This window comes from Macaca fascicularis, chromosome 9, assembly GCF_037993035.2.
Source record: "Macaca fascicularis isolate 582-1 chromosome 9, T2T-MFA8v1.1".
Classification (NCBI taxonomy): Eukaryota; Metazoa; Chordata; class Mammalia; order Primates; family Cercopithecidae; genus Macaca; species Macaca fascicularis.
Genome location: NC_088383.1, coordinates 34,319,180 through 34,391,268, shown reverse-complemented (window position 1 = coordinate 34,391,268; position 72,089 = coordinate 34,319,180). Strand labels below are relative to the sequence as shown.

The following is a 72,089-nucleotide window of genomic DNA, read 5'->3' as shown; positions in this document are numbered from 1 at the left end:
AGCCGGGCGAGCTGGCGGGCGCCTGTGGTCCCAGCTACTCGGGAGGCTGAGGCAGGAGAATGGCGTGAACCCGGGAGGCGGAGCTTGCAGTGAGCTGAGATCAGGCCACTGCACTCCAGCCTGGGCGACAGAGCGAGACTCCGTCTCAAAAAAAAAAAAAAAAAAAAAAGAAGTGATAATGCACTTGGAGGTAAAGTCACTTCCCAAAGTCACAGAACAAGACAAAGCCATCATTCAAGTCCTTCCTGACTTACTCCAGGCTCACATCAGCACAAAGGAATAACTTAGTAGAGTCTGCTTCCCAAAGGCAGGAAAAACACCAAGGCATAGTAAATATGTGAGCATATAAAGCCAGCGCCACGATTTCTTCAGCATGCTAATAAAATCATTTTCACAGTCCTAATTGTTGAGTTCCTGAGCATCAACCCCAGACATATCTGCTCTGTTCACACAGGCAGGAAATCAAACTGGGCAGCATTTGACAGACAGCAAGACTGTTTCATCCTTTACAAAACCCAGTGAAATGAGAGAAAAAAAAAAATCAGTGGATACTCCTCAAGCATCCCTCTCCCCTTTGGGCAGGAGGTTCACAGTAACTTCAAAAGGAGTGTCTGCTGAACTGGAGTTAAGGAAAACGGTACCCAGAAGAGTTGGGCTTGAAGAGCATAAAGAATGACAAGGCATGGAGTCTGGGAAATTGGCTTGAATAATCTGCAGTGCTTTTTAGCAATATACAGGATTAAGTTTTCCGTGTAAAGTGTGATTTTCTTTTATCTCACAAGTGTCTCCTTAAACAATGTTTTTAATTAGGACTCTTGTTTTCTTCTACTTCTTTATTAGGGAAGCTTCACACTTAGCCTGACGTTAGAATGTTCTTAGAAATAAACAGTTTCCATAAAAGCAAAATTTCTTCATAAGATCATTACTATTATGTTGTGTGGGAAATGGAGTAGCACCTCTGGGAATTCAATGCCATCAAGAGTCAATTTCAGTAATATGTGACATTCTCCAGCAAGATCCACACTGTCTCTATTCTCTGATGCTTCTCAGGAAACTGGAGGGGAGAATCAACCCCTTGCCACTGATTAAAATCAAAGGCATTTTCTTACATGAATAAATAAATTATCTCTTAAAAACGGAGCCCATTTTTAACATCGGAATCCCCTGGTGCTTGTTGGTGAACCCTGTGGAAAAAATTCACCATCACAGCATAGGGAGCAACTGCTGTAGAGTGAAAACCACTCCTATTCTTTAAAATGTGATTTCAGCTTTTCTTTTTCTTCTTGCCTTCATTTGAGGATTGAGAAGAATGAGGAAAGAATCTGTCAAGATGAGATTCTTTCTCTAGTGCACAGAATTTCAAATCTCTCTGGTACTTGTAGAATTTCTCAGCTCACAGCTTTGCTGAAGACTGACCTTCAAGAAACCCATGACTCGAAGGATGGCCCAGCATGGCTGGGGCCCCTCCTGTTGCTCAGGCAGCCCCCTTCCCCACCTCCCTCAATGACTCATGTGTAATATAACATCTTAGTGTGAATGTAAGCATTTTAATATGAAAAGGATTGATTTTTGCCACTGACATGGGATTCTAATGATTGGAAACAATATATTGATTTCTTTTTTAATTAAAGCCATCTTCCCACTCATAATGGAAGGTCTTGCCCTTTGTGAAATTTATATCCATAGTCCTTGGGTGATGCCTGCAATTACAGCTCCCAGTGGCTAACACTACATTTGGGAAGGAGAAAGGACTAATAGGAGAGAAATTATTCTCTCTGTCTTCTTGGTAACGGGCTTTTAGTGTTGGTCAAAGGTGGCTGATGGAAGCGTGGATTAATGTTGAAGTGCACCCCACAGCACAGGCACAGACGGACAAATTCCCCAGGGCTTCAAGGCTGCTCCTAATTCATGCTCTCAGAATTCCCTTTATCCTTGTCTTGCTCCTTAAAGCATCCAGAAGAGGCCAATAAAGACACCACACTTTGAGAAAATGGTTTAAATTTAGTCCCGTTTGGTCAAACTGTCTCTTCTCATCACTGATGTCATTCAAGAACTATGACTGGGATTTTGTCCCAGGTCCTACAGCTCAGAGGTCAGTTCTATCCAGCTTGGCTTAAAGCAAATCATGAAATAGGTAACTGGTGAAGATTTGTTTGGGTTTCCATGTTATTCCTCCACCCCTCTCATCACCACCTCATATACACATGATTCAGCATCACAGCTCTTTGAGACCTTCCCAGGACATTCGAGATGATCTGAGTCTGGGCCTTTGTCTTGAGAGAGTCCAGTGAAGACACTTTGAGGTCAGAGATGTTGAGTCACGTATCCAAAGCCAGGCCAGGGCTGGTTCTCTTATCCCCAGTGCCATGTTCTCTTTCCTGTACCATATTCCTTCAAGTCCCAAATACGACAGGTTTTTGCCAAATTCTCTTGGTGACTTACATTTCAGTCTATGGCAGTCTTTCATGTGGATCCTAGCATGGACCTCGACTCCCTCCTTCATCTCTAGTTTATTCCTTCCATCATCCGGTTTCACTTCCCTCTCTCCTCCCCACCCTCCCATCACTGAAGATTCAGCACCCAGGATTCCTCCTTCTTATCCCATCACCTCCTCAGTGTCCCACTGAGACTTCCTCTCTTCCTCACACCCTCTTGCTCCTCTCTGTTTCCTTCTACCTCTATCCACACAAACGTGTAAGTGACATATAAGGAAGGGCATACGGAGTCAGGAGACGGGGTTCTGATCCTGACTTTGACACATACTAGCTGCTATGGACTAAACTGTGTCCCTCTGCAAACTCTGTATGTAGAAGCCTAAACCCCCATTGTGACTTTATTTGGGTATAGGGCATTTTGGGTATAGGGCATTTAGGAAGGTAATTATGGTTAAATTACCTTCCATAAGGGTGAGACCCTAATTTATACAAATGGTGAATTTATAAAAAGAGGAAGAAACACCAGAGATCTCTCTCTCCCTCTTTCTCTCTCAATGTACACAAATAGAAGAAAGGTCTTCACAAGAAGGTGGCTTTCTGCAGCCCAAAGAGAGAGCCCTCATCTAACATTAACCCTGCTGGTGCCTTGATCTGGGACTTCCAGTCTTCAGAACTGAAAGAAAATAAGTTTCTGTTATTTAAGCCACAGAAGCTGCAGCATTTTGTTGAGGCAGCCTGGGCTGCCTTTTGTTTTTTTACTTTTCTGAGTATTAGATTTCTTATCAGCAAAAAGGAATCAAATGTACTTGTCTCATAGGTTGTTGTGGAGATTGGCTAAAATAATGATTGTGAAAATGTATGTAAACTAAGAAAGAAACCCAAACATAAAAATTATTTTGAGTAGTCCCCTTTAGCCTTGCCAACTAATTTGAGCATTCTAGGCCAGCACAAATAGCTTACAGTTGTGGATCAGCATTTATCCCTCCTGAGTGACATCTCTGCCTCCTGGCAGTATCTTCTTAAGGTAAATAACCGCCCAGTGGATGACCCTAGTGGAGGCATTGTAGGCACCAATGTGGACTTGAGGAGGAGACTGCTTCCTCCTCAAGTCAAGACATGCGACCTTTCTAACCTCTCTAGAAAGCCCCACCTGCGCGCACTCTCACTCTGCCATGCTTAAGGCAGGCATTTGACTTAAGGGAAACAAAAAGGGGAAAAGTCATAATATGGTTTGGATGTTTGTCTCCTCCAAATCTCATGTTGAAATTTGATCCTGTGTTGGAGGTGGGCCCTGGTTGGAGGTGTTTCGGTCATGGGGGTAGATCCCTCGTGAATGACTTAGTGCCATCCTCACAGTGATGAATGAGCTCTTGCTCTATTAGTTCCTGCAAGAAGTGATTGTTAACAAGACAGGCACCTTCCTCCACTCTCTCTTACTTCCCACCATGGGATCGCTACACACCTGCTCCTCTTCACCTTCTACCATGGGTGGAGCTTCCTAAAGCCTTCGCCAGAAGCAGACGCTGGCACCATGTTTTTTGTGCGGCCTGTAGAACCATGAGCCAAATAAGCCTCTGTTTCTTATACATGACCCAGCCTCAGGTATTCCATTGCAGAAACACAAAAGGACTAAGACAAGGCCTTAACCTGAAATTCACATTCCAGAAAACAGGAGGGCTTCCTTAAAACAGAGGTGTAGCCACTGTAAAGAGCAAAGGCAGGGGCTCAGCCACACAACCCTCCAGATCTGGGGCCAGGTGTCTTCTTCATCTCCAAGCTTAGCAACTGCAGGGGGCTGACAATGGAGTTTCTCAGTCTCATTTGTTGCCTCAAACACAGACTTTGAGCTAGTCAAGAACATGACCGAGCCACCAACAGGCCCTTAGAATATCAGAAATACATCTGAGAATTAATCACTTGTCAGATATTCTTTCCTTGGAATGGCCGGGCTTGTTATGTTGTATCTTTACGTGGTTTGGTATGAGATATGGGTAGAGACAGCACTGGGTCTTTGGCAAAAACCAAGGATACACCAAGCTGCTGATTGCCTTTCACGTAAGGCAGACTCCAAACCTCTGCATGAAGAGAGGGGAAGGAAAAGCAGTGAGTGAGGTGAGCAAGCTGCCCTCTCTGGCTCTTCAGCAGCTCAGGTCAACTCTGGAAGCTTCCTGGAAATGAGCTCCCCAATCCCTCACTCACAGGACCCCCAGGTGAACAGTTGAGCCAATGAGGGTCTTCAGAGATTAAATTAGTTAAGTTCACAGGTTAGTTTGTGATGGTGGCAAACATGCCATTCAGGACCACTCAGCAGGTAGTGGACACTTTCTAGGAGGCAGGCTCTGTCTATCCCTGCTGTCCACTGTTCACACTATCCTCCCATAAATTCATTTTATGTCCAGTGTGCAAATTCCCTAGCAAATCACACCCCAGTTCCACTCCTCGTGGCTACAAAAGCATCAAAACCCTATGGTTTCTTCCTCTTTACTATTCCTGTATCTCCGAGTGTCTTGCTGACTGAGACATGTATTTTTTGCTGACAGAAACATGTTTTACCTAATTTTACTTATTCAATACATTCTATTTCTACTAGCAAAGCACGTGAACCACAACAGGAACTCTAAGGACACAGACAGAATCTCTTTCAAAGCACACTTTCCATTCATATTGTTTTACCAATTGTATTTCCCTACTTTGGAAAATTTTCCTTCAGATCTTCAGATTAACGGTCTCCTCCCCACCTACCACGCTACCTGTGCCTTTGTGCACTTCTTATCTGTTTATGAAAGCACTCACTTCAGTTTTATCTACATTCTTCCCTCTTCTCAACAGTTGCCGTCATTGCAAATGGTGGGTTCACACTCTCACCCAGAGTTACAACGTCTGTGTATTTTCTCACTGTTGTTGGGTGATCTCTTAAAATGCCAAGAAATCATCTGTGGACTTCCAGACACAGAACAATTGAAGATATCTGTTCACAACGGCCGATGGGACATTTTAGTAAGAGGTGAAATGTGTTTCCTCTGTTATCTACAGAAGGCAGTTCATCTTGGCAGCAGATGTGGTCAAGCGGTCGGGGAGACAACCGGCAACCCAGCAGGAACCTAATAATGGGGTAAAACGGTTCTCTGCCTTCCATCTTCCCCAACCACGTGGGAGACCCATGGCGTCAATTGCAAGTGAGTCATGTGACCTGAATATCAGCAAGATTGGTTTAAAATGAAATTTCATGGTAAGATTTGTTTTACATGAGAATGTAGTGAATTTGGATTCATTTTCAAAGGGAAGTCTTAGAATTATTCTGGGTTTTAAACTGATAGGCAAATCCCCTGTGAGAGTTTGAAGTTCCCTTGAAACATTGCCAGATCTCACACAAGATAGAGTGGTAATAGACTCACAGGGCGCAGTGGCTAATGTTTCTTACAAGTGTTAAAAAAACAACCCACGTTATCACTTTCTTTCAATGCACCATGATGCTTTGTGCAGTGCTTGGGTCCCGCCGATCTGTACGTGGCTTGACAGGCACCCACGTTTTGATATAATAATTATAGGCGAATATGGAGAAACCAGACAATTGTTCCAGAATTGAGAGTAATTTTTTTAAAACTTGGTTACTGTTTTGAAAATTGTATGTAATGAGAAATTTGGATTCTGATCCATCTTCATTCAAAAAAGTGCTCATGCAAAGACACAACGTATAGTTTGCAAAGGGTTACAACTGAAATGTGATTTGTGTACTACAGGAGTCCAGCAAAGGGGTGAAGGTCCGTAATCATGTGATGGAGGCTGTTTTTGTGCCTTCTGATCACGGTGACCTCGATGGAAAGTTAGACACTTCTGAAGGCCATCTTTTCGTGTCTACTCTGTCCCTGCTAAAGGCAGACAGGGGATAAGTAATCCGTGGATGTCTAATTCAAGCCTCTACCAGTGAGTATTCTCGCATATCTGAAAATGGTGTATGGCAGTGGTTTGAAACAGTCACTTGGGTGGGCGACTTCACCCATGGGTGGTGACATACATATCAGGCCAAACAAGAAAAACTTGGAGTACAGTGCTTTGAAAGGCATATCCCTTTGATTAGGTTTTCAAACTACTGAGGCCATGTCTTGGTTAAATTCATGACTCTCTTCCTAATAGCACCTTGAGTTTATGAATTAGAAATGGTGTTACTAGGGGTCAGTGTTTGATCATCTCTGATTGTGGGAAAAACTCATTTCTCTGTGAATGGACTAAAAGAGGCAAACAAAAAGTGTCAGTTGAAGGAGAAAAATGGTTCTGTGTTTGGGGCATGTTTTCTGAGGCTTTCAGAACGCGTTGAAACATATTTTGTAATCTCTGCCAGGGCCTTGTCCTCCTAGTATAGGGAGGAGATTTCAATGAATAACACACTGATGGTTTAAAGTTCTGGGTTCTAATCCTTGCATTAGATATGAGGTACTCAGTTTCCTAATACAAAAATGTCAAACTTGAATTAGATTGTCACAGTTCAAATAGATGGATGGATAGATGGATAGATATATAGATAGATAGATAGATAGATAGATAGATAGATAGATAGATAGATAGATGGATAGATTTTTCTATCATTGGTAAGAATGAAGGAGGCATGCTTTGAAATTTGCTCAATCTTTCTGAACTCCCAAATCCACGATGAATCTCTTGCTTAGAAATATTGAAGGGAGTGAGCAGCTGAGTCTTTTATTTTGGCTGAAACAAGCCTTGAAAGAGAAGGATACTTGGGAAAAGGAACACCACCATGGGATCTGGGGCTTTATTTCTGTGTTGAGCGTTTTTGTATTCTAGTCATTCTAAAATTAGCTTTCTCTCAAAAGGTGGTTTCTTAAAGAAGGCATCTTATTTGAATGTGGGATGACACTGGATAACAATTTAGTGATCAAAATTTGGCAGCGGTTCCTCTTCAGCTTCTGGCGGGCTGATATTCAAGTGAGAGCCACCCCCATCTGCTGTGCTGAGTAACAGGAACACAGGCAAGAAACTAGTAAAAACCTCCCCACGTAGGCAAAACCACTATGGGCTCACCTACCCTCTATATATATATGGAGAATGTAGCTACAGAGTTCCAAAAAGAGGAAGAATGGCAAGTTCCTGGCATGTGTGTCATTTCAACTGGCACTTCTTCTGCAAAAAGATTCCAAGAATCTTAGAAAGCAATGGACTTGGAAACTCCATTTTCTCACTTCTCTTTTCAGTGTGATCAGTAAATTCAAATATGTAAAAGCGACACGTTTGGAAGGATGTCGTACTCATGTAACCAGTGTAGTCTAGGCTAATGTTGTTCACAGCTCAGAAGTAGACACTATTCTTGCCTGGTAGAGTTATGATCTAAGCTGACAAGACAGAATCCCGGAGATATGTAAGAAAATAGTCTTCCATGTGGCTCCAGGGAGCTTCTATTCAAGCCAGGATTAATGCGCTAAATGTAAAATGAATTAGCAACCTTGTTCTTTCTTGCTTGTGAGCTGGTTTCACAGTCCTATTTCAGCCTCACCTCTATTGTTTTTGCAATTCCCTTCTGAGCTCTGCTTTGGGACTTCTGTTTTCTAGATTTTTGACCAGCTATGTTAATGCCCAGTCTTTACTTCCAAGCTAGACTATAGAAGGCTTGAGGAAGATTGCTCTTTACCTTCTATCACACCTTAAATAAAGTAGTGCAGGGCTAATAAGCACGTGGAATACAGGTTTAAATAACAACTAACTTAGTAGTAGTTAACTTAATTACTTAATCAGCAAAGCCTGCCTTACCCTGTTATCTTTCTCTAGGCCGGTTGTTCTAAGATGTCAGTCACCAGAGCAGGACCATTCAAATCAGACTTTCCACTGATCTTCAGTGAAATGAGAAAAATAAGGACAATGAAGATAGCTTTTCATAACAGCAAATTTATTCAAATTAAAGAACTAATGTTTATTCTAAACTCAGGTATTGCTTCAACTTTGGTATTGAAATGGCCTTTTTCTAAATTAAAATACTCGTGGCAGTAGATGGTAATTACCTGTTTGTTATCTAATATTCTTAGTTGACAACATAAACATTTTAGCAAGCCTATGTTTCACTCTACCTTCCTTATTTCTTCTTAAATATTGTTGGTCCACTGATATGGTTTGGCTGTGTACCCATCCAAATCTCACCTTGAATGATCATAATCCCCACGTGCCAAGGGTGAAGCCAAGTGGAGATAATTGAATCGTGGGGGCAATTTCACCCATACTGTGCTCATGATAGTGAATAAGTCTCACAAGACCTGATGGTTTTATAAATGGGAGTTCCCCTGCACAAATCGTCTTGCCTGCTGCCATGTAAGACATGACTTTGCTCTTCATTCATCTTCTGCCATGATTGTGAGGCCTCCCTAGCCATGTGGAGCTGTGAGTCAATTAAACCTCTTTCTTTTATAAATTACCCACTCTCAGGTATGTCTCACACTATCTCAGCAGCATGAGAACAGACTAATACATCCAAATAACTCAGAAGTCTAGGAAGCATCACTTCAGAGGGCAGGACTCTTGGTTTTTGTTTCTGTTTTTAAAGCCATGTATTATAATAGGTAACTTGGGTTGATTTTTTCAGTAATGGTCCACATTGCTGCTGCCTGAGTTCTTCCTTCTGAGCATTAGCTGAACTTTACAAGTGGAAATGCACAAGCATCTACACTTTTGGGTGAACCCCTCTGGACAGTGAGTCTGGGCTGGGCCATGTGATTTGCTTGAACCAATGGTACAACAACAAATCTGACACAAGCGGATATCTGAAAAGAGCTTGCAGGTTGGGTTTGCCCTCTGTATTAGTCCACTTTCACATTGCTATGAAGATACCACCTGAAACTCAGGTAATTTATAAGGGAAAGAGGTTTAATCGACTCACAGTTCTGCATGGCTGGAGAGGCCTCAGGAAACTTACAATCATGGCAGAAAGGGAAGCAGACACTCTCTTCACAAGGCAGCAGGAGAGAGAAGAGTGAGAAGCAAAGGGACAAAAACCATCAGAGTTCATGAGAATTAACTCACTATCATGAGAATGGCACAGAGAAAACTGTCCCCATGATCCAATCACCTCCCACTGGGCTTCTCCCTCAACATGTGGGGATTATGAGGACTACAATTTGAGATGATATTTGGGTGGGGACACAGAGCCAAACCATAATACCCTCCAAGTATTCCTGGAACACTGCCTCTGTCATGTCAAGGAGCCCTGGCCACCCTGGTGGATGATGAGAAGAGCATGGTCCAGTCACCCACTTGCCCCAGCCAACAGCCAGCCAAGCACCAGCCATGTGAGTGAGGCCACCAGGACCAGCCAGCATCCTGCCAGTTTACCAGATCAGCATAGACACAGGACCAAGACCAGCAGAGACCCTCAGGGCTCATGCAAGAACTGCCCAGGAGAATAATGAGCTAAAAGAGTGGTTGTTGCTTTGAGTGGCCATGTTTTGGGGTGGTTTGTTACACAGCTGTAGATGACCAATACAGTGACATAATTTCTGGTCTCCAAAATATTGTGAAGAATGTGTAAGGTTATCTATCATCCATAGCAAATGGTTATGATATAACAAAATCCATTCACTCAAAGTGAATTTGAACTCTCGGGTTCTTTAAGGCTTACCCCCATGCCCTCTTAAAAGTGTTTCCAGAGCAGGAACCTAGTACAAGGCCTGGTTTATAGGAGCCTCTCAATCACCATCTTTTGAACCAGTCTAATTAACCTGTGATCAGGGTTGGCCTTGTGGCTGGAATGGCCTGCTGACTGTGACTTGAAGATTGTAGGAAAAGCTTCCTCTCTCCACACATCGCCTTGATTAATACTTAAAATTTTCACATCAGCAATTTGTTTTCTGTGCTGAAGTTGTGTTTCCCGTGGGGCCTTTTAAAAAATGCAAACATTCCTGGCTTAGTTAGCACACTGTCATCTCTTTCCTGTCGATGGACTTATCAGATGTCCTGGTCACCAAGGGGTCAAAGTTGGGGTAAGAGAAACAGCAAAAAGGAGAAGTAATGCTGAAAGGGGTGAAAAGCGCCCCTGCGACCACACAGGGTGCTGAACATGCTTCCCAGTGTTGCTGAATCGGCTCTGCTTCCCAAGAGCCCAACTAAAGGCTGAATTGCCCACTCCAAGGAGAGAAGAAATGGAATCTGCCTGCTCTGTGGATTCCTGCCCTGGGGGCGTATGTGGGCGGGTGTAGGGGAGGATTCATCACCTCCAAGTATTAGCATTTCTCTCGGAAAGCCTTACGTTCTCCCTTGTACCCCAAACCAGCGTTTTGTAGATAACTTCAGAGGGTGCACATTGAGCCTCTGCTCTTAGCTACATTTTCTATTGTCACACCCTGGATGTCTCTGTCCACTTTTTTCTTAAAAACTCTTTGGATGTGAATTGGGTTTGCCAACATACAGAACCACAGTGATGAAAGCCACAGAGGCGACAGGCCGGCAGGATGCACGGCTCACTGCTGCCAGATTCTGTCTTTCTGGGCATTATCCGAGTTTAATGAGTTGAAACTCACAAGTATAATTAGCAGGAGGCTTAAGATACTACTCTCTGTAGGTAATTGAATTTAATTTACAGCTTGAACAATTGCATTTACATTTTCAACCAAATGTTTGTCTTTGTTGGTTCTAAAAGTCTCCATCTACATTTATCTAGGAAGCCTTAGCGAGGCCAAGGGTCACTTGTAAAGAGTGAGGGTGTTTGAGTATATCTGTACTTGGATTGGAAAGCGAGTTTGTGAAATGCAATCCTTGGAAATTGCTTAATAGACTTTAGGCTTTCTGGCATGAGACATGTTATCAGTTTTCTAAATGTATAGTCTTAAGCCTTAAAAGAGTGCTGTTGTGTTGCTTAATTCAGCAACCTGAAGCTTCCTAGGTTGAAAAGTACTTAGCACAATGAAACTACTGACTGTTCTTGAAGAGGGAAGGTGGGTTTTGTTTTCAGATTACAGGTGGCATTTCCAAGCAGCTCTGAGTCGGGGACATCTTGACAGTATAGGCTATCTTGCATTCTGCCATCCTTGAATTGCAGGCATAGCAAACTAAAAGTGCTTGTAAGAGACAGTGTAATTCCATACACATGTTCTCTAGGGTACCCCCAGACACAGATGAAAGTATCTATTCCCTCCCTCCCCCACCCCCTTCTTTAGTGAGCTAAAGCAGAGGCTGAACAACAGTGTTTGCAAAGCAGAGCTCTTCCTTCCTGGGCATTTGGAGCAAAGACTCTGAAGACCTATGATCTCATCCTCAAACCTCACAGGCATCCTAGAGGAACTGCAAGGCTTGGCCCAGTGCAATTGCTGTCATCCGACTTCAGCTGAGACTTCTCTGTTGTTTGGCTTCCTTTGTATCAGGGTTTCTCAAAATAGAATAATGTATAGATATAACCTCTTCCCAGGAAATAATCCACAGATTACAGTGTTGAATTACAATGTTACTTAAATTTTACAAACGTAAAAACACTTACAGCTTCAAAAAAACTAAACGCATTCACAAATAACATGGAAACAAGCCTATAAAGCCAGTGACGTTCAAATTAGCACCATTAATTTAAAGAGATGCTTGATCTTGTTTTGCAGAAATTCACCTATGCATTGGTAACAGCCGCTGCCACACGTGTTCTGGTCAGTCGACCCTGTCTCGGCTAACACAGGAGCATGTGGTGCCTCAGTTCTTGCCTCACTTTTCTGTGTCAGAATCAAAGTGAATTTTTAGGTCTAAAGCACACTGAGCCATTGGTCTTTCAGAACGTCCATGTCCATTTCTGTATAAAGTCTGCCTCTATTTTCCTGCACTAACCTGTGGCAGTTAATGTCATGATGCTTTGGGAGAGAGGGAGCTGGGGAAACAGAGAACAGTAGTGGGAGAAGCTGTTGGTTGCCCAGGCAAGGGGACCATGCCCAGATAGTAGACCTGCCTATGTGAATGAGCTCCAGGTCCCAGAGTCTGGGGGCTCCGTGCCATTGTAACCATCCAATGGGTTCTTCTTGGCCTCTGCCTAGATAAAGCCGGTTTATCAAGGGAGGGAATTGCTAAAGAGTGTTATACATGTAGAGCCAGCTAAACAAGAGATCAGAATTTTATTTGTACTCAAATCAGCCTCCCTGAAAATTCAGAGGCTAGGGTTTTCCAAAGATAGTTTGGAGGAAGAGGAGGGGTAGCTAGGCAATGGGAGCTTGCTGCTGATTGGTTGGGGTGCAGTCATAAGGGTGTAGGAAATGGTTCTCATGTGTGCCGGATCACTTCTGTGTGGGGCCACAGGAGCGGCTGGTGGGTCCAGGTGAAGTCATCGTTGTCAGACATGCAAAAAACCTGAAAAGACATCGCAAAAGGCCAATCTCAGGTTCTACAATAGTGATGTTACCTGCAGAAGTAATTGGGGGAAATTGTATTTTTTTTTTTTGAGACGGAGTCTTGCTCTGTCACCCAGGCTGGAGTGCAGTGGCCAGATCTCGGCTCACTGCAAGCTCTGCCTCCCGGGTTCACGCCATTCTCCTGCCTCAGGCTCCCGAGTAGCTGGGACTACCTCGCCCGGCTAGTTTTTTGTTTTTTAGTAGAGACGGGGTTTCACCGTGTTAGCCAGGATGGTCTCGATCTCCTGACCTTGTGATCCACCTGTCTCGGCCTCCCAAAGTGCTGGGATTACAGGCTTGAGCCACCGCGCCCGGCCGGAAATTGCATATCTTTGAGGACTAAGCTCTGATGTTTTTATCTTGCCCAAATTCCTGTCTAAGGGATCTGGGGAGTCATCCCCCACAAAACATAAATTCTCATCAGATGGGTTTTACTTAACCCTATACATCATGACTTATTTTCAAAATGGCCTCTGGCATAACATTACAAGGCAAGGAAGAAAATCAAACTCTTTTACCCCAAAACATGTTTATTTGCCATATCTTGAAACGGTCCTGCAAGCCATCCTTTCTGGGAGAAAATTTGCATCTGTACAGAATCTCTATTAACGTAGCTAGATCTTTTTCTTCCAGGTCCTTCCAATCCTAAAAAGATTACCTAAGAATCTAGCACCTTTTATAGACCCGAATAGGAAACATTTGTCAACTATTGTCTCTAAGGGCAGCCACCATAAGACTTCAAAGGAGCCTTGGTCTCCAGTTTTTTATCTTAACCTGAACATTTCCTTTCTTTCAATCCCAGGTCTTTAGACAAACTCAACCAATTGTCAACCAGAAAATGTTTAAATTTACCTATAGCCTGGAAGCACCCGTCCCCACAACATCAAGTAGTCCCGCCTTTCTGAAACAAATCAATGTATTCCTTAAATGTATTTGATTGATGTCTCATGCCTCCCTAAAAGGTATAAAACCAAGCTGCACCCCGACCACCCTGGACACACATTCTCAGGACCTCCTGAGGTCTGTGTCAGGGGCCATGGTCACTCATATATGGTTCAGAATAAATCTCTTAAAATATTGTACAGAGTTTGACTGTTTTCATCAACATTTTGTAACCTCTGGAATAATGGCTGGCAATTGTTTATGTGTACACCTTAACAGAATTCAGACTCCTTTCATCCTCCTAGCCTGGTGGCCTCTTATTAGCTTTACAAAGGCAGCTTAGTTTTGGGGAAGGGCTATTGCCATTTAAACTATAAACTAAATGTCCCCCAAATTTAGCCTGGCCCAGACCCAGGAATGATTAAGGACAGTTTGAAGGCTAAAGGCAAGAAGGGGATTCATTTAATCAGATGTCTTTCACTGCCATAATTTTCTCACTGTTAAAAGTTTTGCAAAGACAGTCTCACCACCTTCAGAAGGAGTTGTGTGGACGGAGAGTGTGGTGGCAGACATGCTTCCTCTTGGTCAGGTAAACGGTCACCAGCACACATCTAAAAACAGCCCATTGTCTCAAAAGAGATTGGTCTATGCCCCGCGACAGCAGGGGGCAGATGACAGTAGCAGGAGCAGCTTCTCTTCACAGCAGAAGACATCAGGCTTCCCTTCTGAGAATTCCTATTGTCTATGGCCCTCTTAAAAAGATGGTGCTCATTGGCCCACGCTTCACAGACCTGAGCCTTGAGAGATGGTGTAGACTTCATCCTTCTGGAGGCCCAATGCCACTTCCAAATCTATACCAGTCCTTGCTCCTGCTCCTTGGAAGGTCATGCCCCATGTTGGCCGACATTCACTTACTCTCTCTATTGCTGTCACTCACCCATGCCCTGGTCAGGGTCTCTCATTCATACACTTGGAAATCGACTTCGTTGTCTTCATTGACACCTCTAATCCTGTTGACATTTTTTTCTGATTTCATTTGGGCTGCAAGTTCAGCCTCTGGACTTTGCTGCTCTTTGACTGACTTCCCCAGCTTCGATGACTTTTCACTAGCTCTTCACTGCAGCCCTCTACTCAGGTGGCTGCTACATTCACCTTGCCATCGCTTAGAACTCTTCCACCTCTGAAAACTTAACTTTCCACATCTTACTCTCTGGCCACACATATCTCCCTTTCCTCTCATCCCAGTTCTTTGACCTCATCCAAATATCTCTGATTGCTCTAATTTATTCCATCCTATCACTGTATCCTAACTTTACATCCTTATAGCCTAGACTTCATTAGCTATTGCTTTATTTGCTCATTTGCCAAACTCCTCAGTTCCTTGGATCTGTTGTCCTTCCGTTACATGTGCCCCATAAAACCCTAACTCCAGATCAGCTGTTTGATTTCTGTGTTTTCTTATATTGCAAACATCTCTGACTGGTGAGACTGAGATTGGACCCAAAGTTGCTCTGTAATTCTTTTATATTTGTCTTTTTTGTTCCCCACAGAGTTTATTTCAAACATCATTTCGTCTCAAATCTTCTACCCCTGCATGCTTTCTCGTGTGTTTACCAGGGAACTAAATTTCTATTTACAAATGAAGTCCATTCTATGGAAACCATGTCCATTGTAATCCCAGCACTTTGGGAGGCTGAGGCAGGCGGATCACCTGAGATCAGGAGTTTGAGACCAGCCTGACCAACATGATGAAACCCCGTTTCTACTAAAAAAATATAAAATAGCTGGGCATGGTGGTGCATGCCTATAATCCCTGCTACTCAGGAGGCTGAGGCAGGAGAATTGCTTGAACCTGGTAGGCGGAGGTTTCTGTAAGCTGAGATCGCACCACTGCACTCCAGCCTGGGTGACAGAGAAAGACTCTGTCTCAAAAAAAAAAAAAACAAAAAACAAAAAACAAAAAAACAAGAAAGAAACCACCTTCATTGTCTGCTCCCTAAAACTTAGCTACACAGGCATTCATTCTTTCTTCCTGATTAAATAGAAGACAAGAATTTTAGGACTCACTCTGAATTCTTTCTTATGTGAGGTCTAAGAACCATCTCTTGGGGTCTGGATTGGGGCCCGTTTCCTGTAACATATTCACTGAAAGAGTTTTTCACTCACATTGTGTTCACTTAATCAATCACCTCCCACTTGCTCCTTATTCCATGGCCTGCTGGCTGCTGTACCCATCCTTGCACCTAACCACCTCTTGAACCTTGTCTACCTGTCACGAAATCCAATGCAAGCTTTCTTCTTTATCTTATATCCTCTTTATAACAACTGACATCGTAGACCACTCCCAGCTAGTCAACACTTAAACTTAGCTTCCATTACACTGCACTCTTTTGGTTTTCTTCCTACTCCTTTGCCTGTTGTTTGTTGATCTAACCTTCATCTCTGTATCTTTAACTTTAGAGGTTCTTGAGATTCTCTCTTGGGCACTCTTCTCTTCTTACTTTTTGTATACTTACTGAGAAGTCTCAATACTTACCATGGCTTCAAGTTGTTGAAGAGCTATAGAAACAACTTGGATGAATTTGAATTCCAGACAAGGGATGCCATTCAGAGGTGAATAATCCTCCCCAGTAGTTTCATCACTGGGAACATTTTCAGACTCTGGGCCTGAACTGAAGGTTATATTCAGTAACTAACTCAGAGGCACGCTACTAAAGGAAAGTGAAACTAACAAGGCTTTCAATGATTGTGAAAGACTGAAATGACATGTCAGAATCTTAAGGAGACCCAAAAGTGTGGCCTGTTTTTCTCATAGAACATTTATTGAACTTTGGGATGGCATGTGTGTGCTGAATTAAAGATGGTCATAAATTCTTTCACATTTCTTCCTTTGAGAGTTGAGATTTATGTCCCTCATCCTTGAATCTAGGCAGGCTCAGTGACTGCTTTGACAAATAAAATACTACAGAAGTGATGCTGAAACAAATTCTAAGCCCAGGCTTTAAAAGATTGGCAGCTTCCATTTCCTGCCTCTTAGAACCCAAACGTCATGCTGTGAGAATATCCAAACAGCTACATGGACCTGCCCATGTGGAGAGGAATCTTAGCCAGTAGCCTCAGCTAAACTCCCAGCCAACAGCCAGTACCAACTTGCCAGACATGTGAGTAAGCCATCATAGAACTGGATTCTTCCAAACCCAGTTGAACCACTCCAGCCAATGCTCCACGGCAAAGAAGTGAGGCATCCCCATCAAAACTTGCCCAAATTGCAGATTCATGATCAAAATAAATGGCTATTATTGCTTTAAGCAACTGAGTTTCAGGGTAGTTTGTTAGGCATCACTAGATAACTAAAAAGCATAGAAGGCTTTAAAAACATCAAATGCTTCTCAAAGGCTCAGTAAAATCTTCCATAATCTTAGGAGGCTTAGGAGAATCAGTTCTAGCAGAGGAAGTTAGCCTGATTCAAACACCCAACTTTCCTCCTCTTCAAGAAATTTACTAATGAACTAGATTTCAGAACTGGTGGGGAGAGTTGAAGAGGTGAGTTATTGCAGGGGGATGCAAGAGGCAAAAGAGTTAAATCCAAAACTTCTGAAGTACAGAATTGAATTCCCTGCAGTGTCCCAAGGATGAGGAAAGAGAAATCCATCTGGTACTTGAGAAAAATGCCCAGAAGGGCCACTCACCCTATCCCCCAAAATAAGGGTTGTATAAAGGACGAAGTTTGTCATACTAAGACTCCTAACTAGTCTTGTTTTGGCTTAATCTATGAATAGGTTGAGGTGATTAGACAATTGCCTTATCTACCTAGCAGGAAAGCAAGAGAAAATAGTTACTGGTGAAAAATATCATCCAGAGCTTTTATGACTTTTTTTTGGACACTGTCTAGCATATTATCAAAACTTACCATACTACTGAAAATGCAAGAATATGCAATCTATATTCAGGCAAAAATATAAAGCAATAGAAACAGACCCACAGAAAATAAGACATGGGCATAGAGACAAGAGCTTCAAAGTAATTTTGGTTAATATGTTAAAGAGAACATAGGAAAGATGTGCAAAAATGAGTAAAAATAAAGTATTTCAACAGAGGACTGTAATCTATAAAAGAGAATCAAATGAATGGTCTAGAGATATTAAACACAGTGTTCAAAATTAACATATCATTTTATGGGCTTAAAATAAGACCAGAAACATCAAAAGACAAAATTAATGAACTCAAAGATAGATCACTAAGAAGTAAAGTTAAGCACAGAGAAAAAGGAAAAAGAATGAAGAAAACAGATGAAGTATAAAATAAAATGAAAGACAGACAAAGATCTAACATGTCTGAATGGAATTCCAGAAAGAGGTAGACAACAGGTTCAAAAAATAATTGAAGTGATAATTGCTGAGGTTGTCTAGGATGATTAAAGGCACAAACCAACAGAGTCACGAAACTCAGTGGGCCCTTGATAGAAAAAAGAAAAAAGAAACCACCCCTAGGCACATCACACTAAAACTTTTAAATCCAAAAAAAAAAAAAAAAAAAAAAAAAAAACCAACCAAACAAAAAAACATCTTTAGAGATGAGCCTGAGAAAGAAGAAATATTATCTTCAAAGTAGGAACTTAAAATAAGACTGATGGTTGACATCAACAGAAACTGTAAAAGCCAGAAGACAATAGAATGGCACCTTGAAAGTGCTGAAAGTAAACAAAACAAACAAACAAACAAAACAAACAAACAAACAAAAAACCCAGTTAAAATTACGTGAGAAAATGGCATAAAATAAAGATCAAAATTGAAGCAAAGACAAAGGCATATTCAGGCAGCCAAAGGTTGAGAACCTTTTTCTCCAGACAGCTAAAAGTATAAAGAACATTTTAAAAAGATCTTTGAGCTGAAGGAAAATAATTTAAGATAGAAGCACAGAACTGGAAGAAGAATGAAAAACACTAGAAACTGAATATGGGAGTAAATATCAAATAATATTGATGGTTTATAAGAAAATTAAGAATATCTTGTTGGTTAATGACAAGCAAAGTAAATGGAAATGAATTGTACAATTCTTGCATTATTTGAGACGTAATACAATGATTAATTTTTAATATTTAGTTAAGGCTGCAGATTATATAATAATACTACACTAAATAATTAGAAAGGAGAAAACTTTAAAAATGTATTTGGTTAATCTAAAAGAATGAACAAAAGAAGGAATAAAAGAATTCAAACAGAGGGTACAAATTGTGGAGAAATACAATTGATTCATCCCCAGAAAATTCACACTTAAGCCATTAAATCAAGCCCTTTGATTAAACCATTGAATACCTGTCAGATGAACTTGGTGGCCTACTTAGTTGTACCCACAGAGTGAAAACTGATAGATGCCCATTTGAATTTACTGGGCAAGGACCAGGAAATATGAACTGCACTAACTTCAGCTGCACCCCAATAAGCTGCATGCACAGCACCCTACCCTGCCTAGTTGGATCTCCCAAGACTGCCTGAAATAGACCTCCTCTAGCATCTTTTAAAAATCCCACTGTGAGGGTCTTGTTCTAGAAGTGTTTGTCCCCCAGACTGTATGCTCTCTCTCTCTTTCCCTCAGTCAGTCTTCAGAGATCTCTGTTGCTGCTGGACTCCATTCTTTGCTCAAGGAAACACCTTTGCTCTGCACAGACCTAAGTAAATAATAGACATTTAGATTACCATGACTGCTCTCTTCGGTATGGTATGCATTGACATTCAACACCTTAAAAGGGGGAGGGAGTAGCACACCCAGCAAGCAGTCAGAGTGATATCACAACACAAATTATTTTTACAAAGGTAAGCTGAAGTCCAACTTTATCAGTAATTATATTAAAGACTGCCAAGCAGAATAAGAAAAGCAACTATGTGCTCTTTGTAACACAACACTTTACAGACAGTCCCTCAACTTCCAATGGTTTGCTTTACAGCTTTTTGACTTTAGGATGGGTGCAAAAGTGAGGCACATTTGGTAGAAATCTTACTTCAATTTAGAATTTCAATTTTTTTCTGGGCTAGAAGTAGGTGATAAGATGCTCTCTTGTGATGCTGGGCAGGTAGCAAGCCACAGCTCCCGGTTAGCTATGCAATAGCAAGGGGTAAACAAAGAATACTTTACAGTGTACTGTGTTTCCAGGATTTCTTTTTGATATTGTGTTTTATATTTTTGCATCCCTTCGTTACAAGAGAGGGGTCCTGATCCAGACCGCAGGAGAGGATTCTTGGATCTCATGCAAGAAAGAATTCAGGGCGAGTCCATAGAGTAAAGGGAAAGTAAGTTTATTAAGAAAGTAAAGGAAGAAAAGAATGGCTACTCCATAGACAGAGCAGTGCTGAGGGCTGCTGATTGCCCATTTTTATGGTTATTTCTTGATAATAGGCTATACAAGGGTTGGATTTTTTTATGCCTCCTCTTTTTAGACCATAACTTCCTGATATTGCCATGTGACTTGTAAACTCTCATGGCACTGGTGGGAGTGTAGCAGTGAGCATGACTGGAGGTCACTCTCATGGCCATCTTGGTTTTGATGGGTTTTAGTCAGCTTCTTTACTGCAACCTGTTTTATCAGTAAGGTCTTTATGACCTCTATCTTGTGCTGACCTCGTGTCTCATCCTATGACTTAGAATGCCTTAACTGTCTGGAATTGCAGCCCAGTAAGTCTCAGCCTTATTTTACCCAGTTGCTATTTAAGATGGAGTTGCTCTGGTTCACATACCTCTGACACCTTCATGTCTACAAAATGCCCATCTGTGTATAGTATCCACCACAGTAGGCTTTGTGTTACACAATTTTGCCATATTCTACATTTACCTCCCTCTAGAACAAGGTAAGTGTTTGGAGCCCATCTAAGATAGGCTAAGTTAGGCTATGATGTTTGTTAGGATAGAGGTACTCAATGCATTTTCAACATGGAATATTTTCAAACTACAATGAATTTATTGGGAGGTAACCCTATTGTAAGTTGAAGAGCTTGTATAAATATAAAGACATAGAAAGGTTAAAAGTAAAAAAGATAGGTAAAAGATATACTGTACTGATATCAACCAGATGAACCTATACCTATATTCATATCAGAAACTTGTACCTATATTCATGTCAGATAAGGCATAAGACAAGATATTTTATTTGAGGTACTGATTAAAAGATAATTCAAGAGGAAAATAGAACAATTATTTTTTCCCCAAAAACAAAACTTCAAAACATATAAAGCTAATAGCAATAGAATTATTTTTTAAGTAGACCAATTCTCAGTCATGGTGTTTGAAGATTTTAACACTCTTTTTTTTTTTTCTAAATAACTCATGGGCAATGAAGAAATCATGATGGAAATTAGAAAGTATCTTGAACTGAATGCTAATGAGCTAATAAAACATGAAAACTTGTAGGATGCAGCTAAAGAGGTGCTCAGAGAAGATTTTTGAGTTCTAAACTTACTTGCTGGAAATGAAGAAAGTTTAAAAATCTAAATTTCTATACCAACAAGCTAGAAAAAGACTTGTGTATTATATCCAAAGAAAATAGATACGAGTAGAAGCTTTAAAAATAGTTATTTGAAAACATTGATAGAATCAACAATTTAGAAGATGGCTGGAAAACCCCACAAATTTGTAATATTAAGACAGAAAAGAGGGACAAAAATACATCTTCTAGAGACATTAGGAATAATATAGGGATATTATGAATAATTTTATGTCAAAGCTTTAAAAAATTAGATAGAACACATTATTCCTAAGAAAATGCATCAAAAGTGACAGAAGAAGAAATGTAAAAAAGCAGAATAGTCTCATATTGAGTCTGTAATTAGAAACCTTCACACAAAGAAAACTCCAGGTCAGGTTGTTTCACTGATCAAATTTTACAAATATTAAAAAAAGAAGCCATACCAAATTTAAACAAACATATCCAGAGAATAGAAAAAAAACCTACTGATATGATTTAGATCTGTGTCTTCATCCAAACCTCATGTAGAATTGTAATCCCCACATGTCAGGGGAGGGACCTGTTGGGAGGTGATTGGATCATAGGGGCAGATTTCCTGCAAGCTATTCTCATGATAGCGAGTGAGTTTTCACGAGATCTCATGGTTTAAAAGTGTAGCACTTCCCCTTGGTCTCCCTCTCTCTCCTTCTCCACCATGATAAGATGCACTTATTTCTCCTTCACTTTCCACCATGATTGTAAGTTTCCTCAGGCCTCCTAGCCATGCTTCCTGTTAAGCCTGCAGAAGTGTGAGTCAAGTAAACCTCTTTTCTTCATAAATTACTCAGTCTGAGGTACTTCTTTATGACAGTATGAAAACAGACTAATACAATTACCAAACATTTATATTAGGTCAGCATAGCCTCGATATTAAAACCTAATGATGCAAAAAAGAAAGAGAGAATGAGAGAAGGAAGGAAGGAAGGAGGAAGGAAGGAAGGAAGGAAGGAAGGAAGGAAGGAAGGAAGGAAGGAAGGAAGGAAGGAAGGAAGGTAGGTGAGGGTATAGGCCAATATCCCTCATGACCATAGATGCAAAAATCTTAAACAAAAACATAGTAAATAGAATAAATCAATGTGCTATATATATTTTAGAATTTATTTGAAGAATGCAAAGTCAATTTGCTTTTAGAAATCAAACAAACAAACAACATTATTGACTACATTAATGGTAAGGATGTCTACTATCATTATTTCAATTCAACATTGCTCTAGATATTCTAGTGAGTCAGTAGGGCAGAAAAATACACACAAAAATTAAAGATTATAAAGAAAGAAGTAAATTATCTTCTATAAAGATGACATGTTTGGAAAATTCCAAAAGCATCCTTATTCTACTTAAAGACTGAATTTATTATATCCCTGGATATAATGTCAATATGTAAAAATCTGTTTTATTGCTATATATTAACAATCAACAATTTGAAATCGAAAGTAAATGATAGCACTTAAAATAGCACTAACAAATCCATCAAATAACCAGAAATAAATTCTCCCAAAAAAGATACAAGGCGTCTACACTTTTTAATTTTTACTACAAAACGTTGCTGGGAGACGTTAAAGACCTAAATAGAGAGGTTTACCATCTTTACGAATTGGAAGACTCAGTGTTTTGAAGATGTTATTTCTGCCCAGTTTGATCTAAAGATTCAATGATATCCAAATCAAAGCCCTAGGAAGCTTTTTAATTTTAGTAATTGGCAAGATATCTAAATTTTATCTGGACATGCAAAGTACTTAGAATAGCCATGACAGAAGAAAAACAAAGTTGGGGGATTTACACCAGCAAGTTTATGAATTACTACAAAGCTGTAGTAATTAAGATATAGTATGAGCCAGGAGTGGTGGCTCATTCCTATAATCCCAACACTCTGGGAGATTGAGGTGGGAGGACTACTTGAACCCAGGAACTTGAGACCCGCCTGGGCAACATTGTGAGACCTCGTCTCTACAAAAAAATACAAAAAATTAATTGAATGTGGTAGCACATGCCTGTTGTCCCAGCTAACTCAGGAGGCTGAGGTGGGAGGATTGCTTGAGCCCAGGAGTTTGAGGTTGCAGTGAGCCATGACCATGCCACTGCGTTCCAGTCTGGGTGATAGAGTGAGACTCTGTCTAAACAAAAAAAAACAAAAAAAAAAACCACGCATGGTATGGCCCAAGGGTACATAAATACATCAATGGAAGGGGGCCCAGAAACATACCACTTTTTATATGGGTACCTGATTAATTTTACACAGCTACAATTCTGTAAGGGGAAGAATGGTCTTTTCCAATAAGCAGTGATAGGCCCATTGGATATCTGTCCAGGAGAAAAAAATGAAATCTGACCTCTACTCATAACATACACCAAAACAAATTAGAGGTGGATTTGTAGACTTATATATAAATGATTAAATAATGAATCTTCTGGAAGAAAACGTAAGAGAATATCTTCTTTTTAGAAAATCACTTTATTGAAATATGATTGACAGGTTGAAAGCTATACGTGTTTAATGTATACAAGTTGACAAGTTTGGAGATAAGTATACACTCCTGAAACCATTACTACCATAAAGTTCATAAATATATTCATCAATCTGTTAATTCATGAAGTTCCTGCCCACTCCCTTTATTATTATTTTATGTGTGTGTGTGTGTGTGTGTGTGTGTGTGTGTGTGTGTTGTGTGGTATGAACATTTAATATAAGATCTACTCTCTCAGTAAGTTTTAGGTACAAAATACAGTATTGTTAGTTACAAGCACTATACTGCATAGTAGATCTCTAGAACTTATTTATCCTGTATAACATTGTATCCTTTAGCCATAACCTCCCATTTCTCATTCCCCACTCTCCTGGTAACCAGCATTCCCTCTCTGCTTCTCAAAGTTTGACTATTTTAGATTCCACATATAAATGAATAAATGAGATCATACAGAATTTGCCTTTCTGTGTCTGGCTTATTTCACTTAGCATATTGTTCCCCATGTCCATCCATGTTGCTAAAAATGACAAGATTTCCTTCTTTGCAAAGGTTAAATAGTGTGCCATGCATATGTACATCACACTTTCTTTATCCATTTGCATGTTAGTGGACATCTAAGTTGTTTCCAAATCTTTGCTGTTATGAATAACACTGCAGTGAACACGGTGGTGCAGCTATGACTTCAAGATATTGATTTCAATTCTTTTGGATAAATATCTAGAAGTGGGATTGCTGGATCACATGGTGGTTCCACTTTCAATTTTTTTAGGAACCTTTATTGTATTCCTTAATGACTGTAACAATTTACATTCCCACCAACAGTGTACCAAGGTTCCTCTTCCCCATATTCTCCCAAACACTTGTTATATTTTGCTTTTCTAATAATAAGGACCCTAACAAGTATGAGGTTATATCTCATTGTGATTTTGATTTATGTATCCCTAATAATTCGTGATGTTGAGTACTTTTTCAGTTACCTGTGGGCCATTTGTATGTTTTCTCTTGAGAAATGTCTATTCCACTCTTTGCCCATTTTAAAAATCGGATGATGATGATTAGTATTATTGCTATTGACTGGCTGGAGTTCCCTGTATACTTTGGATTTTTTTTTGTTGTTGCTTTTTTTTTAAATTAATTAATTAATTTTTTTGAGACGGAGCCTCACGCTGTTGCCCAGGCTAGAGTAGTGCAGTGGCGCCATCTTGGTTCACTGTAATCTCCACCTCCCGTGTTCAAGCAATTCTCCTGGCTCAGCCTCCCTGAGTAGCTGGGATTACAGGCACACACCACCACGCCCGGCTAATTTTTGTATTTGTAGTAGAGACTGGGTTTCATCATGTTTGCCAGGCTGGTCTCAACTCCTGACCTCAGGTGATCTGCCCGCCTCGGCCTCCCAAAATGCTGGGATTACAGGTGTGAGCCACCCACCCAGCCTATACTTCAGATATTAACCCCTTATTAGATATGAGGTTTGCAAACATTTTCTCCCTTTCTATAGGCTTCCGTTTAACTTTATTGCTTGTTCCCTTTGGTATGCAGAAGTTTTTTAGCTTCATCTGATCTGCTTTTGGAATTAGTTAACATATTAATTATTAGGATTGAAATCTTATTACTTTTTACAGATTATGTTTATGCCTTTTAATTTCATTAATCAGATAATATTTTTCAGGTATTACCTTAGAAGTGAGGGTGTGTTTATCTTCTTACATTTGGTAGAATTTAATTCCTTTGTGTAAGCAGAGTTTCTTTTTTTAAATAGTAGTATAAACATATTATGTATTTATTTTAAGCAGTCTTTCTTGGTTTTATTAGTACTATAAGCGTATGTATTTATTTTAAAGTCTTTTTTAACCAGACCACTCATATAATTTTGTTGAAAAAATATATTTTACAGTACTCTTGGAAATCATTAGAGCTGTTGGATATTGGAATGCTTGTTTGAGAAAGGAAGCTTTATGTTTAACCCTGTTGGGGCTCAGAAACATACCCCAAAATATGGCACTTTGGCGTGATGCACTGAAGAAGCCTCAAGGTCTCTCGGACCTTCCTCCTTCTCCTGCCTCTCATTTCTTCAACTCTGTCAAAGCAAAGGATGAAGTTGTTCTGTGAAGTTCCCTTATCTGCCAGAAGTTTGGACCCATTCAAGAAAAAAACAATGACCTCTGCTCCCTTTCTTAAGTTTTCATGAACTGAACTCACATGGCGGAAAGAAAGACTGAAGTCTGTCAACACACCTGGACAGACTTTTCTCACAAACCATTATGTCTGCTCTGTGGGCCCAACAGACTTTTTTTCTAGGCCATTGTATGTTCTTCAAGCCCATTGAATTCCCCTAAAAATCATTTACTGCTCCTTCTAAATCATCCACACTTCCCTATCTCCCTGTCCTCTAAGCAGAAGGGTATAGAGCCATCTGTACCTCACTGCACTTCGTGATTTCCCTCTCTTTGCACATAGATACATTTGTATGCCTTTTCTCTTATGAATCTGCATTTGTCAGTTCATTTTCAGTGAACCTTCAGAGGACAAAGGGAAAGTTTTCCCTTGGTCCCTACAGTAGGTTGTATGTTTCTAGAAATTTATCAATTTCTTCTAGGTTATTCAATTTGTCGTCATATAATTGTTCATGGTAGTCTTTTATGATCCTTTGCATTTTGTGACATCAGGTGTAATATCTCCTTTTTCATTTACACTTTTATTTATTTGAGTCTTTTCTATCTCTTTAAGTTAGTTTAGCTAAGAGAGTCAATTTCTTGTATCTTTTCAAAAAAACAGCTGTTAATTTTATTGATCTTTTCTATTGTTTTTCTAGTCCCCATTTTATTTATTTATGCTCTGATCTTTATTATTTCCTTCCTCCTGCTAACTTTGGGCTTAGTTTATTGTTCTTTTTCTACTTCCTTGTAAAGTTAAGTTTTTTATTTGCCATATTTCTTTTCTCTTAATGGAGGCATTTATTGCTATAAACTTCCCTCTTAGAACTGTTTTTACTGTCTCCCATAAATCTTGGTATGCTGTATTTCCATTTTTGTTTACCTCAAGGTATTTTTGTATTTCCCTTTTGATTTTTTCTTTGACTAATTAATTAGTTGTTCAAGAGTGTGTTGTTTCATTTCCACATATTTGTGAATTTTTCAATCTTCACTCTGTTATTGATTTCTAGTTTCATACCATTGTGGTTGGAAAGGATACCTGATATGTCTTCAATCTTCTTCAATTTGTTAAGACTGGTTTTGTGGCCTAACATATGTTCTATTTTGGAATATATTCTGTGTGCTCTTTAGAAGAATGTGTACTCTGTTGTTGTTGGATAGAATGTTCTATATATGTCTTTCAGATCCATTTGGTCTAATGTATTGTTCTAGTCCACTGTTGCCTTATTGATTTTCTTTTTGAATGATCTAGTCATTGTTGAAAGTGTGGTATTAAAGTGCCCTGCTAGTACTGTGTTGCTGTCTATTTCTCTCTTCAGTTCTCTTAGTGTTTGTCTTATATATTTAGATGCTCTGAAGTTGGGTGCATCTATTTTTACAACCATTGTATCCTCTTGATGAACTGACCCTTTGATCATTATATGATGACTTTATCTCTTTTACAGTTTTCGACTTAAAGTCTCATTTGTCTGATATATGCATAGCCACCTCTGCTCTCTTTTGGTTACAATTTGCATAGAATGTATTTTTCTATTCCTGTGCTTTCAGCCTATGTGTATTCTAAAAGCTAAAGTGAATCCTTTGTAGTCAATATATTGTGAATTTTGTTTCTTAAATCTCTTCAGTCTTTCTATGTTTTATGATTGGATAATTTAATCTATTTATATTTAAAGTAATTATCGATAGGTAAGGCCTTATCATTGCCATTTTGTTGATTGTTTTCTGCTTGTTTTGTAGTTTGTTTGTTCCATTGTTTCTCTCTAGTTCTCCTTTATGATTTAATTTTTTGTTTTTTTTTTCTGTTTGTTTGTTTTGCTTTTTTGAGACAGAATCCTGCTTTGTCACCAGGCTGGAGTGCAGTGGTGTAATCTCAGCTCACTGCAATGTCCGCCTCCCAGGTTCAAGCGATTCTCCTGCCTCAGCCTCCCGAGTAGCTAGGATTATAGGCTGTTGGAAATGCTTGTTCCCTGGTGCTGTAAAGAAATAGCACTTGAACATAAATTTAATTTCCTCAGCAAGGCCATTTTTACTTTCTGCAGAAAGAGTATACATGTCAGTGGTTTTGCCACGAAGAATACACCAAAGGAGACAGGATCATTTGTTACCTACTTCCACCCTACTGCTGTGTCCAGTTTCCGTTGGCTGGAACGGGACCTCACATTCTGTATTTGTCCCGATTGGCTAGAAACTTAGAACTTTTTAAAAGAGGCAAAGGCAGAGGAGAACAAAGGAAGGAGCAAGTAACTTGTGGAATGCTGAGAAAGGTAAAAACACCTTCAAATAATGAAGAGGAACAGGCTATGACCTAATGCTTGCTTGAACCAGTATAAGCATGCCAGGGCAAATATTTAGGCTAAATTGTGGAGAGCTAAGAACATAAAGTACATTGATATCTTTATTACGGCTAGCAGATATTTAAGAATGTTAGCACAGGTCTTTGAATAAATTTTGCTTCTAAAAGAAGTTACTATTTATTCCTAATTAGATGGGGAGGAAAGTCTCTTTGAAGAGGAACCTCTACTTTACTTTTTGCACAGGTGCCCACCATCGTGCCCAGCTAATTTTTGTATTTTTAGTAGAGATGGGGTTTCATCATCTTGGCCAGGCTGGTCTCAAACTTCCTGATCTCATGATCCACCCACCTTGGCCTCCCAAAGTGCTAGGATTAGAGGCGTGAGCCACCATGCCTGGCCTGATTATTATTTTTTTGTATAGTGGTATGCTTAGATTCCTTTCTCTTTATCTTTTGTTTTTCTACTAGAGATTTTTGCTTTCTGATTACCATGAGTCTTAAATAACAATCTTATAACAGTTTGTTTTAAGCTGATAACCACTTAACTTTGATCACATGCAAAAACTACTGTTTTCATTCCCCCTTACATTTTATGTCATTGATGTCGTAATTGACATCTTTTTTATATTGCACATCTATTACAAGTTATTGTAGTTACATTTATTGTAATATATACTCATAGAGCTGTGTCTCCTTTGTAGCACTTACCTCATATGCAATTTTATATTCTCTTATGTCATATTTGATTAGACTATGAGTTTCACGTTTCATGAAAGCACAGAATGTGACATTTTTGTTAACTATTAAATTTCCAGCACCAAGCATAGTACTTACTACAGAGTAGTTGCTTAATATATAATTATTGAATCAGAAAATCAATAGTAATTGCATTTGTGTGTAATTGGCTGTTTAATGTCCATTTTATCTCCATAAGGGCAGGAAAATCTGGCTTTTTCAACAATGCATCTTTGGGGCATAATGCTAAGTAAATGATCCTCAATATAAACGTGCTGAATAAATGAATGGATTAATGGATGAATGAATAAAAGTGAATTGTGACTACTTAGGAACTATGAAAAAGATAAAAAGAGAGTTCAGGCAGTTGGCTTAAGGTGAGATGCAGCTTTGGCATTTAACAACTAAAGGCCAGAGCACTCCCCTGGCAGTGACCCACTCTCAGCTTTCACCTATACTTCAACAGGGCATCCGGTGCTTCAGTCCAAAGCAGTCAGTCAGTCCATCATTTAGGGATTCCAAGGAGACCAAGGAAAAGATATATCTGAGAATGGCAGTGATATAGTTTGGCTGTGTCCCCACCCAAATCTCATCCTGAATTGTAATAATCCCTACATGTCAAGGGTGAGGCCAGGTGGAGATCATTGAATCATGGGGTTGTTTCCCCCATGCTTTTCTCATGATAGTGAGTGAGTTCTCACAAGATCTGATAGTCTTATAAGGGGCTCTTCCCCCTTTGCTCAGCACCTCTCCTTCCTGCCAGCTTGTGAAGAAGATGCCTTGCTTTCCCTTCACCTTCTGCTGTGATTGTAAGTTTTCTGAGGCCTCCCCAGCCATGCTGAACTGTGAGTCAATTAAACCTCTTTTTTTTTTTTTTTTTTTTAATAAATTACCCAGTCTTGGGCAGTTCTTTATAGCAGTATAAACATGGACTAATATAGGTTGGGACCTTTTCCTTCTGCCTTCAAGTCATACACTTTCTAGGCAGCCACTTTGTCTACCCAGCCATAAGTTCAGTCTTAACTAGAGAAAGTCTGGTGCAGATCACACTGTAGCTCCTCTCTACACAACATCTGTAACAGGTTCCATTGTCTGGAAAGGAAAAATAAAAAGAGAAACATTGAGAAAGAGTAAAGAAAATATTGATCAAGAGGGAGTTTGGGGGAATGTGAGAAGCACAACCCCAAATTCATATCTGGTTATTGTTGGATAATAAGCTTTAAGATCTCACTGCAAATGGATTTCTGTTTCTTTTTTTTAAATTGGCTTTTCTTGTTATTGCTTTGCTTTTATTTTTTAGCAAAAGAGCTCTTTCCTTGTCTTGATGTAGGAAAGTAAAGGTAGCCCTTTGGGGATAGAGCAGTGTTTCCCAAAGTTTTTGTTCCTGTTGTTTTGTAAACACATGTACGCATTTGGGATAACTATAATCTCTCCACTCTGGTAGATACTCATTCTACCAGAAGTTTGTATCTCCCTGGGTAGCTATTTTACATGTTCTGTGTGTTGGAATGTTTTTAGGCTTCATATATGGTATCCATATATTACGAATATTTGTTTTCTTCACTTAGCATAGTCGTGCCTTCTTCAACTACATAAAGGCAAGCCAAAAGAAAGTTTTTGTGCCTGTGCTGAAGGCACTAGTTACAGGGTAAGGAACAACAGGAGGAAGATATAACCTTGAAGGGGAGGTGACATTTCTGTGGACAGTCAGGGCTCCTTAACAAGCAACTCACCACCACGCCCCATCTAGTGATTCTTCTTCCAAGTATTTGTATTTTAATACGGTAAGAGCTGACATAACAGGGCATGGTGGCTCACACCTGTAATCCCAGCACTTTGGGAGGCCAAGACAGGAGGATTGCTTGAGCCCAGTGGTTCAAGGCTAGCCTGGACAACATGGTGAAACTGTGTCTCTACAAAAAATACAAACATTAAACAGGCATGGTGGCACATGCCTGTGGTCCCAACTAGTAGGGAGGCTGAGGTGGGAGGATCATTTGAGCCCGGGAGGTCGAAGCTGCAGCGAGCCAAGGTCACACTACTGCACTCCAACCTGAGAACCAGAGTGAGATACTATCTGTCTTTTAAAAAAAGTGACATACATTATGAATAGAAGCACATATTTTTCAGATGCAAGGTTTTTGTTGTTGTGTTGTTAACCACAAGAGAAACAAATTGAGGTGGGAGTGATACAAAACTGACATATAAGAAGCTCCAGGATTTTTTTTTTAACAGTTACTGTCCTCTTGGGGTCTGTACTTCCATTTAAATGAGTTTATCAGAATAGTTTTAGTCTCCTGATGGGTTGTAACTCGTTATTGGTCAGCTTTTGTAGAAAAGGTGTAGGAACTTGAAGGAATAACATAGGTGATGTTTCCCAAACCAAGGGAAAGACCCATGGTACAGGTGCTCGATGATTATGGAATGACTGTGTGTGAAATGACACTAGACTACTCAGTGTGCAGCTAGTCATTTCAGTTATCTTTCAATCCTTTTAATTAATCAAGGAGAAATTTGCACTTGGTTTCTAGAGGGTCCCAACATTGCTGTAATCCTGGCATCCCCTTTAAACAGAGAGAGGTGTATTAGTCAGTTCCCTCACTACTCTAAAGAAATACTTGAGACTGGGTAATTTATAAAGAAAAGGGTTTTAATTGGCTCATGGTTCTGCAAGCTGTACAGGAAGCATAGCAGCTTCCGCTTCTGGAGAGGCCCCAGGAAACTTACAATCATGGTGGAAAGTGAAGGGGGAGCGAGTAGTTCACATGGCGGGATCAGGAGGAAGACAGAGATGGGGGAGGTGCTACACAATCTTAAACAACCAGATCTCATGAGAACTCACACACTTGCATAAGAACAGCACCAAGGGGATGTTGCTAAACTATTCGTGAAAGACCACCCTCATGATCCAGTCACCTCCCACCAGGCCTCGCCTCCAACACCGGGAATTACAATTTGACATGAGATTTGGAGGGGGGGTGGGGGACAAAGATCCAAACCGTAAGAAGAGGTGAGTCTTAGGTTTGGGGTCAATTACTGTATTATTAGTATTCTTTCATTTTTTATATCTATTATTCATGTTACCAGGTATTAGTAGCCAGTGGTACTAATTTTCCTCTTAGTCATTAAACCAGAGTAGGATACCTGCTTTGTGCTAGGCTCAGTTCAATGTGCTAGGGATTCAGTGCTTAACAAAGCACAGTTCTTCCTTTCGTGGAGTGTATGTAAAGTGATAAAACATTTTCTCTCAAATTACATTTAAGTTTTTAAAAGTGAGCTGTTAATTAAAGCAAAATAATTAAGCAAATGCTATTACAACAGGTGGTTCACAAATATGACAAAAACAATGAAAATGGCATTTATATGATTAAAATTGAAGAGCTATAGGAAAGTTGTAGAATCAACATTAATTTCTTTCCTTTCTTCTTTAGATAAAAGGACATTTATTCTGTGTCCCCTGATTTTCCTGATACCAAAGACAGCCAGAAGAAAGATATATTTGCTATTCTGAAAGCACTCACAAATAGAGGGGAAAAGGTCAACATTTGCCATCCGGCATGAACACCCCGGAGGCCACTCATTCCTGCTGGTGAATGTCCCATGGCAGTTTCCTGGTGGTGGAGACCACAGAGTGGGTGTGGGCAGATGTTGGGGAGAGGGGAGCAGAGCAGGATGCTCCAGGCATGGGAAATGGCATGGGGAAGTCACACTAAGGCACACCATCCAGAGCCATGAATGCCATCCTAAGGACACTGAATCTTTTCCTGAAGGTCTCAGGACACCACTGTGGGATTATACACAGAGGAATAGCATGACCAGATGTGCTCTTAGGAATATGACTCTGGCTGCTTCTCTTTGAAATTTTCATTTTTAGAAGACTAAATTGACCAAAGCGTGCTGAAATTGCTGGGAACAAAAACAAGAACAAAATCTCTTTTCCCCACCCTCTCACTACTCTCCAATAAAGTTAAGCTTTCTACCTTCCTTTATTTCCCACTTTTAAATATGTTAAATATTTCCCACTTTTAAAGAGTGTGCCCAGAAAGATTTTCCAAAATTAATGAGAATACTGAAAAATCATAGTTGCTTGGGTGCAACTTGAGGTTACCTTAGAGCTATGTTCATCCTTTTAAAAAAGTTTTTAAAATTCAATGAAGTGTTTTGTTTGTTTGTTTGTTTGTTTAGAGACAAGGTATTTCTATGTCACCTTGGCTGGAGTGCAGTCGTGTGATCATAACTCAATGCAGCCTCAAACTCCTGGCTCAAATGATCCTCCCACCTCAGCCCTTGAGTAGCTGAGATTACAGGCACACTCCACCACACCCGGCTATAATTTTTAAAATTTCTTTAGAGATGAGATCTCGCTATGGTGCCCAGGCTGGTCTCAAAGTCCTTGCCTCAAGCAATCCTCCCACCTCACCCTCCCAAAATGCTGGGATCACAGGCGTGAGCCACTGCACCCAGGCAATTTTTTTAAGAGAGAGATGAGGTATCTCTATATTGCCCAGGCTATGTATAGCCCAGTAGCTATTCACAGGCGTGATTATCACACACTGCAGTGTCAAACTCCTGGGCCCAGTAGAGCCTCCCATAGGTGGGGCTGCAGGCAGACACCACTGCACCTGGCTCTCTTCACTCTTTGCAAAGACAACTCCTAATCTTGATCTCTTAGGATTGTTGGGACAATCCTCTGGGATGGCCGAGGCAGGCTTCACTATTCTCACTCATTCTCTAAATGGGGAAACAGAATGCCCCAAGGCGGTGGAGCTGGGACTCAACCTGATAGACTTTCATTGTGGTTGATCCCTACACCACAGGGCCAGGAAATATAAAGGAATGATTTCGCACCTGGTTTTCTGGGCTTTTCCGGGTCTTTGTTCACAGTAGGTCTTCCACACCATCACATGACAGGCATCTCACTGCCCTTTGGGCGCACCCTCTATTTGTCTCCCTTAATGACTGTACTGCATCCTTCCACTCTATGTCCACATTGAATACTACATTTTAAAAAGACTACTTTCATTTCACTTTTATACTCAAATGATTTTTGAAAGTGATTTTTTTTCCTAACCCTTTCCAGAAGGGTTCGTTCGGCAATCATGTCAAAACTTGCTTCTAATAGACCCACTTTGGTTGGGGAGTGCTTTTCTCTCAGCATCTTTATGTTTTATTACCTACCTGGCATTGTAGGGTAGATGCTCTTTGCTAAATTTTTTCATCTTTATTTCCCCTCCTCTGAGAAGCAGATTTTACTCTACTAAATGCCTTGAGCAAAACTTAATTCATTCCACCGATTCACATCTGTAGAACAAGCACTGATGGGAAGGGCTGTTTGAAATGAAATCAGAACTGAAGCTTACACAGTTAAAAAAAAAAAAAAAAAGAAGAAGAAGAAAGAGAAAGGAAAAGAAATGGGCTGACATCCGCCTCTCAGTGTGACGGGATTAAGACGATTTTAATTATCTCACCTGGCTTTTGTTATTGCACTAATTCTTGCTTCCTCCGCCTAGCTAATATGATAGCGTAAGATCTGGTACTCTTATCTGGATTTCCCCACTTTAGGAAAGTTGAAGAGCCCCCAGGTTAAAGAGTAAAAATCACAGTTCAAAATGCTCAGAAATGTGTGATGGCAAGAGCAGAGAATTCAGTGACTATGCTTGGTCATGTGCAAATGCTGATAATAACTGGAGGCTCAGGGCTGAATATGTTATACTTTTATGAATAAAGTAAATGGGTTTCCAGTGCGATCTGGATGTGAAAAGAAGACTTGGTTATTGAAGGTACTGGTGAAATATCGCGGAATGCAATCTCAGACATGTCCTCCAGTGGGGGCCAGCCGCATAAACACGAGTGAGGTGTTTGAGGGCATGGCTGTTTCTTTCATTCCACTAAAATACATGCATGCACAAACACAAAAAATCACTCCTATTTCTTGGCCTTTATTCTAAGAAGATGACTGCCATCAGTTTCACATTTGCTGTTTTTCTTCTCTCAAGAACTCTGTGTGACCTGACTGGGAGCAGGGAAAGGAGCGTTCAATAGGTCTTTTTTTTTTCTTCAGTTGCTGAACACCTGAAAATTCTCCTGTGATAAAGACCCAGCCAGCATCCTTAGGCGTGGACCACATTAAGGGAAAGCTTAAAGGAAAAGAGAGTGAGTCATATACTGCAAAGCAGAGCCAATCCAGAGAACTAGAAATTATTATTCTGATCCCAGGAGGCAGAGGAGTAAAGTGAGACAAGGGGAATGGAGAAACTTGCGTCTGCCTCGGGTTTGGGGTTGGTGGAAAAAGAGAGGAGCGCTTCCGGCCATTAGGGATAAGTCTGCTCGGCAGGAACCATGCAGACTGCCTGGTGGGAGAAGGCCAGGGTGGACGGGCCTGCTGTCCTGCTCTAAGTCGCTTCTGCTGGATGAGAGCTTCTGAGCTGCCGCTTTTGTTCAGGATCAATAAGCAGAGTGAGAAAAGGTGACAAATGAAAGGTGGAAGGGGTATCAGCTTCCCATAGCAAACTAGGGAAGTGGTGATGGGCATTGCATCCCTGTCTCAGCCCCAGATATCCAAGGACAGCCTTCCGGATGTTTCTTCTTGAGACGACTTTGCTGAGAGGTAAGCCTCGTGATTTGTGGCTGAGACATGCCTCAAAAACCTGGGAATGCAGAGCTTCCTGGTGGACCAGCCAAATGACTGGGGGTGGAAAATAGGATCTCCTGCATCAGGCCATCACAGGACTCTCCGCAGTGTCAGGGAGTACGCAGAGGGATACAGAGAATCTTCCCTCCCTTTGGAAACGTCAAAGGGAAATCCAAGAAATTACTTTCCATCTGATCCTTATAACCGCATGCCCCACTGACCAGAATAAGCATGGGACAAACACATTAGTGCCCACATAAAATGACTTTTGGAAAAGTCAGATATGATCCACTGAGCCGAATGATCATTACAAGCTGTAATCAGCAAAACCAAATTTCACAGTAAATGGGACATTGGGTATCTCGGAAGAAAAAAAAAAAAAAATTCTACCCTGCAAAAATGCTGCCCCTGAATTGACTGAGACAGTTCTCCATCTCTTTCTGTGCAGCCTCCAGGACAGTTTGATTTTGTTTTAGGAGGCATTGTTCATCTTTGCGGTCCTGCTAGTCAGGCTGAGCCAAATGAACTGATTTATGGAATCTTGGCAGTAGCCTTGGCTTCCAGCTAAAGTCAGGGATTTGCAGATTTGGCTGGCTGCAGAGAGGCAGTCTGAATATATCTCTGTTATTAGGGTGAACACAGATAAACAATGTAAATCAATAAAATGCAAATAAAGGGCTGGGTGTGGTGGGTAACGCCTGTAATCCCAGCAGTTTGGGAGGCTGAGGTGGGTGGATCACTTGAGGAAAGGAGTTTGAGACAAGCCTGGCCAACATGGCGAAACTTCATCCCTACTAAAAATACAAAATTTAGCCAGGCGAGGTGGTGCATGCCTGTAATCCCAGCTGCTCGGGAGTGCTAAGGCAGAATTGCTTGAACCTGGGTGGCAGAGGTTGCAGTGAGCCGAGATGGTGCCTCTTGCCTGGGCAACTGAGTGACTCTGTCTAAAAAAAAAAAAAGTAAACAAAGGGTGTGGTCTTGATCCGGTTAACATTCCAGAGTCAATTTCCAGCAAATGCAAGTCTGCTAAATTCCAATGGTGAAGATCTTATGAATTCTCTGGGCTCTGTCCAGAGGAAAGAAACAAATAGTTGCTAGTAACCTGTGGAAACAAGGAAGGGACTTTGTAAAATTAGACTCTGCAGTTTAACAACTCTCAATGTGCTTCTGAAAGACAGAGCACTATTTCGCTCTGAATCTTTCATGAAATTACAAAAATGTTCAACCAGAGCAAAAGGAACCTCCCATTTTTCAATAGAATCCCCTTGACTATGATTTCTAAATGTTGACATCTAGGAAGGAAAACAGAGCACACGTAGTAAAAAGTCCAGTAGAGCAAGCTTGCCACATTCTAGGCATACAGGAGCTTGATGGATGTCCAACTCCTGTACTGGCTGAGTTGTAATGAAGCAGGAACCCTTGGTAGACTTATTGAGTAATAGCATATCCCATCTCTGAGGGTGCCTCCCAGGACAGAAGCTCCCACCACTGTCCATAGTGACCATCAGCCCAACTGTGACAGCTCAAGTCATTAGAAAGTCCCTCCTTTTGTTAATCTCTGATCAGCTAGCTCTGCCCCTAACCCCTTCTCAAAGCAGACATGAATTTTAAAATGTCTTTGCCCTGGAGCAAAAAGAACTCAGATATAAATTCTGGATTTGTCAAATTGAGATAAAAGGTTGATATGTATTCTCGACTGGCAATGGAAACAAATGTGCCCCATATATTCATGTTCATAAAAACATAGCTTCAGCCAACCTGAGCATTACGTCAAGTTGAGCCATATGAAATTGCCAATTTTGTCAGTCACACATGATTGACAATTGGCTACTTTACATGATCCAACCTCCAACATGACAGTTAAGAGCACAGACTTTGGAGTCAGCTCCGCCACTTACCAGCCACTATCCTGGGCAAGTTACTGACTATTCTATCTTCATTTCCTCACCTAATAGGATTTACCTCATAGTATTAATCTTATTCTCACAACATTTGTAAAAAGTGAATGAGTTAATACAAGTAATGCATTTAAAAGCGTTCTTGGCATATAGAAATAATTATTCATTCCTTTTTCATAGGACTTTACTGACCCCAATTAAATAGGTAACCCTAGAAGAATAGAACCTATTGGGGGTGGGATGAGTGACTGCAAGAGGGACATCTGCTGAGGGCATCATGCTCAAAAGGGGCTTCAAATGTAGTCTTTTGACTTATCTCCAAATGAAAGTAAATATACAGTAGATCTATGGGTTATTGATTCATAATAAGTTATTAATTATTAACACTTTAATTTATCACAATATTTAGTGACTTGTTGTGGCATATCTTCCTTATTTAATACACTTGAATCTCAAAAAAAATACAAGTGACTCAAGGCTTCTCAATCTCTGAAAGGCAGTGGGAATGGAACTGCTAAAAGCCATTAACTTCTCTATATTTCTCCTATTGAAAATACAAAAGGAGAATGAATGGTAAAGGATAAATCTAGCTGACTCCTCCCTTGTTAGAGACCTTGACTTCCACAAATAGGTTATTTCTACCTCCAGCTCAATGATCAGTTCAAGATTTTAGGCATCTGTAGTCATGCACACCACTGAGTAGTTTATAGCATTGCCCATGCCAAGAAACGCAACCATGAGCTAATTCCCAAAATGTTTGTCAAAAGCCTTATTGAGAAAATTAATATTTAGCAAAAAATAATTGGAGATAATACAGTATTCCATGTCCTCAGATGTTCTAAAATCTAACCATGGATTATGGCATCTTGGTAAAGAACTGCTGATTTACGTAGAATTGTAATGACTATCCCCAAATAGCTTCACTGAATTATGGACCTGCGTAATGTAGGAGAGACAGTCCAGTGAAAGTCTTTGTTGGGTCTACTATGACAGTGCTGTTGTTGTTTCAATGATATCCACTTTATGCACAGAAGAAAATTCCTACTTCATCCTGGAATTGAGAACAGTCAATTTTGTAAATTATTAGACTTCTGTTTTCAAGATAGCACTTAGAAACCTGAGAAACAAATGCACAGTCCATTAAATAGAAGTCAATTTTAAATAAAATTAGTTAATAATCTTAAGATTATTACCACAGGTTCCATTTTATGTCTCCACCATTATTTTATTTTCTTTTACTTAAAAAAATTAGCCTATTGATGTATAATTTATATACAACAAAATTCACCACTTTGAAGTGTAAAATTAAATGAATTTTGACAAAGTGCATGAAGTTGGGTAACTACCACCTGTCAGAGCAGGAGCATTGCCATCTTGGACAAACACCACCATTTAAGTTTCACCTTGATCAAAAACCACCTAAATCCAAAGGGCATCAGCCTAATGGCTAAGATCAGCATGACTATAAACCACAAATAGCATCCCCTACCAGAGACATGCCAGCCCCGAGATAACCTGCCTTCCAGCTGGAAAGATGCCAGCCCCAAGATAACCTTCCCTCCACCCAGAGACATTCCAACTCTGTCATAAACTTCCCCTGGACACAGAAACATTCCAAGCTTGTGATAAGCCCCCTCACCCTAAAACCAATATATACTGTTAGTCTGTAAGAGATAGAAATCGGCCAGAAGCCCCTCTCAGATTTATTCCCCAAAATAAACCTGTCTTTGACTGTTGAGCTGCTTTCTGTGTTCTTTCCTCTTTGTTTAACTCCTACACCACCAACCTCGTGATATACAGAACATTTCCATCATCCTCACAACATTTCCCAGTGCTCACATGTCAACAGTCTCCTTTCCCCAGCTCCAGGCCTGGGAACCACTGATCTGCTACTCTAGTTTTGTCCTTTCTAGAATTTCACATAAATAAAATCATATAGTCTTTTGTGTCTGAACTCTTTCAGTTAGAATAATTGTTGTGAGATTTATCTACGTTGTTGGGTATATTGGTAGTTCATTCCTTTTTATTGCTGAGAAATAATTCCATTGTGTGAATATGCAGATATGCCAAAATTTAGGTTGATTCTAATTTGGGGCTATTATGAATAAAGTTGCTATGAACATGAATTCACTAGTCTGTGTGAATGTATATTTTCCTTTATTTTGGGTAAAAGCCTAGGTGTGAGATTGTTGGATTAAATGGTACCTGTATGTTTAACTTTATATGAAATAGGCAAATTGTTTTCCAAAGTGGTTGCACCATTTTGCATTTACCAGCAATGCACAAGAATTCCAGTGGCTTCACATCCTTGGCAATACTTGGTATTGTTAGACTTTTTAATTTTAGATATTCCAGTGCATATGTAGTAGGATATTATTGTAGTTCTACTTAGTATTTCCCAATGGCTATTAATATCAAACATATTTTCATGTTATTTGCCATTCAAATATTTTCTTTGGTGAAATATCAGTTCAAAATTTAAAAAAAAAAATGAAATTGGGCTGTGGTCTTCATATTATTGATTTGTAAGAGTTCTTTATCTATTCTGCATATATTCTGGACATATGTTTTGCAAATATTTTCTCCCTGTCTGCGAATTTTCTTTTCATTGTCTTCACGGTGTATTTTCAAAAGCAAAAGTTTTAAATCTCTTTCTTTCTTTCTTTTTTCCTTTTCTTTTTCTTATTTCTTTCTTTTTTTTTTTTTTTTTTTTTTTTTTTTGAGACAGGGTCTGGCTGTGTCACCCAGGTTGGAGTGCAGCAGTGCAATCTTGGCTTACTGCAAATTCTGCCTCCTGGGCTCAAGTGATCCTCCCACCTCAGCCTCCCAAGTAGCTAGGACTAAAGGCCAGCTAAGTTTTAAAAATTTTTTTGTAAAGATAAGCTTTCACCATGTTGCCCAGGCTGCTCTTAAACTCTTGAGCTCAAGCAATCTGCCAGCCTCAGCCTCCCAAAGTGTTCGTATTACAGGCATGAGTCACTGTGCCCAGCTGCTTAAATTTCAATAAAGTTTATCAAATTTTTCCTTCATGATTTTTATGTTCTTAGAAATCTTTGCCTAACCCAAGGTAACAAAGATGACCTCATATCCTCTTGTGGAAATTTTATAGTTTCAATTTGTTATTTAGATCTATGATCCATTTTGAGTTAATTTTTATATGTAGTGTGAGGTAAGAACCAAAGTTCATTTTTTGCCCCTCAATATCCAATTGTTTCAGCATCTTTTTTTGAAAGGAATATCTCTCCCTATTGAGTAATCTTTGCACTGTTTTGAAAACCAACAGATCACACTTGTTCAAGCCATGGCCCATGGGCTGCATGCAGCCCAGGTTGGCTTTGAATGTAGCCCAATAAAAATTCATAAACATTGTATGATTTTTTGTGAATTTTTTTAGCTCATCAGTTATCATTAGAGTCAGTCTATTTTATGTGTGACCCAAGACAATTCTGCCACATTCTGCCAATGTGGCCCTGGGAAGCCAAAAGTTTGGACACCTCTGCAACAGATCATGTAGACAGGGGTCTATTTCTGGACTCTGTACTGTCAGACTGATTTCATTGATTTATGTGTACAGTTATGCACTCTATGACATTTTGGCCAATGACAGACTGCATACTGGATGGTGGTCCCATAATACTATATTTTTACTATACTTTCTTCTATGTTTAGGTATGTGTAGATAAACAAATACTTACCATTGTGTTCCAGTTGCCTAGAGTATCCAGTAGAGTAACATGATGAACAAGTTTGTAGTCTAGGAGCAATAAGCTAGATCATATATCCCAGATATATAAGAGGCTCTACTATCTAGGTTTGATAAGTGCACTCTATGATGTTCACACACACAACAACAACAACAAAATCACCTACGCTTTTCTGAATGTGTCCTCATCATTAAGCAACACATGACCCTATATGTGATTGCTGTAGTCTTAAAATTAGGTTGTCTAAGTTCTTCAGCTTTGTTCCCTTTCCAAATCGTTTTAGGTGTGCTAGGTCCTTCACTTTTCTGTTTACATTTCAGAATTAGTTTGTCAATTAAAAAAAAACCACATAGGACTTTGATTGAACTTACATTGACTTTCTATGGTAGCCATGAAATTGTGACTTGCAGAGCTCCCACTATAAGGAGTGCAACCAGAGCCCCAGATGCTATGCTTTGAAATACATTGCTTTATTTTGGCTGGGGCCACACCTTACTTGGACAAGACTGCTCCCTTGTCAAGGACTGAGCGTGGTGGGGCTACCAAAGCAGATTCATTTCTGGGAAACATTAAGCTCCTCTTTTGGCAATGTAAACTCAAGGAATCCCTGCTGGCTTTGTTGAAGCTTCTTTAGACTGCATGACAGTCTAGGACAGTTCCACCCAACATTCTCTCCCTCTCACTTTCACTTAGATTCACACTTGCCTCCTAGCCTGACATCTTTCCCAGCCTTCTCCAGTTCTTGCTCTCATTTTCTTTTCACAAGCATCTTCCTTAATAAAATCCTTGCATATTACTCCTGTCAATATCAGCTTCTCAGAGGATCTGCGTTAACACAAGTGGTACCAAGAGTGGTTTGAAAGAACAGACAGCAAGGTGGAGTTGTAAAATTAACTCACCTACTTGGCAGATCAGAAGCACATATATGGTTCTGGGAACAAAGTGCAGTCCAACTGCTAATATTTCACTGGTAGAGGCCCTCGAAAATGTTCCTGTCAGGGCAAATGCTGCGATGGGTGTGATGATATCTGCATTTGGAAATACAAGGGAAACTTCTTACAAGTATAGCACAATTGGGTCAGGTACAGTGGCTCACACCTGTAATCCCAGCACTTTGGGAGCTCAAGGTGGGTGGATTATGAGGTCAGGAGATTGAGACCATCCTGGCCAACATGGTGAAGCCCCATCTCTACTAATACACAAAAAAAATTAGCCAGTGTGGTGGTGTGCACCTGTAGTCTCAGCTACTCAGGAAGCTGAGGCAGGGGAATCGCTTGAGCCCAGGAGTCAGAGATTGCAGCCTGAGCTGAGATCACACCACTGCACTCTAGCCTGGCAACTGAGCAAGACTCTGTCTCAAATATATATATGTGTGTGTGTGTGTATATATATATGTGTGTTTGTATATATATGTTTATAGCACAATTGGCTGGCTAAGGCTAAGTGCATTGACTGCATGTTAGTGGGGAATGAGAGACTGAGAGCCATTAATACACACTTACTAGTTAAGTGTGGGAACCATAGAGCCTCCAGTGGTAATAGTGGTTGCATATAAAGAAGTCTTTACTGCCTATAACTGAAGGGCAGGCACAATCAAAAGGTAAGCTCAAGCCCTAATTATGAGGATCTCAGGGCACCAGAGACATTAAACACTCCTTTAGGCAGGAAATCTGGAGAGATATACTTAGTGATGTTGACTCTACAACATTCCCACCCCCATCCTCTGGGCGTGGATGGGTGGCCCATCTTTCCCTAGTAAGAGCTAGTACTTTGGCCATGCTGAAAGATGCTGCAGAATCTTCCTCACCAAAAGACACAGACACAGCCCTTGAGACCTGTCTCCATCTCCATTCCTGCTCTCAGACTGATAGAGTGAAATTCCAAGATAACACAGATATAGTCAGGGTGTGCCCTGTAAGGCAAGAAAGAGATCTACGCAGAAAGAAACAAGATGTGATGGGGCATGGTGGCTCATGCCTGTAATTGCAGCAATTTGGGAGGCTGAGGCAGGAGGATCCCTTGAGCTCAGGAGTTTGAGATAATCCTGGGCAACATAGGGAGACCTAGTCTCTACTAAAATACAAAAAAATTAGCTGGGCAAGATGGTGCAGGTACTTGGGGGTTGAAGCAGGAGGATCATTTGAGCCTGGGAAGTGTAAGAGTTAAAGAAAGAGGAAAGAAACACAGAATGCAGCTTAAGAGTCAAAGACAGGTTTATTTTAGAGAAAAACCCGAGAGGGGCTTCCAGCCAATTTTGGTCAGGAGTGCTTTCTTTTACAGAGGAAGAGTATATATTGGTTTTAGGGTGAGGGGCTTATTACAAGCTTGGAATGTTTCTGTGTGGGAGGACGTTTATGGTGAGGTTGGAACGTCTCTGGGTGGAGAGGAGGTTATCTTGGGGCTGACATCTTTCCAGCAGGAAGGGAGTTATCTCAGGGCTGGCATCTTCCCGACTGGAGGTGGGTTACCTTAGGGCTAGTATGTTTCTGGTTGGGGAGGAGTTTGGAATGTTTCTGGTCGGAGATGTTATTTGTGATTTATGGTCATGCTGACCTTAGCAATTAGGCTGATGCCCTTTGGATTTAGGCGGTTATTTATTCAGGTGAATTTAAAAGTGACAGTGCTTGCCCAAGATGGTGATACTCCTGCTCTGTCAGGAATTAGAGGCTGCAGTAAGTCCTGATCATGCCACTGCACTCCAGCCTGGGCAACAGAGTGACACCCTGTTGAAAAAGAAAAAAGAAAGAAGACAACTATCTGGTATGTACTGGCAGTACCTTGGAAATACTCCTGGGGTTTGACTTGAGGGATTTTGGTCAAGGAGGCTAGAATGTTAAGCTGGATAACCAAGAATTCATTGATTTGGGGCATTTTCTCAGGATACAGTTTTTATCACCCTAGCAAAGCCCCAGGGGAGAGGACAAACTAATTTGACGGCAGTGGCTCCTAAAAGCCAGGAAAAGATGATGGGCAAGCCTCAGCAAAGGAGAGATGTCTAAGCTTCCCTCATAGATGGCAAGGGAAAGAATGAAGAGCCTAATAAGCATGAATGCGTTCCAATAAAACTTCATTCACAAAAACTCATGATGGGCTGGATCTGACTATAGTTTGCTGAACACTGCCCTTGACAGCAGCCAACCAAGGTGCCACTTAATATCTCTAATTTAAAAAGACAAACAGGAGAATGCTTAGGACTCTAACAAAGTTAGAATGGAGGCGTCAAAGTCTGAAAACAGTTGCCCCAATAACAAGTTACCATTTGGTGGCTTATGCTCACACTGGAGCCAATTTTCAGACCTGGAGCCCTTTGACCTAAGAGGTAGCTGGGTCCTACAGGATCCTATTGAGAGGTGAAGCTGACTGGGCTTCTGGGTCTGGTGGGGACTTGGAGAACTATTCTGTCTAGCTAAAAGATTGGAAATGCACCAATCAGCCCTCTGTGTCTAGCTAAAGGTTTGTAAATGCACCAATCAGCACTCTGTAAAAACGGACCAATCGGTTCTCTGTAAAATGGCCCAATCAGCAGTATATGGGTGGGGCCAAATATGGGAATAAAAGCAGGCCACCCGAGACAGCAGCAGCACCCCACTTGGGTCCCCTTCCATACTGTGGCAGCTTTATTCTTTCGCTCTTTGCAATAAATCTTGCTGCTGCTCACTCTTTGGGTCCACACTACCTTTATGAGCCGTAACACTCACCACGAAGATCTGCAGCTTCACTCCTGAAGCCAGTGAGGCCACAAACCCACCAGGAGAAACAAACAACTCTGGACGTGTCACCTTTAAGAGCTGTAACATTCACTGCAAAGGTCTACAGCTTCACTCCTGAAGTCAGCAAGACCACGAAGCCATCAGAAAGAATAAACTCTGGACACATCTGAACATCTGAAGGAACAAACTCTGGACACACTATATTTAAGAACTGTAACACTCACCGGAGGGGTCTGCAGCTTCATTCGTGAAGTCACCGAGACCAAGAACCCACTGGAAGGGAACCAATTCCAGAGACATTTCAGCAACAACCAAGGGACACTCGACTGTCGCCAAATGGTGAGTACCATAGGACCCCTTTCACTTACTATTCTGTCCTATTTTCCTTAGAATTTGGGGGTTAAATACTGGGCACCTGACGGCCAGTTAAAAACACCTAGCACAGCTGCCACACTAAAGACATGGGCGTCAGGCTTTCTGGGAAGGGGCTCTCTAACAACCCCCAACTCTTCAGAGTTGGGAGTGTTGGTTTGCCTGAAGCTTCTGGTCTTCTGTACTTCCGGGCTGAGTCAAGGGTCGACAGAGAGGAAAGCCATTCTGCTCCGGGGTCCTGACAACAAGTTGGTTGACCCTGCGGCCATGAGCAGAACTCTCAAAGTCATGTTGCCCAAGCGAAACTCACCCATCTATCCTATCTATCCTGACCCTTGCCTCCTGGATCCTAATGCCTGCCAGACAAACTTCCTCTCACCTCTCTTCTCTGAGGCTAGTCCTGCTTTGAAAAACCACTCCCTGTCTCTGGTGCTTTTCTAGTTTCTCCTACAAGAATGATTTCTAGTATAACCTCCAGGACTCTGTTACCTTCTTTAGGCACCCAGGCTCACCAATCAGAAAGACATAATTTTTGCCCAAAGCCCCACTGTAGGGGGTACTATCTGGAATTTTAGGATCCCTCCTCAGACAAGCAGGCCTAACAAAAGCTATTCCTGAAGCAAGGAGATGGGGAGCCTTAGAAATTGTATCCTTCCTATTCATATAAATGAGGACAAAAGGCATCACTCTTCCAACTCTGGAGATCCCTTTCTTCCCTCAGGGTATGGCCCTCCACTTCATTTTTGGGGCATAATGTCTTTATAGGACATGGGTAAGGTCCCAGTACTAACAGGAGAATGCTTAGGACTCTAACCGGTTTTCAAGAATGCATAGGTAAGGGCCAGCAAATCTGATTTTTCTCAGTCCTCTTTGTGGTATAGGAGGACAGGCAAGGGTGCAGGTTTTCGAGAATGTGTTGGTAAGGGCCACTAAATCCGACCTTCCTTGGTCCTCCTTGTGGTCTAGGAGGAAAGCTAGTGTTTCTGTTGCTGCACTGGTGAGTACAACTATTCTGATCAGCAGGGTCCAGGGACCATTGTGAGTTCTTGGGCAAGAGAGGTTTCTGCTGCTGCATCAGTGAACATAACTATTCCAATGAGCAGGGTCCAGGGACTGTTGCAGTTTCTTGCACAGGGGGAGAAACAAACAAACCAAAACCATGGGTGGTTTTGCCTTTCAGATGGGAAACACTCAGGCATCAACAGGCTCACCCTTGAAATGCATACTAAGCCATTGGAACCAATTTGACCTGCAAACCCTGAAAAAGTGGTGGCTCATTTTTTCTGCACTATGACCTGGCCCCAATATTCTCTCTCTGATGGGGAGAAATGGCCACCTGAGGGAAGTATACATTACAATACTATCCTGCAATTTGAACTTTTCTGTAAGAGAGAAGGCAAATGGAGTGAAATATCTTATGTCCAAGCTTTCTTTCAGTGAAGGAGCATACAAAACTATGCAAAGATTGCAATTTACATCCCACAAGAGGACCTCTCAGCGTATCCCCACATCCTAGCCTCCCTATAGCTCCCCTTCCTATTAATGATAAGCCTCCTCTAATCTCCCACACCCAGAAGGAAATCAGAGAAATATCCAAAAGACCACAACCCCCACCCCGGGCTATCGGTTATGTCCCCTTCAAGCTGTAGAGGGAGGGGAATTTGGCCCAACCTGGGTACATGTCCCCTTCTCCCTCTCTAATTTAAAGCAGATCAAGGCAGACCTGTGGAAGTTTTCAGATGATTCTGATAGGTACATAGACGACCTACAGCGTCCAGGGCAAACCTTTGATCTCACTTGGAGAGATGTCATTCTATTGTTATATCAAACACTGGCCTTTAATGAAAATAATGGGGCTTTAGCTGCAGCCCAAGAGTTTGGAGATACCTGGTATCTTAGTCAAGTAAATGATAGAATGACAGCTGAAGAAAGGGACAAATTCCCTGCTGGTCAGCAAGCCGTCCCCAATATGGATCCCCACTGGGACCTCGACTCAGATCATGGGGACTGGAGTCATAAACATCTGTTGACCTGTGTTCTAGAAGGACTAAGGAGAATTAGGAAAAAGCCCATGAATTATTCAATGATGTCTACCATAACTCAGGGAAAGGAAAAAATCCTTCTGCCTTCCTTGAGTGACTATGGGAGGCCTTAAGGAAATATTCTCCCCCGTCACCTGACTCATGAGAGGGTCAATTGATTCTAAAAGATAAATTTATTACTCAGTCAGCTGCAGACATCAGGAGAAAGCTCCAAAAGTGAACCCTGGGCCCTGAACAAAATTTGGAGGCATTATTAAACCTTGGCAACCTCGGTGTTCCATAATAGGGACCAAGAAAAACAGGCCCAAAATGAAAAACAAGATCAGAGAAAGGCCGCAGCCTAAGTCATGGCCCTCAGAAAAACAAACGAACCGTGGTGGTTCAGACGGGAGAGAAAATGGAGCAGGCCAATCACCTGGTAGGGCTTGTTATCAGTGTGGTTTACAAGGACACTTTAGAAAAGATTGTCCAACGAGAAACATGCTGCCCCTTCATCCATGTCTGCTACGCTGAGGCAATCACTGGAAGGTACACATGCACCAGAGGACAAAGTTTCTCTGGGTCTGAAGCCCATGACCAGGTGATACAACAACAGAACTGAGGGTGCCCGGGACAAGCACCAGCTCATATCACCACCCTCACTGAGCCCCGGGTACGTTTAACCATTGAGGGCCAGGAAGTTGACTTCCTCCTGGACACTGGCGTGGCCTTCTCAGTATTAAGCTCCTGTCCTGGATGACTGTCCTCAAGGTCCGTTACCATCCAAGGAATCCTTGGACAGCCTGTAATCAGGTATTTCTCCCACCTCCTCAGTTGTAATTGGGAGACTTTGCTGTTTTCACATGCCTTTCTTGTTAAGCCTGAAAGTCCCACACCCTTATTAGGGAGAGATATATTAGCCAAAGCTGGAGCTATTATCTATATGAATATGGGGAACAAGTTACCAATTTGTTTTCCCCTACTTGAGAAGGGAATAAAACCTGAAGTCTGGGCATTGGAAGGACAATTTGGAAGGGCAAAAAATGCCTGCCCAGTCCAAATCAGGCTAAAAGACCCCACCACTTTTCCTTATGAAAGGCAATATCCCTTAAGGACTGAAGCTCATAAAATTTACAGGATATTGTTAAACATTTAAAAGTTCAAGGCTTAGTAAGGAAATGCAACAGTCCCTGCAACACCCCAATTCTAGGAGTACAAAACCGAACAGTCAGTGGAGACTAGTCAAGATCTTAGACTCATCAACGAGGCGGGAATTCCTCTATATCCAGTTGTACCCAACCCCTATACCCTGCTCTCTCAAATACCAGAAGAAGCAGAATGATTCACTGTTCTGGGCCTCAAGGATGCCTTCTTCTGTATTCTCCTGCACTCTGACTCCCAGTTTCTCTTTGCCTTTGAGGATCCCACAGACCACATGTCCCAACTTACATGGATGGTCTTGCCTCAAGGGTTTACGGACAGCCCTCAACTGTTTGGTCAGGCACTGGCCCAAGATCTAGGCCACTTCTCAAGTCCAGGCCCTCTGATCCTTCAGTATGTGGATGACTTGCGTTTGTCTACCAGTTCAGAAGCCTCATGCCAGCAGACTACTTTAGATCTCTTGAACTTTCTAGCTAATTAAGGGTACAAGGTGTCTAGGTCGAAGGCCCAGTTTTGCCTACAGCAGGTCAAATATCTACGCCTAATCTTAGCCAGAGGGACCAGGGCCCTCAGCAAGGAACGAATACAGCCTATACTGGCTTATCCTTGCGCTAAGACATTAAAACAGTTATGGGGGTCCCTTGGAATCACTGGCTTTTGCCGACCATGGATCTCTGGATACAGCAAGATAGCCAGGCTGCTCTATACTCTAGTCAAGGAGACCCAGAGGGCAAATACTCATCTAGTAGAATGGGAAACAGGGGCAGAAACAGCCTTCAAAATCTTAAAGCAGGCCCTAGTACAAGCTCCAGCTTTAAGCCTTCCCACAGGACAAAACTTCTCTTTATACGTCACAGAAAGAGCAGCGATAGCTCTTGGAGTCCTTATTCAGACTCATGGGACAACCCTACAACCAGTGGCATACCTAAGTAAGGAAACTGATGTAGTAGCAAAAGGCTGGCCTCACTGCTTATGGGTAGTTGTGGTGGTGGCTGTTTTAGTGTCAGAGGCTATCAAAATAATACAAGGAAAGGATCTCACTGTCTGGACAACTCATGACGTAAATGGCATACTAGGTGCCAAAGGAAGCTTATGACTATCAGACAACCACTTGCTTAGATACCAGGCACTACTCCTTGGGGGACTGGTGCTTCAAATATGTACGTGCGTGGCCCTCAACCCTGCCACTTTTCTCCTAGATGATGGGGAACCAATCGAGCAAGACTGCTAATAAATTACAGTCCAGACTTATGCCACCTGAGATGATCACTTAGAAGTCCCCCTGGCTAATTCTGACCTTAACCTATATACCAATGGAAGTTCATTTGTGGAGAATGGGATACAAAGGACAGGTTATGCCATAGTTAGTGATATAACCGTACTTGAAAATAAGCCTCTTCCCCCAGGGACCAGCGCCCAGTTAGCAGAACTAGTGGCATTTACCCAAGCCTTAGAACTGGGAAAAGGAAAAAGAATAAATGGGTATATAGATAGCAAGTATGTTTATCTAATCCTACATGCCCATGCTGCAATATGGAAAGAAAGGGAGTTCCTAACCTCAAGGGAACCCCCATGAAATGCCACAAGGAAATTATGGAGTTATTGCATGCAGTGCAAAAACCCAAGGAGGTGGCAGTCTTACACTGCCAAGGCCATCAGAAAGGTGAAGGAGAAAAGGCAGAAGGAAATCGCTGGGCAGATAGTGAGGCCAAAATTGCTGCCAGGTGGGACCTCCCATTAGAAATACCTATGGAAGGAACCTTGGTATGGAACAATTCCCTCCAAGAGATTAAGCCCCCATATTCCACAACTGAAACATTTCACAGGGGCATAGTTTTCTGCCCTCGGGGTGGTTAATGACAGAAGAAGGAAAGGCACTTATACCTGAAGCCAGCCAATGGAAAATACTTAAAACCCTCCACCAAATTTTTCATATGGGTATTGAAAACACTCATCAAATGACCAAATGCCTATAAACAGGGCCAAATCTCCTCCAGACCATCCGACAGGTAGTCAAAGCCTGTGAGGTGTGCCAAAGGAATAATCCCTTGGTCCATTGTAAGGCCCCTTTGGGGGAACAAATAATAGGTCACTATCCTGGAGAAGACTGGCAGTTAAACTTCACCCATATGTCTAAGTCAAAGGGATTTCAATACTTGTTGATCTGTGTTGATACCTTTACAAATTGGATAGAAGCTTTCCCCGCAAGACAGAAAAGGTTCAGGAAGTGATTAAGGTCCTAATTCATGAAATAATTCCTAGATTTGGCCTTCCCCAAAGCTTACAGAGCGACAATGGTCCGGCTTTTAAAGCCACGATAACTCAGGGAATTTCCAGGGCGCCAGGGATACAATATCATCTTCACTGCACCTGGAGGCCACAATCCTCAGGGAAAGTTGAGAAGGCAAATGAAACACTCAAGAGGCACTTAAGGGAATGAACACAAGAAACTCATCCCCCATGGTCTACTCTTTTGCCCATGGCCTTGTTGAGAATCCGAAATTCTCACAAAATGGGGCTCAGTCCATATGAAATGCTGTATGGATGACCTTTTCTCACAAATGACATCCTACCTGATCAGGAAACAGCCAACTTGGTCAAAGATATAACTTTTTTAGCAAAATATCAACAAAACCCTAAAACCTACCTGAACGATGTCACAGAGAAAAGGGAACAGAGTTGTTTCAACCAGGAGATCCAGTGTTGGTCACATCTCTTCCCCTCTACCTCCTTCTACCTCCTTCTACCTCCTCATCTATGGACTCTTTGTGGGAAGGACTATACTCGGTAATCCTCTCTACACCCACTGCAGTTAAGGTGGCAGGAGTGGAATCTTGGATTCACCACACCCGAGTTAAATTTTGGACACCCCCGGAGGAACCTGTGGGATCGTCAGCTCAGGAGTCCCAAGATCTGCCAGACCAGCCTCGATACACCTGTGAACCGTTGAAGGATTTGCACCTCCTATTTCGGAAGGAAACATCCCATACTAAAAAGGTTCCTACCACTGATCCTGAAGAAAAACCCCTTCCTCCTTAAAAAAGTTAAGTGAAAACCTACATAATCTTTAACACCTCTCCTTGCCCCTTTAATGGAATCCTTTTACTATTTCATCATATTATTAAGCAGCATATTAACCATACTCTTTGCGATAGGACTATATACTGCAGCTCCTGCTGGGAAGAAAACCCTAATCACATCAACCTTCTTTCTATCTTCCTTCCTTCTGACAGCAATTTACTCCCATCTTTAACTCAGCCTGGATAAAATGATCTCGTCTTCTAGAGCACCCTCTTTACCTTCCTATTTACTGTTTGCCTATCTATCTCTTCTACTTCCTTGGATACCTCATACAATCACCCCTCCCCTTCCACTAGCCAGCTCCTAATTACCTCTACAAGACTCTCAACTTAACCCATTCTCTGTTAAACCAGTCCATCCTTCCCTGGCAATTGACTGTTGGTTTTGTATCTCTCTATCAACCTCTGCTTACGTTGCCACTCCCATTCCCACAAAAAACTAGGTCTTTACCAACTTAACCTACCACCCTCCTTAAGAAGGAAAAGACCCTTTCCAACTTCTAAATATGCAATCATTAGCCTGCTTCCCCATCTCTGATAGGACCAAGTGTACCCTAACAGGACATGCAATCCAACTATGAATATCATTTTAACTTTCCAAGCCCCTTTATGCATCCAAGGAAACCTGTCATCAGGCCTGCCCCTGGGGCATCTACTACCCCATCAGTGTAATTACACCCTACAACTTCAAGCCCCAGCTGATCATAGTAACTTCTGAGTCACCCAAACAGCTCCATTCAGAAGGCTTGTCCACTTCTCAGGGCCCCCAAAAATCATCACCTCCTCCCAGCTTAACAAACAGTCCAGGTTTCATAATGGCAAACATACTCCCTGCATGACCTTTCACCCCTGGACCCCCTGCAGCAGTGTCCCCACCACTAGTGAATGCCTTCTCATCCTCTCTTTCAATCACTCTCTCGAATGGTTCCTAGTAGATACAAAACGGTTTTTTCTCCAATGGGAAAATAAAACACAGGGAGCCACCCAGTTTGCTTCCAACACCCCTTTCCAACACCCCTTTCCAGCCACTCACTGGAACTACCTTGGCAAGTACTCTAGAAGTATGGGAAAATGAAAACAACAAACTCACACACCTTTTCAACACACACAACCAGTTCCGTCTACCCAGCCAAAATATATTCTTCTCATGTGGAACGTCGACCTATATCTGCCTCCCCACTAACTGGACAGGCACCTGCACCTTAGTCTTTCTAGTCCCAACATTAACATTACCCCAGGAAATCAGACCCTATCAGTACACCTTAAAACTCAAGTCTCTCAGTGCAGAGTCATACAACAAATACCCCTACTTATAGGGTTAGGAATGGCTACTGCTACAGGAACCAGAATAGCCAGTTTACTTCATTATTCTACTACCACACACTCTCAAAGGATTTCTCAGACAATTTGCAAGAAATAACGAAATCTATCCTTACTTTACAATCCCAAATAGACTCTTTGGCAGCAGTGACTCTCCAAAACCTCCTTTCTCACTGCTGAGAAAGGAAGACTTTGCACCTTCTTAGGGGAAGAGTGTTGTTTTCACACTAACCAGCCAGGGATAGTACGAGATGCCACCCGGCATTTACAGGAAAAGGCTTCTGAAATCAGACAACACCTTTCAAACTCTTATACCAACCTCTGGAGTTGGGCAACATGGCTCCTCCCCTTTCCAGGTCCCTTGGCAACCATCTTGCTCTTACTCACCTTTGGACCCTGTATTTTTAACCTTCTTGTCAAATTTGTTTCCTCTAAAATCGAGGCCATCAAGCTACAGATGGTCTTACAAATGGAACGCCAAATGAGTTCAACTAACAACTTCTACTGAGGACCCCGGACCAATCCGCTGGCCCTTCCACTGGCCTAAAGAGTTCCCCTCTGGAGGACACTACAACTGCAGGGCCCCTTCTTCACCCCATCCAGCAAGAAGTAGCTAGAGTGGTCATCAGCCAAATTCCCAAGAGCAGCTGGCCTGTCCTGTTTAGAGGGAGGATTGAGAGGTCAAGCTGGCTGGGCTTCTGGGTCTGGTGGAAACTTGGAGAACTTTTCTGTCAAGCTAAAGGATTGTAAATGCACCAATCAGCGTTCTGTGTCTAGTTAAAGCTTTGTAAACACACCAATCAGCACTCTGTTAAAATGGACCAATCAGCTCTCTGTAAAATGGACCAATCAGCTCTCTGTAAAATGGACCAATCAACAGGATGTGGGTGGGGCCAAATAAAGGAATAAAAGCAGGGCACCTGAGCCAGCAGCGTAACCCGCTGGGGACCCTTTCCATGCTGTGGTAGATTTGTTCTTTCGCTCTTTGCAATAAATCTTGCTGCTGCTCACTCTTTGTATCCACTCTACCTTTATGAGCTGTGACACTTACCACGAAGGTCTGCAGCTTCACTCCTGAAGCCAGCGAGGCCACGAACCCAGCAGGAGAAACAAACAACTCCGGATGCGCCACCTTTAAGAGCCGTAACACTCACTGCGAAGGTCTACAGCGTCACTCCTGAAGTCAGCAAGACCACGAACCCACCAGAAGGAAGAAACTCCAGATACATCTGAACATCTGAAGGAACAAACTCTGTATCTTTGAGAACTGTAACGCTCACCGGGAGGGTCTGCGGCTTCTTTCTTGAAGTCAGTGAGACTAAGAACCCACTGGAAGTAACCAATTCTGGACACACTGTAACATCATGACAAGTAGATCCTGTGATACTTCTCTAGTTCTTCCACAAAGTGACCTATTGCCAGTTATTTAGGTGACCACACCCTGTGGAAAGGGAGAAAAAAGGTATTTCTCAGATATTTCAAGAACTAATTGGCTACAGAGTCTGAGTTGACATTGATACTCAGAGACCTAAGGCAGCATCGTGGCTCTTGGTCAGCATGGGACCTGCAGGAACTAGGTAGCAATAACCACAGTCCTGTCTAAAGTTCAACTCGCAGTGGGCCCCTAGGTCCACAGACTTGCCTGTTGTCGTTTTCCAATTCCTAAGCATGTAAGTGGAATCGATGCATTTGACTATTGGAGTAATCCCACACTGTGTCCCTGGTCTGTAGAGTAAGATTTTTTTATAATTAAGAAGGCCACAGGCCAGGCACGGTGGCTTACGCCTGTAATCCCTGCACTTTGGGAGGCTGAGGTGGGTGGATCCGGAGATCAGGAGATCAAGACCATCCTGGCTAGCATGGTGAAACTCCGTCTTTACCAAAAATACAAAAAAATTAGCTGGGCATGGTGGTGGGCACCTGTAGTCCCAGCTACTTGGGAGGCTGAAGGAGGAGAATGGCATGAACCTGGGAGGTGGAGCTTGCAGTGAGCCGAGATCACGCCACTGCACTCCAGACTGGGCAGCAGAGCGAGACACCATCTCAAAAAGAAAGAAAGAAAAAAAGAAGGCCAAATAGAATTCTCTGATAGTGTGAGCAGATGATGGAGATTAGTGACCTGAAAGATGCGGGGTTGTTGGTCTCTGTCATTTCTCAGTTTAATTTGCCAGGCTGGTCGCTGGAGAAACCATATTGGTCTTGGGGAATGACTTAAGAGTACCACAGGCTTAACAAAACGGTAGCCATCTGAGAAATTGCTTGCCAATTCTGGTGTTACTGAAAGAGCAGATTAGTCTCAGTTACATGGGATAGAGTCATCAGTTTGCAAAATGTGTTCTTCTTCCCTTCAATTAGGAAAAAGGACAGAGGTGGGTGCAGTGGTTCATGCTTGTGATCCCAACACTTTGGGAGGTTGAGTTGGGAGGATTGCTGGAGCCCAGGAGTTCGAGACCAGCGTGAGCAACATAGTGCGACCCTGTCTGTACAAAAAATTTACAAAAAAATAGCCGGGAGTTGTGGCACCCACCTGTAGTCCCAGCTACTCGGGAGGCTGAGGTAAGAGGATCGCTTGAGTCCGGGAGGTTGAGGCTGCAGTGAACTATGATTGAGCCACTGCACTCCAGAGTGACACCCTGTCACAAAAAAAAAAAAAAAAAAAAAAAAAAGAAGAAGGAGAAGGAGAAGAAGGAGAAGGAGAAGGAGAAGAAGAAAATAAGAGAAAAAGGATGAGAAACACTTCATGTTCATGTGAAAAGGACAATGTTCACTTATAGTTTTTCCGGGGGGCTGTATTAGTCCTCCTGCTCTGTTATAACACAGTGTGAAGAGGTATGGACCATTCCCCAGTCACACCAACCATCTCATCAACATCACGCTGCTTGGACGGGATGAGCAAGAAACAGCAGTGCCCTGGAGGCCTTGGAAAGTCACCTGTGCTCTAGAGGGTGGGAGAGAAACCCTATGAAGATCACTGGACAACTCAGTGAAGTTTTTAGGGGGCCATCTGGTCAGGGCCATGCTGGGATATCCTTTTCAAAGAAAAATGCATTTTGACATCTTGAATTCTTCACACAGGAAAAGAAGCATGGTACCTAGTGAGCCACTTTAGAATCTGGTGGCCGCATATTCGACCCTGGGAAAACTGCTCCAGCCCAGGTACCAGGTAACAAAGAAGGCTGCCAGTTTGCACAGCACCCAGAGCGGGAAAGAGCACTGCTTCAGGTGCGGGCCGTGAAGCAACCAGTCCTGCTGCTGGGATCATTGATCAGGCAGAGCCTATGGTTTGGGAAGTGACAGTGGGGAAGGCGTGACGTAGTATGAAACTTATGACAAGCTCAGGTAGGAGAATCACAACACAGGCCCCTGTGATTCTGGAGTGAAGCCAGGTCATCCTCAGCAGAGAGTGGCACGCCTTCGGAAACAGTCCCTGTGCATCACTGGGCCCTGATAGAATTGGAACACTTAGCTATGGGACAGCGAGTGACCATGTGTTCAGATCTTCCATTTATGAACTGCGTTCCATTGAACCTTCCAAGTCCTAAAGCCAATGAGCTCAGAAAGCCCAGTCTAAGATGAAAATGGGGCATCTGGGATCAAATTAGAGCATGGCCAGCAGGCACATGTCAGTTGCACGAGCAGGTAGCCCAACCCCCCCCACCCCCCGTGCCACTCACTGCAGTTGCACTAGTGCACTTACTCCCTATGACCAGCTCAAGGAGGAGGAAAATGTTTAAACGTTCAAGGTTGATGACCAGCCTGGGCAACATAGCAAGACCCGATCTCTAAAAAAAAAAAAAATTGTTTTAATTAACTAGGCATGGTGGTGCATATCTAATCTACAGTCCGAGCTACTCAGGAGGCTGAGGAGGAAAGATTGCCTGAGCCCAGGAGCTGGAGGTTGCAGTGATCTATGATTACACTTCTGCACTTTAGCCTGGGAGACAGAGAGATACTCTGTCTCTTAAGAGAAAGTTTCAGCTGGGCGCGGTGGCTCATGCCTGTAATCCCAGGACTTTGGGAGGCTGAGGCAGGCAGATCACGAGGTCAAGCGATGGAGACAATCCTGGCCAACATGGTGAAACCCTGTCTCTACTAAAAATACAAAAATTAGCTGGGCATGGTGGCATGCACCTGCAGTCCCAGCTACTTGGGAAGCTGAGTCAGGAGAATCACTTGAACCCGGGAGGCAGAGGTTGCGGTAAGCTGAGATCGTGCCACTGCACTGCAGCCTGGAGACAGAGTGATACTCCGTCAAAAAAAAAAAAAAAAAAGTAAGAAAATTTCAAAGCTGGTCTATAGATGACTTGGTTCAGTATGTGGGGGCAAGTCAAAAATGAACAGGAGTTGCATTATAGCCACATTCATGGGTGACTGGATGGTGGAAAAAAATGTTTTCCCAATGGGCAAAGCTTTAAGCAGCACACCTGAAGTTGCCAGAGGTGAGAATACATTCGTATGTCTGGACCGTGGCATAGAAGGAAGTGGGCTAAATGATTGGGACAAGGGGTTCTGGAGGAGGGACACGTGCATGAGAAAATGGGAGTGGGCACAAAGCATGAAGATGTTGGTATAGTGTATGAATGCCTAGAAAGCATCCACCCACCATGGAAACAGCACCGAGTAACCATGTAGATAAAACGACTTGACTGATTGACGTTCGTCAGCTTTGTCACCAGCCACCCAGAACTGCCATGATAGGCCTTTGAGCATCATGGCCTTGGTGGCAAAGACAGAGGTTACCAATGAGCCCAGCAGCATGCGCTTCACTCACCAAGGTCTGTTTCACTGCTGCTGTTTTGGAGGGAATGCTCAGCTTGTTGGCAACAGATACCAGCATTGAGCCCTTACCATGGCACCGTTCCCCAAGGGGACCAACAGATGCTGTAGCAGTGAGTTGACTCTATTGGCTCTTCCGGTCTTGGAGGGGCTGGAGGTTTGTCCTCATAGAGATGGGCTCCTCCTCTGGGTATGCGATCACCTCTCCCGCTTGCACAGCCTCAGCTGTCCGGGGAGCTCTAGAAAGTTCATGCTGGCTGTTGAATGGAAACTGGGCTGTATTGAGCCAGGTTGAAGACCAGGAGGCCATGGAGGGAGCTACTGCAATAGCCCAGTTAAGAATTGATAAGAAGTGATGGCTGGGTGACAGTAGAGATGGTGAAATAATAGGATTCAAATTTAAAATAAATAACGAAAAGGTAAACAGTGTGTTATGATAAAAGCTAGCTTTCTTCTAAGGCATCTTAGGCCCACCTCTCTACATTTTAATGGACAATATGTTCTCTCTGATTTTCCTCTGATCCAATGAATCCTTTGATAAGATTGCAAACAATGTTTCAGGGTCTTGCAGTCACAAAGAAAGAAGGGTGAGTATCTAGTGGCATTGTGCCCAGAAAGGGTGTTACTTTTGGCAAAATGAACCAGAGCAGTTTCCAAAGTAGTATTTATTCTTATTAAAATTATGCACACAACAAATGTCTGGGTGAGCCGACTTCTCTAACCCATGTACTAATGTGTGGGTAGGCTTATAATTTGGGGCACTCACTCAGGAAATTCTGAAATTAAGGTTCTTTCAGAAGTGTTGACTCATTCCCTCCACACTTTCTGAATATATCCATTTAACACACTAATTAGTAATTCTAAATTGCATTCTAAATTCTGCAGGTGATTTTCTGATGAAATGTTGCCTTGCTAATTCTGGTGGGTGTTGTTTAGAATTTGCTTCTGCATTGAAAATAGCTTTTATTTTGCTTTTGATAAAAATGGAAACTATTAGAAAAGGTCCATCCAACTGGATATGACATTGTGACTCCATCACAGTCTACTAGTCTATGAGGTTTGCATTCAAATACGGCACTCATGCGTGTATTTTTCACCTTTGAAGAAAGCAAGTCCTTGGTATAGAAGAGTTTATGAGAGAATCATTGTTTTTAACTATCTATGTACAATGCCCAAGAAGCATGCATATAATGTACTAGACAGTACACAAGGTATACTCTGTAGAATGTATGTGTTTAATCCACCATTGAGTGGTTTCCTGAGACTGATCAATTTTCTGCCATCAATGCCTACTGCTTGATGTCAAACATTAATTCTAATTTAAAACTAACGATTTCAAAACTTAAACAAAAGTAGATATTCCTCACTAGGAGGCATTTACATAGCTCTTTAAGTGATGCACGAAGAAAGAGTAGGGTTTCTTATATTTTTTCAGATTTGTATGTTGGATGCATGTAGAAAACTTTCATTCTGAAGCGGAGTTTTCAGTGAAGTTGGAAAAAGAAGAACAAAGATGAAGATATCCACTTAGCAACTCTCATCATTTGTGTGTCACCATGGCTTGGGAGAGAGGGATACACATTAGTATGAAAAGAAGGCTAGGAGGTTAGTGGAGAGTTGGTGGTGATATAGAGGAAGAAGACCTTTTCAAAGTTTGCTTTCCAGAAGAGCACTAGCTTCCCTGGCTTGGCCAATGGGGTGTTTGCTGTTCAGTAGCTATAACTTAAAGTGCTTAAAAACAAAGATTTACTGCTCTTAAATGTACTGAATAAGGCTATTCAGTATGCATGCACCTTTGTTTACAGTTCTTCAGTGTTGAGGTTATAAAACAATATGGACCCTCAAATCTCATGGAAAAACCAGTCTAATGTTGTGTTAGAGAAAAAAGAGAGTGGAGGCAAATGGTTAAATTAGGGACTCTTGAGGGACCAAGTGTCCTATCACACATGTATGAATTTATGCCGTCTATTACTCTCATTGTTTCTCAACTAGAACCTCCCTTTCAGAAGTTTATGAAAGAGGCATTTAAGATTCAACTTTAGAGTAAGATTACATGACTCTTAAGATCCATTTCAGGGCTGGGTGCGGTGGCTCATGCCTGTAATCCCAGCACTTTGGGAGGCCGAGGTGGGTGGATCATGAGGTCATGCATTTGAGACCAGACTGACCAACATGGTGAAACCCCATCTCTACTAAAAATACAAAAATTAGCCAGGCGTGGTGGCACACGCCTATAATTTCAACTACTCAGGAGGCTGAGGCAGGAGAATCGCTTGAACCTGGGAGGTGGAGGTTGCAGTGAGCTGAGATCACGCCACTGCACTCCAGTCTGGGGAACAGAGCAAGACTTCATCCACATTACCCGCCCCCCCAAAAAAAGATCTGTTTCAAAGTCAGGGTTCTATGAAGCCTTAAAAATATTGCATGTGGCCACATTTTGGTTATACTTCTTGCTGCCATAGTCCTTTTATGCCCCTCTCACTTTTTCACAGAAAAAGAAAAAAGGTTTATAAAAGATTTAGATATTTTATTTTCTCCATTAATATTTATTACCTACAAGTTATGTGACACCAAATAGTTTGTAGCTCCTTATCCAGGACCCATATTCCCAAACCTGCAGAGTCAGGACATGTGTTTTGCATGCTGGTATCAATATGATAGTGTATTTGAAATTTCAACATATGGCTAAGAAATCTCTCAAGTCTTCCTTCTCTCCTTTTCTGGGTCTCCTTGCCTTATTCCCCATCTGTATCTATTTCCATAAAACCCTCCCAGCAGCAGTTTCTTCTGAACCCCATCAACACACACACACACACACACACACACGCACATACACACATGTACACATCAACACACGCATGCACACACACATACACACACACACGTATTCACCCATACACACACGTACACATACATATATACACACACACACATACACACATGTACACATCAACACACGCATGCACACACACATACACACACGTATTCACCCATACACACACGTACACATACATATATACACACACGCACATACACACATGTACACATCAACACACGCATGCACACACACATACACACACACACGTATTCACCCATACACACACGTACACATACATATATACACACACGCACATACACACATGTACACATCAACACACGCATGCACACACACATACACACACGTATTCACCCATACACACATGTACACATACATATATACACACACGCACATACACACATGTACACATCAACACACGCATGCACACACACATACACACACACACGTATTCACCCATACACACACGTACACATACATATATACACACACGCACATACACACATGTACACATCAACACACGCATGCACACACACATACACACACACGTATTCACCCATACACACACGTACACATACATATATACACACACGCACATACACACATGTACACATCAACACACGCATGCACACACACATACACACACACGTATTCACCCATACACACACGTACACATACATATATACACACACGCACATACACACATGTACACATCAACACACACATGCACACACACATACACACACACGTATTCACCCATACACACACATACACATACATATATACACACACACATGTACACATCAACACACGCATGCACACACACATACACACACACACGTATTCACCCATACACACACGTACACATACATATATACACACACACATATACACATCAACACATGCATGCACACACACATACATATACACACATGTATTCACCCATACACACATGTACACATACATATATACACACACACATATACACACATATGCACACATGGTGGTATCTCATGATACTACCCTGCAAAACACTGGTGTCCTGATTCTGCAGATTTGAGAATATGGGTCCTGGATAAAGAGCTACAAACTATTGAGTGTCAAATAATTTGTACGTAATAAATGTTAATGGAGAAAATAAAACATCTAAATCTTTTATAAACCTTTTTTTCTCATATTAGGACCGAGATGTTGTAGCAAGAGGAATCTGGGCTCATTAAAGATGGGAACGACAGATCAACTTTTGGTGTCCTTCAAAATGGAGAACATTTTCTTTCTTTCTGTTTTTTTTTTTTTTTTTTTGAGATGGAGTCTCACTCTCTTGCTCAGGCTGGAGCGCAATCTCAGCTCAATGCAACTTCTGTCTCCCAGGTTCGAGCAATTATCCTGCCTCAGCCTCCTGAGTAGCTGGGACTACAGGTGCACACACCCACGCCTGACTAATTTTTGTGTTTTTAGTAGAGACAGGGTTTCACCACGTTGGCCAGGCTGATCTTGAACTCCTGACCTCAGGTGATCTGCCAGCCTCAGCCTCCCAAAGTATTGGGATTACAGACGTGAGCCACCGTGCCCGGTCCAAAAGTGGAGAACATCTCTAGTGCTCCTTTGGCACAGAAGAGAAACCAAAAGGTTAAAAAAAAAGTCGGTGGGCCGGGCGCGGTGGCTCAAGCCTGTAATCCCAGCACTTTGGGAGGCCGAGACGGGCGGATCACGAGGTCAGGAGATCGAGACCATCCTGGCTAACACAATGAAACCCCGTCTCTACTAAAAATACAAAAAAATTAGCCGGGCGAGGTGGCGGGCGCCTGTAGTCCCAGCTACTCGGGAGGCTGAGGCAGGAGAATGGCGTAAACCCGGGAGGCGGAGCTTGCAGTGAGCCGAGATAGCGCCACTGCACTCCAGCCTGGGCGACAGAGCGAGACTCCATCTCAAAAAAAAAAAAAAAAAAAAAAAAGTCGGTGAATTTTTTCTTTATAAGAATTCAGTTGAAAGATATATCTTGATACTTAGGGCCTTAGGAACTAGAACTTAGGACATAGCATCAATGGATACAGATTTTCAGTTTCAAATAAATTTATTTATTGGTAAGTTTATTCACAGGTGCCATTCTGAATAGCACAGCAGAAGAGAGTTTGTCACAAAGTGTTTTTTTTAGGAAAACTTTTTATTGAAATATATGCATACAGGAGGGTGCATGAATCATAAGCGGATATAGCACATTGAATTTTCACAAAGTTAATGGACCATATCACTGTATCGAGAAAACAGGACATTACCAGGTCCCTAGTCCCTTCTGCCTTGATCCCTCCCAGTCACTGAGTCCTACAAAAAGAGATTGCTCTCCTCATTCCCCTCACCATGGATTAGTTTGGCCAGTTTCTGAGTTTTATATAAATACGATTGTACAGGATGTATCTTTTTCTGGCTCATTTCTTTACTTAATGTTATTTCATGAGATCAATTCATATTATTAACATATAGCAATAGTTTGTTGCTTTTTGTTGCTTTATTGTAATTGATTGCATGATATTTGCAATTTATTCATCTATTCTATGGTTGATAGACATTTGGGTGGTTTTCAGGTTTTTGGTTTTTGTAAGTAAAGCTGCTATGAATCTTCTTACACACACCTTTTGAGTGTACACATACATGCAATTTTGTTAGGCATTTTTCTCGGTATGGAAGCGCTGGGTCATAGAATATATGTGTTTAGATTTAATAAATACTGCCAAATTGTTTTATAAGGTGATCATACAAATTTATATTCCCACCAGCTGTATAAGAGAATTCCAGTTGTCCCACATCCTTGCCCACACTTGGTGTAAGTTCTGCCTTTTTATTGTTAGCTATTCTTTCGGTTATGTGTAAGTATTTCATCTTGGTTTCCATTTTTATTTCCTTCATGACTAATGACTACTATTTCCTCTGTTCATTGACAATTGCGATATTTTGTTTTGTAAAGTGTGGGCTGAATTATTTGTCTGTTTTTCTATTGTACTGTTTGTTTCTTCTCATTGATTTATGATAACGTGGAAGGAGCCTCTAAAACTGCCTCCAGGGACCCTCCCCTGCTGTGTTCACCCCCTTGTGTACCTCTCCTTTGAGTGTGGACCAAATCTAATGACTCACTTCTTTACTTCTTTCTTTTTCCTTTCTTTCTTTTTTTTTTTTTTTTTTTTTTTGAAATGGAGTCTTGCTCTGTTGCCCAGGCTGGAGTGAGTGGTGTGAGCTCAGCTCACTACAACCTCTGTGCCCCAACCCACCTCTAGTTTAAGCAATTCTCATGCCTCAGCCTCCTAAGAAGCTGGGATTACAGGTGCCCACCACCACACCTAGCTAGTTTTTGTATTTTTTAGTAGAGATGGGGTTTCACCATGTTGGCCAGGCTGGTCTTGAACTCATGACCTCAAGCAATCTGCCCTCAGCCTCCCAAAGTGCTGGGATTACAGGCATGAGCCACCGGACCCAACCAAGACTCACTTCTGATGAGAAGAATACAGCAAAAAAAGACATCACTTCTGACATCAAGTTACCAGAAGATAGTGATTTCTGTCTTGCTAGTTCTCTGTCTGTCTAGCTATCTTTATCAATCAATCATCTATTATGTATCATATCTCTATCTATTATCTTTCACTTATCTGTCTATTGTCTGTCTACCTATCTATCATCTATCTATCTATCTATCTATCTATCTATCATCTATCTATCTTTCATTCTTTCTATCTATCTGTCTTGGAGCCTTTGCTCTAGGAGAAGCCAACTGCCTTGCGAGCTGACCTACGGAGTGGGCCACATGGCAAGAAACTGATGTCTCCGGCCAAGAGCCAGAAAGCACCTGATTCCTGCCCATAGCAGCTCTTCTCCGAGTGAGGCCTTGAGATGACCACAGGCCCCACTGACAGCTCAACTCCAATCTCATGGGAGACTCTAAGCCATAGGCACTCAACTAAGCCATGCTCAGGTTCCCGACCCACAGAAACTGTGAGCTAATAGATATTTGTTGTTTTAAGCCCCTAAATGTTGGGGTAACTTGTCCTAGAGCAATAGATGAGGCGTTCTTTGTAGATGCTGGGTAAGAGTCCTTTGGCATTCATACGTATTGCAAATATCTTCCCCCACTCTTGGCTTTCCTTCTCATTCTTGTTTTCTTTAATAAACAAAAGTTCTCAAATTTTTTATATATTTTAATTTATTACACTTTTGTTTTATGGTGAGTGCTGAAGTCATCTGTTTAAGAAATTTTAAGAAATCTTTACTTATCCTAGAGTCTTTATCTTTAATTGCTTCAATTGAATTGTTATCTTCAATTGCTATATTTTCAAAAGGAAAATTCATCCATCAAAATAGAATATGCTTCCTAATAATCACATTATAATGCATAACATTTATTGAGCAATACTAAGGGAAAAGCACCATGCTAGTTGCTTTGTCTGCATAATATAATTCAGTCCTCACAGGTTCTATGTAGCAGAAGGGGGGTTTAAAACCAGACCTGTATGAGTCCGTTAAAGTCTTTACCATTTGTTATTTATTTATTACTTTCTTGACACAAGTTTGTCATTTTGAAGCCCTGGCTTGTCTGAAGTAGTTTCTGGCTTAAAGGGGAGAAGGAAGGATGAAACTGATCAGTTCACATCGGTTTTTTTTTTTTTGAGACAGAGTGCAGCTCCTGTTGCCCGGGCTGGAGTGCAATGCTGCCATCTCAGCTCACTGCAACCTCCATCTCCCAGATTCAAGCAATTCTCCTGCCTCAGCCTCCCAAAGTCCCTGGGATTACAGGTGTGCACCACCATGCCTGGCTAATTTTGTATTTTTAGTAAAGACGGGGTTTCACCATGTTGATCAGGCTGGTCTTGAACTCCTGACCTCAGGTGATCCGCCCACCTCAGCCTCCCAACGTGCTGGTATTACAGAAATGGGCGACCGCGCCCAGCCCAGTTCACATCTTAAAACACATTGACCTTGTGTGTGTGTCTCTTGGTTTCTGCACAGTAGTTCAAGTTGTAACAGAACATACACTGAGCTTGAGGCATCCTGTCTTCTTGTCTACAGGTGAACATTTTGTAGTTATGTGAACTTGGATAACAACTTATTCAACCTCTCTGAGTGTGTTTTGCATTTTTCCTAAGCACCCAGCATTTCGCCTTTTCAATGGTGCTCTGAGTTGCTGCAAGGGAGTTTCTGGGAGAAGCTTTTGTGAAACAGATCAACAGCATGGCCTTCTTGCTAGGAAGACAACTGTGTCCCTGGAGGCTCCTAGCAGATCCTTCTCCCCACCAGAGCATAGTCAAAGAACAAGAATATATCCCTAGGCTTGGCTAATCAGAATCTCATTCTGGTAATACAATGGGGTTATGCAGAATTGGAAATTGATTGGTTTTATTTCATTCTTTCTAGTCCAATTGACAGACATTCAAGTAGTTCCTGTCCCATTTCCACCTCTGTGGCAAGTATATTGTGAGGATTGAATTATATTATGCAGCTAAAGCAATTAGCACTGCCTTTCTCTTAGTAATTGCTCAATAATGTTATGCATTGTGTTGTGATTATTAGGAAACATATATTCTCTTCTGGTTAATGAGGATTTTTTTGACAATACTCACAATAAAACACATTCTATAGCTCAACTTTTATGCACTTGATATCTGTATTTGGCAAACCAGGCAAGCTCCTTGGGGTGTCTGATTTATGCTTTAATTCATATTCTTCATTATAACCAAGGGCCTTGTCTCTAAGTAACCAAGAACATAGAATGCAGAAAACCTTAGCATAACTAGAAACAGTGATTAAGAAACAAATTTTGAGGATACCTGTAAGTCTATGAGCTGTTTAGTCTTCCTATAAACTATGGTATTTAGTGCCTGTCAACAATTTGATAAATATGGGTTTAATAATGGAATGTTCTCATTCTGAATATCCTATTGGGTCTTAGGTGTTAACTTCTTTGACTTAAGTCTTTATAAATTATTTGAACAGAGCCTTTCAGGGTCAGGATGATTATACGACCTGTTTGTATGTAGGTCTCTATATAATTTTTTTATACAAATACTCTCAGAGCAATTGTATTTAGCCCCTCCTGTCTTGTCTTCACTTTAAAAAAAAAAATCAATAGCTTTAGGGGTACAAGTGGTTTTTGATTATATGGATGAATTGTAGAGTGTGAAGTCTGGGCTTCTATTGGGCCCATCACCTGAACAGTGTACATTGTACCCAATAGGTGGTTTTTTTAATCCTTCACACTCCTCCTACCCTCCCCACTTCTGCATCTCTGATGTTCATTAGCCACTCTGTATGCCTGTGTGTTCCCCATGCTTAGCTCCCACATGCAAGTGAGAACATGCAGTGTTTAGTTTTCTATTCCTGAGTTACTTCACTTAGGATAATGGCTTCCAGTTCTATCCACGTTGCCACAAAAGACATTATTTCATTCTTTTTTATGGCTCAGTGGTATTCCATGGTGTGTGTGTGTCTGTGTGTGTGTGTGTGTGTGTAGAGAGAGAGACATTCCATGGTGTATAACATTTTTAAAATCCACTTATCGGTTGATGGGTACTTAGGTTGATTCTTTATCTTCGCAATTGTGAATTGTGCTGTGATAAACACAGGAGGGCAGATGTCTTTTTAATATAATGACTTATTTTCCTTTGGGTAGATACCCAGTAATGGGATTGCTGGATCAAATGGTGGATCTGCTTTTAGTTCTTTGAAAGATGTCTATGCTCTTTTCCATAGAGGCTGTTCTAATTTACATTTCCACCAACAGTGTATAAGTGTTCTGTCTTTTCTAAAACAGTTGAATGGGGAGTGAGGAAGATAAACAGCCCTAGAGAGAGGATGAAGAAGAGAGATGAAGGCTAGGCAAGAGGAAAGCCCTTGATCCTTGTAGCTCAAGGGCTAGGCATGGTTACACTGCTTTCTGTGGCCTGTCTGCCTCAAGCGGCCCTCTCCTTAGGCTGGGGTTACTGATACTACAGCAGATCATCCGGGATGCTTGTTGGTCAGGACGTGCTGACACCTTTCTGAGGAGAGGTAGGGGCAACCCACAGACAGGCCAGAGGGAGAACTGGATCCACAGTACGTCATTTGGGGGTGACCTGGGGAGAGGTGGAGGATGAGATGCCCCTCAAAGCTCATGCTCTACCTAGACACTACTTAAAACTCACTCAGGACATAAAACACCAAATAGAACAGAGCAAAAAAACAAGTGCCTGTCCTTTGCTGGAGCACTGACTCTGCCATGGTTCTATCTTTCACTTACTCTTTGGTCTGAGGCATGATGATAAAATCCCAAGCCATGCCTCATACCTCTGCAGGACATACCTCATATGTGAGCACCAGTATGAAGTTCAATTTGGGAACCCCAGTCTTAGGCTATGACTCAAGCAGAGGGAAATTCCAAGCTTTTCTTGCAGAGAGGTGGCTCAGCTTTAGAGACAAAGAGCAGGGGCGAGGGGAGCAGTGACCCCAACTCTCTCCTGCAGCTGTTTCTCTCCCGACTGGCCACGATCACAGGTTCCTGCTCACTCCTTTTGGACTGTAGCTCCCTCTGAACCTGACCTCTAGAAACTCTTCTCTACAGTTAGCTCTATCTAGATTTGGACATATCCCTTTCCCCTTTAAAAATAAGAGTTTAGGCCAGGTGTGGTGTCTCACACCTGTAATCCCAGCACTTTGGGAGGCAGAGGTGGGAAGATCACTTGAGGCCAAAGAGATGAAGACCAGCCTGGGCAATATAGTGATACCCCATCTCTACAAAAAATTTAAAAATTAGCTGGGTGTGGTGATGCATGCCTGTAGTCCCAGTTATATAGGGAGATGAAGTCAGAGGATCACTTGGGCCTGGGAGGTTGAGGCTGCAGTGAGCCGAGATTGTGCTACCACACTGCAGCCTGGGTGACAGAACAAGACGCTGTCTCAAACGAGCAAACAAACAAAAAATAAATAAGAGTTCACGTACATTCTTTAGAACACAATGAAGAACAAAATTGGGAATTTTCCAAAGGAAATTGATTAAGACCCTAATGTACGTAAAGTAACACTTTCCCAGAGTGACTACTAACTTGTAGAAATAAATATTCTATCTCTCAGGTAAGTTACAATTTGATCACACATTGGCTCAGCAGGAATATTTGCCCTTTTCCCCAACATACTTCTCTGGCTGAAATGCTGAGCTCATCACGCTGGTGAAAGTTGTTCTGGTGAGCTTTTCCTTCCTCTTAGTGCCTGGTTCCTAATTTCTTCTGCAGACACAGCTCCTGGTCACCCACTCTGCTTCTTTACTGTGCAACGTACTCATGTTGCCACCACCCTGCTCACAATGAGTTCGGCTCCGATTCTTGGCTCCTGAATGAGATCTGAGAAGTTCCTTTTCTTGATTTTAAGCCATTGGCATTGGATCTTTAAGCCACCCATATAATACAAGTTTCTAAGGACCCAAAGACTTTTAATCCCTACTTTTGGCTGACCCAATTCTTACTGTCCTGGCTAATTAGTCTAAATCAGAGTCCCCCGGAGGGCTTGTTACAATGTAGAATCCTGGTCCCCACTGCCGGCGCTGCCATGAGAATCTGCATTGTAGCAAGGCTCTCAGGCACTGTGTAGAAGTCTAAACTATGCCGTACACTTGGTACTTATTAAATGGAGGCACTTAATATGCCAGTAGTGCACCAGGGAAACATAAATGGCAATTTAAAACACGATTTTTGTATTAAAATAAACATAGGTATATTACGGGGTAGAATACACAACTCACAAAACTTTTCAAGTTAAAACAAGAAGCTATGAAGTAATTTCTGGTTTATAGTAGGTAATTTCAAACTGTGCCCACAAGGATTTCGGCATGTGCAATTATCACCATCCTCCCTTTTGAGTAATTATGCTGGAAGGTCTGGGAAGCAGGACTTCTTTACCTGTTTCTGAAACTTAACATCTGGGCCTGATTCCATTAATCATAATGTAGCTTTAATAGTGGCTGTGTCTTTCCCAAGGGACAGCACAGGCAATCTTCATGTCATAACCAGCAAAAGACTTCTCTTTTAGTTGAAAATTTGGTCATCTTATTGGATGACTACTTCCTGTTCCCTGTTTCAAGCCTGAATTCTCAGTGACGGTGTCTTCTGTAAGTTCTGATGAGATATTTCCCTGTCCTCTCCTCTACACCTCCATCTCCAGAGAGCTGGCTTTGTTTTTTTGTTTTTTTTTTTTTTTGAGATGGAGTCTTGCTCTTTCATCCAGGCTAGAGTGCGGTGATCTCAGCTCACTGCAACCTCCGCCTCCCAAGTTCAAGCGATTCTCCTGCCTCAGCCTCCTGAGTAGCTGGGATTACAGGTGTGTGCCACCACACCCGGCTAATTTTTGCATTTTGAGTAAAGACGGGGTTTCATCATGCTGGTCAGGCTGGTCTCAAACTCCTGACCCTGTGATCTGCCCACCTTGGCCTTCCAAAGTGCTGGGATTACAGGTGTGAGCCACTGCGCCCTGAGTTTGTTTGTTGTTTTTTTTTCCAAAACCTGATTTTCCTCAGGGTTACAGTAGAAAGCATTTTGTGCATGCGGTAGTAATAAGAGAACACCAAGAGAAGGGCTGTCCTCTATGCTCTCACAAATAACTGGCATGTTTCCTTAGAGAATTTGGTTGATTCTATTGTGCTGAACATCTAAAGAGACACATAAACAAGCAAAGAGGCCTCAGAGATGAAACTAGAAGCGAGTAGCCTACCAATTCCTTAGAAGACCATAAAAGATGCAAAGAAAAACTTGTGGAGTTATTGGAGGTAAGCGCATAGGAATGCATGAAAAATCATATTTGAATTTTGGTGGTAGAATCATACCTGATAAAATCCCTTACCAGCAACCACTGTTGTTAGAGGTTCCCAGCTCTATAAGATGGGAGAGAGCAGAAAAACCTCAGTTGTTATTTTAGCATCTCAGTACACTGACAACAGCCTTAAAACATCATTATTATGACTTCTCTTATAGGTTAGGAATCGTCTCTGGAACTGTGTAGGAACTTCTTCCTGAGCAGAGCTGACACTGGTGATGAAGTGGGGTCATAATGAGAGAATTGTAAGGGAAACTGGTTGCAAATGCTGTACTTGTTCAGTTTATTTGGTCTTGCTTTAAAACAGTTCAAATGGTAAAATCTCTCCTCAGTCACCAAGGAATCGTAGCTATGGCTAAGTAGCTGTGAATTTGAGAAGGAAATGTTTTATAAAGAACGCTTTCATAGGATGCACCGGTTTATGGCCATGTTAGGGCTGACGTAGTAACCGGGGTTGCGTGAGAGGTACTTGCATGCCAATTTATGCCTCACTGCAGGGAAAGGGCCAAAATATCAGAATTTCCTTCCCTTGCTATCATTACCATATCTGCCTTCTCCCTGTGCACATAAAGTATATGCCCTGAAAATGTTCAACCCATTTATTTATTTATTTATTTATTTATTTATTTATTTATTTATCTGAGACAGAGTCTCATTCTGCCGCCTAGGCTGGAGTGCAGTGGTGTGATCTCTGCTTGCTGCAACCTCTGCTTCCCAGGTTCAAGTGATTCTCCTGCCTAGGCCTTCCAAGTAGCTGGCATTACAGGCATGCATCACGACACTCAGCTAATTTTTATATTTTTAGTAGAGACAGGGTTTTGCCAGTTGACTCTGGAAGGTAACTGGATCAAGACCACTCCCTTTATTTGCCTTTTTTTTTTTTTTTATTTTTGAGACAGAGTCTCGTTCTCTCGCCCAGGCAAGAGGCACGATCTCGGCTCACTGCAACCTCAGCCTTCTGGGTTCAAGCAATTCTCCTGCCTTAGTCTCCCGAGTAGCTGGGATTACAGGTGTGCACCATCACACCTGACTAAATTTTGTATTTTTAGTAGAGATCAGGTTTCTCCATGTTGGCCAGGCTGGTCTTGAACTCCTTTCTTCAAGTGATCCACCCACCTCACCCTCCCAAAGTACTGGGATTACAGACATGAGCCACCGTGCCCGGCCTCAGCCCTTTTATTCTGATGTATATGAATTAGATTGGAATTTTATGGTAGTTTATAAAGTAATTTACATTTTAGAAAATAGCCTCCTCGGCTCTTAAAGAAACAGTTGAGGGTCATTTATAAGGACAGAGCGGGATTATGTATTGATGGAATTTTCTCTAGAACTAAGAAAATAGACATTGTCCTGAAAAGGTGATATGGGGAAATGATTTTCCAAGCTTTGGATTTTTTTAGCATTAGAGCACATTGTCTGGCCAGGTTTTGGAAGCTCAAGAAATGCTCAAAATGTTGCTTATTTTGTAGGAAATAGCAGGTTTGATACAGCCTTTCCCTTAACATCTTTGCTATGTAGTTTTGAAACTGCATTACTGGTGTTCCTCCTCAAAGTAGGGTGAATGCAATTCCATGGGGAAAATCCTGCCCAGGCCTAATAATAGATGCATAAAATTCTAACATCCTTGGGATTTTCACATGATTGTCAGAAGGCAAAACAGAAGATGACATAAGTTTAGCGGATATGAATTTTTGGAGTCTATTTTCAATATGATCTTTAATATCTCAAATGAGATAACTTCATGGCTGTTTATACTCATTATTTAGTAACAAATAATCAGAGAAAAGCTCTGTGAAGGAAAACTGTTCATTTTGAGTAATAAGCTGGAGCTTAAAGGAAACAACTTTCCTAGCTGTTCTCACTTGCTCTTGAGAGGACTAAACCTCCTGCAGGAGATGAAACTGTGAAACATTAACCCACCAGGCTGCGCAAGTCACCTGAGTTTGCTGAA

General features: G+C 41.7%; 1 long non-coding RNA gene across 1 annotated transcript; it reads left to right on the top strand.

Annotated features, from left to right (window-relative positions):
• Window positions 1–27,998: 27,998 nt before the first annotated feature.
• On the top strand, window positions 27,999–59,274 carry LOC135964936 (uncharacterized). The gene is made up of 4 exons (XR_010577680.1): window positions 27,999–28,046; window positions 34,872–34,963; window positions 37,520–37,667; window positions 58,919–59,274. It is a non-coding gene; the product is annotated as an uncharacterized lncRNA (long non-coding RNA).
• Window positions 59,275–72,089: the final 12,815 nt, after the last annotated feature.